The sequence below is a fragment of the Schistocerca gregaria genome, chromosome 3 (assembly GCF_023897955.1).
Source record: "Schistocerca gregaria isolate iqSchGreg1 chromosome 3, iqSchGreg1.2, whole genome shotgun sequence".
In the NCBI taxonomy this organism is placed as follows: Eukaryota; Metazoa; Arthropoda; class Insecta; order Orthoptera; family Acrididae; genus Schistocerca; species Schistocerca gregaria.
In genome coordinates, this window is record NC_064922.1 from 18,356,082 (window position 1) to 18,428,170 (window position 72,089).

The 72,089-nt window shown below is 48.6% G+C and overlaps 3 non-coding genes across 3 annotated transcripts; all 3 read left to right on the forward strand.

Moving 5' to 3' along the window:
* The first annotated feature begins 7,451 nt into the window (after positions 1 to 7,451).
* Positions 7,452 to 7,524, forward strand: Trnaa-cgc (transfer RNA alanine (anticodon CGC)). The gene has a single exon. It is a non-coding gene; the product is annotated as a tRNA-Ala (tRNA).
* A 17,857-nt stretch (positions 7,525 to 25,381) lies between these two features.
* On the forward strand, positions 25,382 to 25,455 carry Trnat-agu (transfer RNA threonine (anticodon AGU)). The gene has a single exon. It is a non-coding gene; the product is annotated as a tRNA-Thr (tRNA).
* An 18,895-nt stretch (positions 25,456 to 44,350) lies between these two features.
* Positions 44,351 to 44,427, forward strand: Trnas-aga (transfer RNA serine (anticodon AGA)). Its single transcript has one exon. It is a non-coding gene; the product is annotated as a tRNA-Ser (tRNA).
* The last annotated feature ends 27,662 nt before the right edge of the window (positions 44,428 to 72,089 follow it).

Below are 72,089 nucleotides of genomic sequence, written 5' to 3' on the forward strand. Positions count from 1 at the left end.
TCGTCTATATGGCTGTATGTAGCACCATTGTTCTTCGGGCGGGCGGGCGTAGCTCAGATGGTAGAGCACTCGCTTTGTATGCGTGAGGTACTGGGATCAATACCCAGTGCCTCCAGAATTTTTAACACACCTACATGCGCACCTTGCCATGCAAGTGGAATAATTCACAGCCAGCAGATGTGTCTAGGAAGAAACAAGCGAATGGTTAGCATCCACAATTGGCAAGCGTGCTGTTATTAGTGCGCGGGAAGCACCCTCCTCCCACGCCTACACTTTATTTAGAAACAGTACAAGTGTTCCCGTAAGATTCTCAAGCCTATGTCGGAAAGATCTGCCTTGCGCCGAGTTCATGTAAGTCCCACAGCACATTCCTATTCTTTGCGTGCAGTCGGCTGCTACTGGTGTTGCTAGTTGTGACTGCTGATAACAGATGCCGTAGCAATCAATTCATGGAGTGAGTTGTATGTTTTGCGATAGTCTGTCTCTGACAAGCAAGCACAGGTGACATAGGTGCGAACACAGGAAGCTAGCAGACCCTCGCTGCCTGCAGACACCGAGCAGCCACACTAGGAGGGCGGCCTAAGCCGTAGGCTAAATGTGCTCATTCGCTTTGGCGCGACGTCGAACTATAAATAATGCTGTCTCTAGCGTGAGCGTCGTGGAAAGTCGGAAAAGTCGGCTGCGTGGGTGAGTGCCAAGTTTGGGGAGCGTTTTGTAGTATGCGCAGTGCAATGGAGACGCGGAAACTTGTTGTGGCCCACTGTTTTGCAGTTGGACGACAAGATTGGTACACAGTAGTAAAGAGCGAGGCACTGAGTTGGCATGAATAATGGAGTGCACAATGGAGCTCGAGATGTGTTTGTTACCTCAGGTGCTGTATGATTGTCGACAAGGAGTGAAAACGGAGCAATTTGTGACGGCTCTTTCAATTTAAGACGTTAAAAACAGACGGAATTAGCATTTGTAATACCAGAGCATCGAAACTACTTGGAACTTTTGTGTATATGAACGTGTCCGCGCCTTTGTACTCTGCTGCCTTCACCGCTACAAACCAACCAACCATTGTGTCCGTGCACATCAGAGTCGCAAAGAATGGAGAATAGCCGGGCTTGGTCGTGTGTGTAGCTGTAGCTCAGTTGGCAGATCGTTCGCTTAGCGTGTGAACGGTCTCGGGTTCAAGCCCCGGCTCCTCCATGTTTTGTGATCAGTGCATGGTAAGTGTTGGTCGCGGCGAACATAAACGCACGCAAGAAGTTGCAAAACCAGCGTCACAGACTGATATGATGTATACTGTCATAAGGAGAGCAAGATGTAAGTGTGGGGACCGGCTGTTATCGAGGTGTCATCGAGTGCAGATCTGTCTTAGGTACCACGGCTTAACCTCATTGAAGTCTAGAGGGTGGACAACACGTTCGTCTTACTCAGAGCGGTGTCCGAACTCTATTTTCAACGTTATACGTGCCACTTTCATTGTGGCCAACTACGAATCGATACATAATGCACGAAACCTGAAAGACACCCTAACGGATACATAGAGAGTAGAGTTTGTCTGCTGAATAATGGGAGTGCAAGGGTCTGTGTCGTCTATATGGCTGTATGTAGCACCAGTAGTGTTCGTGGGGGGCAGGCGTAGCTCAGATGGTAGAGCGCTCACTTGGTATGCGAGAGGTACTGGGATCAATACCCAGTGCCCCCAGAATTTTTAACACACCTACATGCGCACCTTGCCATGCAAGTGGAATAATTCACAGCCAGCAGATGTGTCTAGGAAGATACAAGCGAATGGTTAGCATCCACAATTGGCAAGCGTGCAGTTATTAGTGCGCGGGAAGCACCCTCCTCCCACGCCTACACTTTATTTAGAAACAGTACAAGTGTTCCCGTAAGATTCTCAAGCCTATGTCGGAAAGATCTGCCTTGCGCCGAGTTCATGTAAGTCCCACTGCACATTCCTATTCTTTGCGTGCAGTCGGCTGCTACTGGTGTTGCTAGTTGTGACTGCTGATAACAGATGCCGTAGCAATCAATTCATGGAGTGAGTTGTATGTTTTGCGATAGTCTGTCTCTGACAAGCAAGCACAGGTGACATAGGTGCGAACACAGGAAGCTAGCAGACCCTCGCTGCCTGCAGACACCGAGCAGCCACACTAGGAGGGCGGCCTAAGCCGTAGGCTAAATGTGCTCATTCGCTTTGGCGCGACGTCGAACTATAAATAATGCTGTCTCTAGCGTGAGCGTCGTGGAAAGTCGGAAAAGTCGGCTGCGTGGGTGAGTGCCAAGTTTGGGGAGCGTTTTGTAGTATGCGCAGTGCAATGGAGACGCGGAAACTTGTTGTGGCCCACTGTTTTGCAGTTGGACGACAAGATTGGTACACAGTAGTAAAGAGCGAGGCACTGAGTTGGCATGAATAATGGAGTGCACAATGGAGCTCGAGATGTGTTTGTTACCTCAGGTGCTGTATGATTGTCGACAAGGAGTGAAAACGGAGCAATTTGTGACGGCTCTTTCAATTTAAGACGTTAAAAACAGACGGAATTAGCATTTGTAATACCAGAGCATCGAAACTACTTGGAACTTTTGTGTATATGAACGTGTCCGCGCCTTTGTACTCTGCTGCCTTCACCGCTACAAACCAACCAACCATTGTGTCCGTGCACATCAGAGTCGCAAAGAATGGAGAATAGCCGGGCTTGGTCGTGTGTGTAGCTGTAGCTCAGTTGGCAGATCGTTCGCTTAGCGTGTGAACGGTCTCGGGTTCAAGCCCCGGCTCCTCCATGTTTTGTGATCAGTGCATGGTAAGTGTTGGTCGCGGCGAACATAAACGCACGCAAGAAGTTGCAAAACCAGCGTCACAGACTGATATGATGTATACTGTCATAAGGAGAGCAAGATGTAAGTGTGGGGACCGGCTGTTATCGAGGTGTCATCGAGTGCAGATCTGTCTTAGGTACCACGGCTTAACCTCATTGAAGTCTAGAGGGTGGACAACACGTTCGTCTTACTCAGAGCGGTGTCCGAACTCTATTTTCAACGTTATACGTGCCACTTTCATTGTGGCCAACTACGAATCGATACATAATGCACGAAACCTGAAAGACACCCTAACGGATACATAGAGAGTAGAGTTTGTCTGCTGAATAATGGGAGTGCAAGGGTCTGTGTCGTCTATATGGCTGTATGTAGCACCAGTAGTGTTCGTGGGGGGCAGGCGTAGCTCAGATGGTAGAGCGCTCACTTGGTATGCGAGAGGTACTGGGATCAATACCCAGTGCCCCCAGAATTTTTAACACACCTACATGCGCACCTTGCCATGCAAGTGGAATAATTCACAGCCAGCAGATGTGTCTAGGAAGATACAAGCGAATGGTTAGCATCCACAATTGGCAAGCGTGCAGTTATTAGTGCGCGGGAAGCACCCTCCTCCCACGCCTACACTTTATTTAGAAACAGTACAAGTGTTCCCGTAAGATTCTCAAGCCTATGTCGGAAAGATCTGCCTTGCGCCGAGTTCATGTAAGTCCCACTGCACATTCCTATTCTTTGCGTGCAGTCGGCTGCTACTGGTGTTGCTAGTTGTGACTGCTGATAACAGATGCCGTAGCAATCAATTCATGGAGTGAGTTGTATGTTTTGCGATAGTCTGTCTCTGACAAGCAAGGACAGGTGACATAGGTGCGAACACAGGAAGCTAGCAGACCCTCGCTGCCTGCAGACACCGAGCAGCCACACTATGAGGGCGGCCTAAGCCGTAGGCGAAATGTGCTCATTCGCTTTGGCGCGACGTCGAACTATAAATAATGCTGTCACTAGCGTGAGCGTTGCGTGAGCGTCGTGGAAAGTCGGAAAAGTCGGCTGCGTGGGTGAGTGCCAAGTTTGGGTTGAGTTTTGTAGTATGCGCAGTGCAATGGAGACGCGGAAACTTGTTGTGGCCCAGTGTTTTGCAGTTGGACGACAAGATTGGTACACAGTAGTAAAGAGCGAGGCACTAAGTTGGCATGAATAATGGAGTGCACAATGGGGCTCGAGATGTGTTTGTTACCTCAGGTGCTGTATGATTGTCGACAAGGAGTGAAAACGGAGCAATTTGTGACGGCTCTTTCAATTTAAGACGTTAAAAACAGACGGAATTAGCATTTGTAATACCAGAGCATCGAAACTACTTGGAACTTTTGTGTATATGAACGTGTCCGCGCCTTTGTACTCTGCTCCCTTCACCGCTACAAACCAACCAACCATCGTGTCCGTGCGCATCAGAGTCACAAAGAATGGGGAATAGCGCAGTTTGGTCGTGCCTGGGGCGTAGCTCAGTTGGTAGAGCGTTCGCTTCGCATGTGAAAGGTGCAGGGTTCAAGCCGCGGCGCCTCCATTTTTTGTGGTCAGTGCATTGTAAGTGTTGGTCGCGGCCAACCTAAAGGCTCGCAAGATGTTGCAAAGCCAGCGTCACAGACTGATATGATGTATACTGACGTAAGGAGAGCAAGATGTAAGTGTGGGGACCGGCTGTTATCGAGGTGTCATCGAGTGCAGATCTGTCTTAGGTATCACGGCTTAACCTCATTGAAGTCTGTAGGGTGGACAACACGTTCGACGTACTCAGAGCGGTGTCCGAACTCTATTTTCAACGTTATACGTGCCACTTTCATTGTGGCCAACTACGATTCGATACAGAATGCACGAAACCTGAAAGACACCCTAACGGATACATAGAGAGTAGAGTTTGTCTGCTGAATAATGGGAGTGCAAGGGTCTGTGTCGTCTATATGGCTGTATGTAGCACCATTTGTCTTCGGGGGGGCGGTCGTAGCTCAGATGGTAGAGCGCTCGCTTAGTATGCGAGAGGTACTGGGATCAATACCCAGTGCCTCCAGAATTTTTTACACACTTACATGCGCATCTTGCCATGCAAGTTGAATAATTCACAGCCAGCAGATGTGTCTAGGAAGATACAAGCGAATGATTAGCATCCACAATTGGCAAGCGTGCTGTTATTAGTGCGCGGGAAGCACCCTCCTCCCACGCCTACACTTAATTTAGAAACAGTACAAGTGTTCCCGTAAGATTCTCAAGCCCATGTCGGAAAGATCTGCCTTGCGCCGAGTTCACGTAAATCCCACTGCACATTCCTATTCTTTGCGTGCAGTCGGCTGCTACTGGTGTTGCTAGTTGTGACTGCTGATAACAGATGCCGTAGAAATCAATTCATGGAGTGAGTTGTATGTTTTGCGATAGTCTGTCTGTGACAAGCAAGCACAGGTGACATTGGTGCGAACACAGGAAGCTTGCAGACCCTCGCTGCCTGCAGACACCGAGCAGCCACACTAGGAGGGCGGCCTAAGCCGTAGGCGAAATGTGCTCATTCGCTTTGGCGCGACGTCGAACTATAAATAATGCTGTCACAAGCGTGAGCGTCGTGGAAAGTCGGAAAAGTCGGCTGCGTGGGTGAGTGCCAAGTTTGGGGAGCGTTTTGTAGTATGCGCAGTGCAATGGAGACGCGGAAACTTGTTGTGGCCCAGTGTTTTGCAGTTGGACGACAAGATTGGTACACAGTAGTAAAGAGCGAGGCACTGAGTTGGCATGAATAATGGAGTGCACAATGGGGCTCGAGATGTGTTTGTTACCTCAGGTGCTGTATGATTGTCGACAAGGAGTGAAAACGGAGCAATTTGTGACGGCTCTTTCAATTTAAGACGTTAAAAACAGACGGAATTAGCATTTGTAATACCAGAGCATCGAAACTACTTGGAACTTTTGTGTATATGAACGTGTCCGCGCCTTTGTACTCTGCTCCCTTCACCGCTACAAACCAACCAACCATCGTGTCCGTGCGCATCAGAGTCACAAAGAATGGGGAATAGCGCAGTTTGGTCGTGCCTGGGGCGTAGCTCAGTTGGTAGAGCGTTCGCTTCGCATGTGAAAGGTGCAGGGTTCAAGCCGCGGCGCCTCCATTTTTTGTGGTCAGTGCATTGTAAGTGTTGGTCGCGGCGAACCTAAAGGCACGCAAGATGTTGTAAAGGCAGCGTCACAGACTGATATGATGTATACTGACGTAAGGAGAGCAAGATGTAAGTGTGGGGACCGGTTGTTATCGAGGTGTCATCGAGTGCAGATCTGTCTTAGGTATCACGGCTTAACCTCATTGAAGTCTAGAGGGTGGACAACACGTTCGTCTTACTCAGAGCGGTGTCCGAACTCTATTTTCGACGATATACGTGCCACTTTCATTGTGGCCAACTACGATTCGATACAGAATGCACGAAACCTGAAAGACACCCTAACGGATACATAGAGAGTAGAGTTTGTCTGCTGAATAATGGGAGTGCAAGGGTCTGTGTCGTCTATATGGCTGTATGTAGCACCAGTAGTCTTCGTGGGGGGCGGGCGTAGCTCAGATGGTAGATCGCTCACTTAGTATGCGAGAGGTACTGGGATCAATACCCAGTGCCTCCAGAGTTTTTAACACACCTACATGCGCACCTTGCCATGCAAGTGGAATAATTCTCAGCCTGCAGATGTGTCTAGGAAGATACAAGCGAATGATTAGCATCCACAATTGGCAAGCGTGCTGTTATTAGTGCGCGGGAAGCACCCTCCTCCCACGCCTACACTTTATTTAGAAACAGTACAAGTGTTCCCGTAAGATTCTCAAGCCTATGTCGGAAAGATCTGCCTTGCGCCGAGTTCATGTAAATCCCACTGCACATTCCTATTCTTTGCGTGCAGTCGGCTGCTACTGGTGTTGCTAGTTGTGACTGCTGATAACAGATGCCGTAGAAATCAATTCATGGAGTGAGTTGTATGTTTTGCGATAGTCTGTCTCTGAAAAGCAAGCACAGGTGACATAGGTGCGAACACAGGAAGCTAGCAGACCCTCGCTGCCTGCAGACACAGAGCAGCCACACTAGGAGGGCGGCCTAAGCCGTAGGCGAAATGTGCTCATTCGCTTTGGCGCGACGTCGAACTATAAATAATGCTGTCACTAGCGTGAGCGTCGTGGAAAGTCGGAAAGTCGGCTGCGTGGGTGAGTGCCAAGTTTGAGTTGCGTTTTGTATTATGCGCAGTGCAATGGAGACGCGGAAACTTGTTGTGGCCCAGTGTTTTGCAGTTGGACGACAAGATTGGTACACAGTAGTAAAGAGCGAGGCACTGAGTTGGCATGAATAATGGAGTGCACAATGGGGCTCGAGATGTGTTTGTTACCTCAGGTGCTGTATTTTTGTCGACAAGGAGTGAAAACGGAGCAATTTGTGACGGCTCTTTCAATTTAAGACGTTAAAAACAGACGGAATTTGCATTTGTAATACCAGAGCATCGAAACTACTTGGAACTTTTGTGTATATGAACGTGTCCGCGCCTTTGTACTCTGCTCCCTTCACCGCTACAAACCAACCAACCATCGTGTCCGTGAGCATCAGAGTCGCAAAGAATGGGGAATAGCGCAGTTTGGTCGTGCCTGGGGCGTAGCTCAGTTGGTAGAGCGTTCGCTTCGCATGTGAAAGGTGCAGGGTTCAAGCCGCGGCGCCTCAATTTTTTGTGGTCAGTGCATTGTACGTGTTGGTCGCGACGAACCTAAAGGCACGCAAGATGTTGCAAAGCCAGCGTCACAGACTGATATGATGTATACTGACGTAAGGAGAGCAAGATGTAAGTGTGGGGACCGGCTGTTATCGAGGTGTCATCGAGTGCAGATCTGTCTTAGGTACCACGGCTTAACCCCATTGAAGTCTAGAGGGTGGACAACACGTTCGTCTTACTCAGAGCGGTGTCCGAACTCTATTTGCAACGTTATACGCGCCACTTTCATTGTGGCCAACTACGATTCGATACAGAATGCACGAAACCTGAAAGACACCCTAACGGATACATAGAGAGTAGAGTTTGTCTGCTGAATAATGGGAGTGCAAGGGTCTGTGTCGTCTATATGGCTGTATGTAGCACCATTAGTCTTCGGGGGGCGGGCGTAGCTCAGATGGTAGAGCGCTCGCTTAGTATGCGAGAGGTACTGGGATCAATACCCAGTGCCTCCAGAATTTTTAACACACCTACATGCGCACCTTGCCATGCAAGTGGAATAATTCACAGCCAGCAGATGTGTCTAGAAAGACACAAGCGAATGATTAGCATCCACAATTGGCAAGCGTGCTGTTATTAGTGCGCGGGAAGCACCCTCCTCCCACGCCTACACTTTATTTAGAAACAGTACAAGTGTTCCCGTAAGATTCTCAAGCCTATGTCGGAAAGATCTGCCTTGCGCCGAGTTCACGTAAATCCCACTGCACATTCCTATTCTTTGCGTGCAGTCGGCTGCTACTGGTGTTGCTAGTTGTGACTGCTGATAACAGATGCCGTAGCAATCAATTCATGGAGTCAGTTGTATGTTTTGCGATAGTCTGTCTCTGACAAGCAAGCACAGGTGACATTGGTGCGAACACAGGAAGCTTGCAGACCCTCGCTGCCTGCAGACACCGAGCAGCCACACTAGGAGGGCGGCCTAAGCCGTAGGCGAAATGTGGTCATTCGCTTTGGCGCGACGTCGAACTATAAATAATGCTGTCACTAGCGCGAGCGTTGCGTGAGCGTCGTGGAAGGTCGGAAAAGTCGGCTGCGTGGGTGAGTGCCAAGTTTGGGGAGCGATTTGTAGTATGCGCAGTGCAATGGAAACGCGGAAACTTATTGTGGCCCAGTGTTTTGCAGTTGGACGACAAGATTGGTACACAGTAGTAAAGAGCGAGGCACTGAGTTGGCATGAATAATGGAGTGCACAATGGGGCTCGAGATGTGTTTGTTACCTCAGGTGCTGTATGATTGTCGACAAGGAGTGAAAACGGAGCAATTTGTGACGGCTCTTTCAATTTAAGACGTTAAAAACAGACGGAATTTGCATTTGTAATACCAGAGCATCGAAACTACTTGGAACTTTTGTGTATATGAACGTGTCCGCGCCTTTGTACTCTGCTCCCTTCACCGCTACAAACCAACCAACCATCGTGTCCGTGCGCATCAGAGTCGCAAAGAATGGGGAATAGCGCAGTTTGGTCGTGCATGTAACGTAGCTCAGTTGGTAAGGCGTTCCCTTCGCATGTGAAAGGTGCAGGGTTGAAGCCGCGGCGCCTCCATTTTTTGTGGTCAGTGCTTGGTAAGTGTTGGTCGCGGCGAACCTAAAGGCACGCAAGATGTTGCAAAGCCAGCGTCACAGACTGATATGATGTATACTGACGTAAGGAGAGCAAGATGTAAGTGTGGGTACCGGCTGTTATCGAGGTGTCATCGAGTGCAGATCTGTTTTAGGTATCACGGCTTAACTTCATTGAAGTCTATAGGGTGGACAACACGTTCATCTTACTCAGAGCGGTGTCCGAACTCTATTTTCAACGTTATACGTGCCACTTTCATTGTGGCCAACTACGATTCGATACAGAATGCACGAAACCTGAAAGACACCCTAACGGATACATAGAGAGTAGTGTTTGTCTGCTGAATAATGGGATTGCAAGGGTCTATGTCGTCTATATGGCTATATGTAGCACCATTAGTCTTCGGGGGGGCGGGCGTAGCTCAGATGGTAGAGCGCTCGCTTAGTATGCGACAGGTACTGGGATCAATACCCAGTGCCTCCAGAATTTTTAACACACCTACATGCTCACCTTGCCATGCAAGTGGAATAATTCACAGCCAGCAGATGTGTCTAGGAAGATACAAGCGAATGATTAGCATTCACAATTGGCAAGCGTGCTGTTATTAGTGCGCGGGAAGCACCCTCCTCCCACGCCTACACTTTATTTAGAAACAGTACAAGTGTTCCCGTAAGATTCTCAAGCCTATGTCGGAAAGATCTGCCTTGCGCCGAGTTCACGTAAATCCCACTGCACATTCCTATTCTTTGCGTGCAGTCGGCTGCTACTGGTGTTGCTAGTTGTGACTGCTGATAACAGATGCCGTAGCAATCAATTCATGGAGTGAGTTGTATGTTTTGCGATAGTCTGTCTGTGACAAGCAAGCACAGGTGACATAGGTGCGAACACAGGAAGCTTGCAGACTCTCGCTGCCTGCAGACACCGAGCAGCCACACTAGGAGGGCGGCCTAAGCCGTAGGCGAAATGTGCTCATTCGCTTTGGCGCGACGTCGAACTATAAATAATGCTGTCACTAGCGTGAGGGTTGCGTGAGCGTCGTGGAAAGTCGGAAAAGTCTTCTGCGTGAGTGAGTGCCAAGTTTGGGGAGCGTTTTGTAGTATGCGCAGTGCAATGGAGACGCGGAAACTTGTTGTGGCCCAGTGTTTTGCAGTTGGACGACAAGATTGGTACATAGTAGTAAAGAGCGAGGCACTGAGTTGGCATGAATAATGGAGTGCACAATGGGGCTCGAGATTTGTTTGTTACCTCAGGTGCTGTATGATTGTCGACAAGGAGTGAAAACTGAGCAATTTGTGACGGCTCTTTCAGTTTAAGACGTTAAAAACAGACGGAATTTGCATTTGTAATACCAGAACATCGAAACTACTTGGAACTTTTGTGTATATGAACGTGTCCGCGCCTTTGTACTCTGCTCCCTTCACCGCTACAAACCAACCAACCATCGTGTCCGTGCGCATCAGAGTAGCAAAGAATGGGGAATAGCGCAGTTTGGTCGTGCATGTGGCGTAGCTCAGTTGGTAGAGCGTTTGCTTTACATGTGAAAGGTGCAGGGTTCAAGCCGCGGCGCCTTTTTTTTTTTGTGGTCAGTGCATGGTAAGTGTTGGTCGCGGCGAACCTAAAGGCACGCAAGATGTTGCAAAGCCAGCGTCACAGACTGATATGATGTATACTGACGTAAGGAGAGCAAGATGTAAGTGTGGGGACCGGCTGTTATCGAGGTGTCATCGAGTGCAGATCTGTCTTAGGTATCACGGCTTAAACTCATTGAAGTCTAGAGGGTGGACAACACGTTCGTCTTACTCAGAGCGGTGTCCGAACTCTATTTTCAAAATTATACGTGCCACTTTCATTGTGGCCAACTACGATTCGATACAGAATGCACGAAACCTGAAAGACACCCTAACGGATACATAGAGAGTAGTGTTTGTCTGCTGAATAATGGAAGTGCAAGGGTCTGCGTCGTCTATATGGCTGTATGTAGCACCATTAGTCTTTCGGTTGGGGGGGGGGGGGGGGCGGGCGTAGCTCAGATGGTAGAGCGCTCGCTTAGTATGCGAGAGGTACTGGCATCAATACCCAGTGCCTCCAGAATTATTAACACACCTACATGCGCACCTTGCCATGCAAGTGGAATAATTCACAGCCAGCAGATGTGTCTAGGAAGATACAGGCGAATGATTAGCATCCACAATTGGCAAGCGTGCTGTTATTTGTGCGCGGGAAGCACACTCCTCCCACGCCTACACTTAATTTAGAAACTGTACAAGTGTTCCCGTAAGATTCTCAAGCCTATGTCGGAAAGATCTGCCTTGCGCCGAGTTCACGTAAATCCCACTGCACATTCCTATTCTTTGCGTGCAGTCGGCTGCTACTGGTGTTGCTAGTTGTGACTGCTGATAACAGATGCCGTAGCAATCAATTCATGGAGTCAGTTGTATGTTTTGCGATAGTCTGTCTCTGACAAGCAAGCACAGGTGACATAGGTGCGAACACAGGAAGCTTGCAGACCCTCGCTGCCTGCAGACACCGAGCAGCCACACTAGGAGGGCGGCCTAAGCCGTAGGCGAAATGTGCTCATTCGCTTTGGCGCGACGTCGAACTATAAATAATGCTGTCACTAGCGTGAGCGTCGTGGAAAGTCTGAAAAGACGGCTGCGTGGGTGAGTGCCAAGTTTGGGGAGCGTTTTATAGTATGCGCAGTGCAATGGAAACGCGGAAACTTGTTGTGGCCCAGTGTTTTGCAGCTGGACGACAAGATTGGTACACAGTAGTAAAGAGCGAGGCACTGAGTTGGCATGAATAATGGAGTGCACAATGGGGCTCGAGATGTGTTTGTTACCTCAGGTGCTGTATGATTGTCGACAAGCAGTGAAAACGGAGCAATTTGTGACGGCTCTTTCAATTTAAGACGTTAAAAACAGACGGAATTTGCATTTGTAATACCAGAGCATCGAATCTACTTGGAACTTTTGTGTATATGAACGTGTCCGCGCCTTTGTACTCTGCTCCCTTCACCGCTACAAACCAACCAACCATCGTGTCCGTGCGCATCAGAGTCGCAAAGAATGGGGAATAGCGCAGTTTGGTCGTGCATGTGGCGTAACTCAGTTGGTAAGGCGTTCCCTTCGCATGTGAAAGGTGCAGGGTTCAAGCCGCGGCACCTCCATTTTTTGTGGTCAGTGCTTGGTAAGTGTTGGTCGCGGCGAACCTAAAGGCACGCAAGATGTTGCAAAGCCAGCGTCACAGACTGATATGATGTATACTGACGTAAGGAGAGCAAGATGTAAGTGTGGGTACCGGCTGTTATCGAGGTGTCATCGAGTGCAGATCTGTTTTAGGTATCACGGCTTAACTTCATTGAAGTCTAGAGGGTGGACAACACGTTCATCTTACTCAGAGCGGTGTCCGAACTCTATTTTCAACGTTATACGTGCCACTTTCATTGTGGCCAACTACGATTCGATACAGAATGCACGAAACCTGAAAGACACCCTAACGGATACATAGAGAGTAGTGTTTGTCTGCTGAATAATGGGAGTGCAAGGGTCTATGTCGTCTATATGGCTATATGTAGCACCATTAGTCTTCGGGGGGGCGGGCGTAGCTCAGATGGTAGAGCGCTCGCTTAGTATGCGACAGGTACTGGGATCAATACCCAGTGCCTCCAGATTTTTTAACACACCTACATGCGCACCTTGCCATGCAAGTGGAATAATTCTCAGCCTGCAGATGTCTCTAGGAACATACAAGCGAATGATTAGCATCCACAATTAGCAGGCGTGCTGTTATTAGTGCGCGGCAAGCACCCTCCTCCCACGCCTACACTCAATTTAGAAACAGTACAAGTGTTCCCGTAAGATTCTCAAGCCTATGTCGGAAAGATCTGCCTTGCGCCGAGTTCACGTAAATCCCACTGCACATTCCTATTCTTTGCGTGCAGTCGGCTGCTACTGGTGTTGCTAGTTGTGACTGCTGATAACAGATGCCGTAGCAATCAATTCATGGAGTGAGTTGTATGTTTTGCGATAGTCTGTCTCTGACAAGCAAGCACAGGTGACATAGGTGCGAACACAGGAAGCTAGCAGACCGTCGCTGCCTGCAGACACCGAGCAGCCACACTAGGAGGGCGGCCTAAGCCGTAGGCGAAATGTGCTCATTCGCTTTGGCGCGACGTCGAACTATAAATAATGTTGTCACTAGCGTGAGCGTCGTGGAAAGTCGGAAAAGTCGGCTGCGTGGGTGAGTGGCAAGTTTGGGGAGCGTTTTGTAGTATGCGCAGTGCAATGGAGACGCGGAAACTTGTTGTGGCCCAGTGTTTTGCAGTTGAACGACAAGATTGGTACACAGTAGTAAAGAGCGAGGCACTGAGTTGGCATGAATAATGGAGTGCACATTGGGGCTCGAGATGTGTTTGTTACCTCAGGTGCTGTATGATTGTCGACAAGGAGTGAAAACGGAGCAATTTGTGACGGCTCTTTCAATTTAAGACGTTAAAAACAGACGGAATTTGCATTTGTAATACCAGAGCATCGAAACTACTTGGAACTTTTGTGTATATGAACGTGTCCGCGCCTTTGTACTCTGCTCCCTTCACCGCTACAAACCAACCAACCATCGTGTCCGTGCGCATCAGAGTCGCAAAGAATGGGGATTAGCGCAGTTTGGTCGTCCATGGGGCGTAGCTCAGTTTGTAGAGCGTTCGCTTCGCATGTGAAAGGTGCAGGGTTGAAGCCGCGGCGCCTCCATTTTTTGTGGTCAGTGCATGGTAAGTGTTGGTCGCGGCGAACCTAAAGGCACGCAAGATGTTGCAAAGCCAGCGTCACAGACTGATATGATGTATACTGACGTAAGGAGAGCAAGATGTAAGTGTGGGGACCGGCTGTTATCGAGGTGTCATCGAGTGCAGATCTGTCTTAGGTATCACGGCTTAACCTCATTGAAGTCTAGAGGGTGGACAACACGTTCGTCTTACTCAGAGCGGTGTCCGAACTCTATTTTCAACGTTATACGTGCCACTTTCATTGTGGCCAACTACGATTCGATACAGAATGCACGAAACCTGAAAGACACCCTAACGGATACATAGAGAGTAGTGTTTGTCTGCTGAATAATGGGAGTGCAAGGGTCTATGTCGTCTATATGGCTATATGTAGCACCGTTAGTCTTCCGGGGGGCGGGCGTAGCTCAGATGGTAGAGCGCTCGCTTAGTATGCGACAGGTACTGGGATCAATACCCAGTGCCTCCAGATTTTTTAACACACCTACATGCGCACCTTGCCATGCAAGTGGAATAATTCTCAGCCTGCAGATGTGTCTAGGAACATACAAGCGAATGATTAGCATCCACAATTGGCAGGCGTGCTGTTATTAGTGCGCCGCAAGCACCGTCCTCCCACGCCTACACTCAATTTAGAAACAGTACAAGTGTTCCCGTAAGATTCTCAAGCCTATGTCGGAAAGATCTGCCTTGCGCCGAGTTCACGTAAATCCCACTGCACATTCCTATTCTTTGCGTGCAGTCGGCTGCTACTGGTGTTGCTAGTTGTGACTGCTGATAACAGATGCCGTAGCAATCAATTCATGGAGTGAGTTGTATGTTTTGCGATAGTCTGTCTGTGACAAGCAAGCACAGGTGACATAGGTGCGAACACAGGAAGCTAGCAGACCCTCGCTGCCTGCAGACACCGAGCAGCCACACTAGGAGGGCGGCCTAAGCCGTAGGCGAAATGTGCTCATTCGCTTTGGAGCGACGTCGAACTATAAAAAATGCTGTCACTAGCGTGAGCGTTGCGTGAGCGTCGTGGAAAGTCGGAAAAGTCGGCTGCGTGGGTGAGTGCCAAGTCTGGGGAGCGTTTTGTAGTATGCGCAGTGCAATGGAAACGCGGAAACTTATTGTGGCCCAGTGTTTTGCAGTTGGACGACAAGATTGGTACACAGCAGTAAAGAGCGAGGCACTGAGTTGGCATGAATAATGGAGTGCACAATGGGGCTCGAGATGTGTTTGTTACCTCAGGTGCTGTATGATTGTCGACAAGGAGTGAAAACGGAGCAATTTGTGACAGCTCTTTCAATTTAAGACGTTAAAAACAGACGGAATTTGCATTTGTAATACCAGAGCATCGAAACTACTTGGAACTTTTGTGTATATGAACGTGTCCGCGCCTTTGTAGTCTGCTCCCTTCACCGCTACAAACCAACCAACCATCGTGTCCGTGCGCATCAGAGTCGCAAAGAATGGGGAATAGCGCAGTTTGGTCGTGCATGTGGCGTAGCTCAGTTGGTAGAGCTTTCGCTTCGCATGTGAAAGGTGCAGGGTTCAAGCCGCGGCGCCTCCATTTTTTGTGGTCAGTGCATGGTAAGTGGTGGTAGCGACGAACCTAAAGGCACGCAAGATGTTGCAAAGCCAGCGTCACAGACTGATATGATGTATACTGACGTAAGGAGAGCAAGATGTAAGTGTGGGGACCGGCTGTTATCGAGGTGTCATCGAGTGCAGATCTGTTTTAGGTATCACGGCTTAACCTCATTGAAGTCTAGAGGGTGGACAACACGTTCGTCTTACTCAGAGCGGTGTCCGAACTCTATTTTCAACGTTATACGTGCCACTTTCATTGTGGCCAACTACGATTCGATACAGAATGCACGAAACCTGAAAGACACCCTAACGGATACGTAGAGAGTAGTGTTTGTATGCTGAATAATGGGAGTGCAAGGGTCCGTGTCGTCTATATGGCTGTATGTAGCACCATTAGTCTTCGCGCTGGGCGGGCGTAGCTCAGATGGTAGAGCGCTCGCTTAGTATGCGAGAGGTACTGGGATCAATACCCAGTCCCTCCAGAATTTTTAACACACCTACATGCGCACCTTGCCATGCAAGTGGAATAATTCACAGCCAGCAGATGTGTCTAGGAAGATACAAGCGAATGATTAGCATCCACAATTGGCAAGCATGCTGTTATTAGTGCGCGGGAAGCACCCTCCTCCCACGCCTACACTCAATTTAGAAACAGTACAAGTGTTCCCGTAAGATTCTCAAGCCTATGTCGGAAAGATCTGCCTTGCGCCGAGTTCACATAAATCCCACTGCACATTCCTATTCTTTGCGTGCAGTCGGCTGCTACTGGTGTTGCTAGTTGTGACTGCTGATAACAGATGCCGTAGCAATCAATTCATGGAGTGAGTTGTATGTTTTGCGATAGTCTGTCTCTGACACGCAAGCACAGGTGACATAGGTGCGAACACAGGAAGCTAGCAGACCCTCGCTGCCTGCAGACACCGAGCAGCCACACTAGGAGGGCGGCCTAAGCCGTAGGCGAAATGTGCTCATTCGCTTTGGCGCGACGTCGAACTATAAATATTGCTGTCACTAGCGTGAGCGTCGTGGAAAGTCGGAAAAGTCGGCTGCGTGGGTGAGTGCCAAGTTTGGGGAGCGGTTTGTAGTATGCGCAGTGCAATGGAGACGCGGAAACTTGTTGTGGCCCAGTGTTTTGCAGTTGGACGACAAGATTGGTACACAGTATTAAAGAGCGAGGCACTGAGTTGGCATGAATAATGGAGTGCACAATGGGGCTCGAGATGTGTTTGTTACCTCAGGTGCTGTATGATTGTGGACAAGGAGTGAAAACGGAGCAATTTGTGACGGCTCTTTCAATTTAAGACGTTAAAAAAAGACGGAATTTGCATTTGTAATACCAGAGCATCGAAACTACTTTGAACTTTTGTGTATATGAACGTGTCCGCGCCTTTGTACTCTGCTCCCTTCACCGCTACAAACCAACCAACCATCGTGTCCGTGCGCATCAGAGTCGCAAAGAATGGGGAATAGCGCAGTTTGGTCGTGCATGTGGCGTAGCTCAGTTGGTAAAGCGTTCGCTTCGCATGTGAAAGGTGCAGGGTTCAAGCCGCTGCGCCTCCATTTTTTGTGGTGAGTGCTTGGTAAGTGTTGGTCGCGGCGAACCTAAAGGCACGCAAGATGTTGCAAAGTCAGCGTCACAGACTGATGTGATGTATACTGACGTAAGGAGAGCAAGATGTAAGTGTGGGGACCGGCTGTTATCGAGGTGTCATCGAGTGCAGATCTGTCTTAGGTACCACGGCTTAACCTCATTGAAGTCTAGAGGGTGGGCAACACGTTCATCTTACTCAGAGCGGTGTCCGAACTCTATTTTCAACGTTATACGTGCCACTTTCATTGTGGCCAACTACGATTCGATACAGAATGCACGAAACCTGAAAGACACCCTAACGGATACATAGAGAGTAGTGTTTGTCTGCTGAATAATGGGAGTGCAAGAATCTGTGTCGTCAATATGGCTGTATGTAGCACCATTAGTCTTCGGAGGGGGGGGGGGGGGGGGCGGACGTAGATCAGATGGTAGAGCGCTCGCTTAGTATGCGAGAGGTACTGGGATCAATACCCAGTGCCTCCAGAATTTTTAACACACCTACATGCGCACCTTGCCATGCAAGTGGAATAATTCTCAGTCTCCAGATGTGTCTAGGAAGATACAAGCGAATGATTAGCATCCACAATTGGCAAGCGTGCTGTTATTAGTGCGCGGGAAGCACCCTCCTCCCACGCCTACACTTAATTTAGAAACAGTACAAGTATTCCCGTAAGATTCTCAAGCCTATGTCGGAAAGATCTGCCTTGCGCCGAGTTCACGTAAATCCCACTGCACATTCCTATTCTTTGCGTGCAGTCGGCTGCTACTGGTGTTGCTAGTTGTGACTGCTGATAACAGATGCCGTAGCAATCAATTCATGGAGTGAGTTGTATGTTTTGCGATAGTCTGTCTCTGACAAGCAAGCACAGGTGACATAGGTGCGAACACAGGAAGCTTGCAGACCCTCGCTGCCTGCAGACACCGAGCAGCCACACTAGGAGGGCGGCCTAAGCCGTAGGCGAAATGTGCTCATTCGCTTTGGCGCGACGTCGAACTATAAATAATGCTGTCACTAGCGTGAGCGACGTGGAATGTCGGAAAAGTCAGCTGCGTGGGTGAGTGCCAAGTTTGGGGAGCGTTTCGTAGTATGCGCAGTGCAATGGAGACACGGAAACTTGTTGTGGCCCAGTGTTTTGCAGTTGGACGACAAGATTGGTACACAGTAGTAAAGTGCGAGGCACTGAGTTGGCATGAATAATGGAGTTCACAAGGGGGCTCGAGATGTGTTTGTTACCTCAGGTGCTGTATGATTGTCGACAAGGAGTGAAAACGGAGCAATTTGTGACGCCTCTTTCAATTTAAGACGTTAAAAACAGACGGAATTTTCATTAGTAATACCTGAGCATCGAAACTACTTGGAACTTTTGTGTATATGAACGTGTCCGCGCCTTTGTACTCTGCTCCCTTCACCTCTACAAACCAACCAACCATCGTGTCCGTGCGCATCAGAGTCGCAAAGAATGGGGAATAGCGCAGTTTGGTCGTGCATGTGGCGTAGCCCAGTTAGTAGAGCGTTCGCTTCGCATGTGAAAGGTGCAGGGTTCAAGCCGCGGCGCCTCCATTTTTTGTGGTCAGTACATGGTAAGTGTTGGTCGCGGCGAACCTAAAGGCACGCAAGATGTTGCAAAGCCAGCGTCACAGACTGATATGATGTATACTGACGTAAGGAGAGCAAGATGTAAGTGTGGAGACCGGGTGTCATCGAGTGCAGATCTGTCTTAGGTATCACGGCTTAACCTCATTGAAGTCTAGAGGGTGGACAACACTTTCGTCTTACTCAGAGCGGTGTCCGAACTCTATTTTCAACGTTATACGTGCCACTTTCATTGTGGCCAACTACGATTCGATACAGAATGCACGAAACCTGAAAGACACCCTAACGGATACATAGAGAGTAGTGTTTGTCTGCTGAATAATGGGAATGCCAGGGTCTGTGTCGTCTATATGTCTGTATGTAGCACCATTAGTCTTCGGGGGGGCGGGCGTAGCTCAGATGGTAGAGTGCTCGCTTAGAATGCGAGAGGTACTGGGATCAATACCCAGTGCCTCCAGAATTTTTAACACACCTACATGCGCACCTTGCCATGCAAGTGGAATAATTCACAGCCTGCAGACGTGTCTACGAAGATACAAGCGAATGATTAGCATCCACAACTGGCAAGCGTGCTGTTATTAGTGCGCGGGAAGCACCCTCCTCCCACGCCTACACTTTATTTAGAAACAGTACAAGTGTTCCCGTAAGATTCTCAAGCCTATGTCGGAAAGATCTGCCTTGCGCCGAGTTCACGTAAATCCCACTGCACATTCTTATTCTTTGCGTGCAGCCGGCTGCTACTGGTGTTGCTAGTTATGACTGCTGATAACAGATGCCGTAGCAATCAATTCATGGAGTGAGTTGTATGTTTTGCGATAGTCTGTCTCTGACAAGCAAGCACAGGTGACATAGGTGCGAACACAGGAAGCTAGCAGACCCTCACTGCCTGCAGACACCGAGCAGCCACACTAGGAGGGCGGCCTAAGCCGTAGGCGAAATGTGCTCATTCGCTTTGGTGCGACGTCGAAATATAAATAATGCTGTCACTAGCGTGAGCGTTGCGTGAGCGTCGTAGAAAGTCGGAAAAGTCGGCTACGTGGGTGAGTGCCAAGTTTGGGGAGCGTTTTGTAGTATGCGCAGTGCAATGGAGACGCGGAAACTTGTTGTGGCCCAGTGTTTTGCAGTTGGACGACAAGATTGGTACACAGTAGTAAAGAGCGAGGCACTGAGTTGGCATGAATAATGGATTGCACAATGGGGCTCGAGATGTGTTTGTTACCTCAGGTGCTGTATGATTGTCGACAAGGAGTGAAAACGGAGCAATTTGTGACGGCTCTTTCAATTTAAGACGTTAAAAACAGACGGAATTTGCATTTGTAATACCAGAGCATCGAAACTACTTGGAACTTTTGTGTATATGAACGTGTCCGCGCCTTTGTACTCTGCTCCCTTCACTGCTACAAACCAACCAACCATCGTGTCCGTGCGCATCAGAGTCGCAAAGAATGGGGAATAGCGCAGTTTGGTCGTGAATGTGGCGTAGCTCAGTTGTTAGAGCGGTCGCTTCTCATGTGAAAGGTGCAGGGTTCAAGCCGCGGCGCCTCCATTTTTTGTGGTCAGTGCATGGTAAGTGTTGGTCGCGGCGAACATAAAGGCACGCAAGATGTTGCAAAGCCAGCGTCACAGACTGATATGATGTATACTGACGTAAGGAGAGCAAGATAGAAGTGTGGGGACCGGCTGTTATCGAGGTGTCATCGAGTGCAGATCTGTCTTAGGTATCACGGCTTAACCTCATTGAAGTCTAGAGGGTGGACAACACGTTCGTCTTACTCAGAGCGGTGTCCGAACTCTATTTTCAACGTTATACGTGCCACTTTCATAGTGGCCAACTACGATTCGATACAGAATGCACGAAACCTGAAAGACACCCTAACGGATACATAGAGAGTAGTGTTTGTCTGCTGAATAATGGGAGTGCAAGGGTCTGTGTCGTCTATATGGCTGTATGTAGCACCATTAGTCTTCGGGGGGGCGGGCGTAGCTCAGATGGTACAGCGCTCGCTTAGTATGCGACAGGTACTGGGATCAATACCCAGTGCCTCCAGAATTTTTAACACACCTACATGCGCACCTTGCCATGCAAGTGGAATAATTCACAGCCAGCAGATGTGTCTAGGAAGATACAAGCGAATGATTAGCATCCACAATTGGCAAGCGTGCTGTTATTAGTGCGCGGGAAGCACCCTCCTCCCACGCCTACACTTAATTTAGAAACAGTACAAGTGTTCCCGTAAGATTCTCAAGCCTATGTCGGAAAGATCTGCCTTGCGCCGAGTTCACGTAAATCCCACTGCACATTCCTATTCTTTGCGTGCAGTCGGCTGCTACTGGTGTTGCTAGTTGTGACTGCTGATAACAGATGCCGTAGCAATCAATTCATGGAGTGAGTTGTATGTTTTGCGATAGTCTGTCTCTGACAAGCAAGCACAGGTGACATAGGTGCGAACACAGGAAGCTTGCAGACCCTCGCTGCCTGCAGACACCGAGCAGCCACACTAGGAGGGCGGCCTAAGCCGTAGGCGAAATGTGCTCATACGCTTTGGCGCGACGTCGAACTATAAATAATGCTGTCACTAGCGTGAGCGTCGTGGAAAGTCGGAAAAGTCGGCTGCGTGGATGAGTGCCAAGTTTGGGGAGCGTTTTGTAGTATGCGCAGTGCAATGGAGACGCGGAAACTTGTTGTGGCCCAGTGTTTTGCAGTTGGACGACAAGATTGGTACACAGTATTAAAGAGCGAGGCACTGAGTTGGCATGAATAATGGAGTGCACAATGGGGCTCGAGATGTGTTTGTTACCTCAGGTGCTGTATGATTGTCGACAAGGAGTGAAAACGGAGCAATTTGTGACGGCTCTTTCAATTTAAGACGTTAAAAACAGTCGGAATTTGCATTTGTAATACCAGAGCTTCGAATCTACTTGGAACTTTTGTGTATATGAACGTGTCCGCGCCTTTGTACTCTGCTCCCTTCACCGCTACAAACCAACCAACCATCGTGTCCGTGCGCATCAGAGTCGCAAAGAATGGAGAATAGCGCAGTTTGGTCGTGCATGTGGCGTAGCTCAGTTGGTAGAGCGTTCGCTTCTCATGTGAAAGGTGCAGGGTTCAAGCTGCGGCGCCTCCATTTTTTGAGGTCAGTGCATGGTAAGTGTTGGTCGCAGCGAACCTAAAGGCACGCAAGATGTTGCAAAGCCAGCGTCACAGACTGATATGATGTATACTGACGAAAGGAGAGCAAGATGTAAGTGTGGGGACCGGCTGTTATCGAGGTGTCATCGAGTGCAGATCTGTCTTAGGTATCACGGCTTAAACTCATTGAAGTCTAGAGGGTGGACAACACGTTCGTCTTACTCAGAGCGGTGTCCGAACTCTATTTTCAACGTTATACGTGCCACTTTCATTGTGGCCAACTACGATTCGATACAGAATGCACGAAACCTGAATGACACCCTAACGGATACATAGAGAGTAGTGTTTGTCTGCTGAATAATGGGAGTGCAAGGGTCTGTGTCGTCTATATGGCTGTATGTAGCACCATTAGTCTTCGGGGGGGCGGGCGTAGCTCAGATGGTAGAGCGCTCGCTTAGTAAGCGAGAGGTACTGGGATCAATACCCAGTGCCTAAAGAATTTTTAACACACCTACATGCGCACCTTGCCATGCAAGTGGAATAATTCTCAGCCTGCAGATGTGTCTAGGAAGATACAAGCGAATGATTAGCATCCACAATTGGCAAGCGTGCTGTTATTAGTGCGCGGGAAGCACCCTCCTCCCACGCCTACACTTTATTTAGAAACAGTACAAGTGTTCCCGTAAGATTCTCAAGCCTATGTCGGAAAGATCTGCCTTGCGCCGAGTTCACGTAAATCCCACTGCACATTCCTATTCTTTGCGTGCAGTCGGCTGCTACTGGTGTTGCTAGTTGTGACTGCTGATAACAGATGCCGTAGCAATCAATTCATGGAGTGAGTTGTATGTTTTGCGATAGTCTGTCTCTGACAAGCAAGCACAGGTGACATAGGTGCGAACACAGGAAGCTAGCAGACCCTCGCTGCCTGCAGACACCGAGCAGCCACACTAGGAGGGCGGCCTAAGCCGTAGGCGAAATGTGCTCATTCGCTATGGCGCGACCTCGAACTATAAATAATGCTGTCACTAGCGTGAGCGTCGTGGAAAGTCGGAAAAGTCGGCTGCGTGGGTGAGTGCCAAGTTTGGGGAGCGTTTTGTAGTATGCCCAGTGCAATGGAGACGCGGAAAATTGTTGTGGCCCAGTGTTTTGCAGTTGGACGACAAGATTAGTACACAGTAGTAAAGAGCGAGGCACTGAGTTGGCATGAATAATGGAGTGCACAATGGGGCTCGATGTGTTTGTTACCTCAGGTGCTGTATGATTGTGGACAAGGAGTGAAAACGGAGCAATTTGTGACGGCTCTTTCAATTTAAGACGTTAAAAACAGACGGAATTTGCATTTGTAATACCAGAGCATCGTAATTACTTGGAACTTTTGTGTATATGAACGTGTCCGCGCCTTTGTACTCTGCTCCCTTCACCGCTACAAACCAACCAACCATCGTGTCCGTGCGCATCAGAGTCGCAAAGAATGGGGAATAGCGCAGTTTGGTCGTGCATGTGGCGTAGCTCAGTTGGTAGAGCGTTCGCTTCGCATGTGAAAGGTGCAGGGTTCAAACCGCGGCGCTTCCATGTTTTGTGGTCAGTGCATGGTAAGTGTTGGTCGCGGCGAACCTAAAGGCACGCAAGATGTTGCAAAGCCAGCGTCACAGACTGATATGATGTATACTGACGTAAGGAGAGGAAGATGTAAGTGTGGGGACCGGCTGTTATCGAGGTGTCATCGAGTGCAGATCTGTCTTAGGTATCACGGCTTAACCTCATTGAAGTCTAGAGGGTGGACAACACGTTCGTCTTACTCAGAGCGGTGTCCGAACTCTATTTTCAACGTTATACGTGCCACTTTCATTGTGGCCAACTACGATTCGATACAGAATGCACGAAACCTGAAAGACACCCTAACGGATACATAGAGAGTAGTGTTTGTCTGCTGAATAATGGGAGTGCAAGGGTCTGTGTCGTCTCTATGGCTGTATGTAGCACCATTTGTCTTCGTGGGGGGCGGGCGTAGCTCAGATGCTAGAGCGCTCGCTTCGCAAGCGAGAGGTACTGGGATCAATACCCAGTGCCTCCAGAATTTTTAACACTACTACATGCGCACCTTGCCATGTAAGTGGAATAATTCTCAGCCTGAAGATGTGTCTAGGAAGAAGCAAGCGAATGATTAGCATCCACCATTGGCAAGCGTGCTGTTATTAGTGCGCGGGAAGCACCCTCCTCCCACGCCTACACTTTATTTAGAAACAGTACAAGTGTTCCCGTAAGATTCTCAAGCCTATGTCGGAAAGATCTGCCTTGCGCCGAGTTCACGTAAATCCCACTACACATTCCTATTCTTTGCGTGCAGTCGGCTGCTACTGGTGTTGCTAGTTGTGACTGCCGATAACAGATGCCGTAGCAATCAATTCATGGAGTGAGTTGTATGTTTTGCGATAGTCTGTCTCTGACAAGCAAGCACAGGTGACATAGGTGCGAACACAGGAAGCTAGCAGACCCTCGCTGCCTGCAGACACCGAGCAGCCACACTAGGAGGGCGGCCTAAGCCTTAGGCGAAATGTGCTCATTCGCTATGGCGCGACGTCGAACTATAAATAATGCTGTCACTAGCGTGAGCGTCGTGGAAAGTCGGAAAAGTCGGCTGCGTGGGTGAGTGCCAAGTTTGGGGAGCGTTTTGTAGTATGCACAGTGCAATGGAGACGCGGAACATTGTTGTGGCCCAGTGTTTTGCAGTTGGACGACAAGATTAGTACACAGTAGTAAAGAGCGAGGCACGGAGTTGGCATGAATAATGGGGTGCACAATGGGGCTCAAGATGTGTTTGTTACCTCAGGTGCTGTATGATTGTGGACAAGGAGTGAAAACGGAGCAATTTGTGACGGCTCTTTCAATTTAAGACGTTAAAAACAGACGGAATTTGCATTTGTAATACCAGAGCATCGTAACTACTTGGAACTTTTGTGTATATGAACGTGTCCGCGCCTTTGTACTCTGCTCCCTTCACCGCTACAAACCAACCAACCATCGTGTCCGTGCGCATCAGACTCGCAAAGAATGGGGAATAGCGCAGTTTGGTCGTGCATGTGGCGTAGCTCAGTTGGTAGAGCGTTCGCTTGGCATGTGAAAGGTGCAGGGTTCAAACCGCGGCGCCTCAATTTTTTGTGGTCAGTGCATGGTAAGTGTTGGTCGCGGCGAACCTAAAGGCACGCAAGATGTTGCAAAGCCAGCGTCACAGACTGATATGATGTATACTGACGTAAGGAGAGCAAGATGTAAGTGTGGGGACCGGCTGTTATCGAGGTGTCATCGAGTGCAGATCTGTCTTAGGTATCACGGCTTAACCTCATTGAAGTCTAGAGGGTGGACAACACGTCCGTCTTACCCAGAGCTGTGTCCGAACTCTATTTTCAACGTTATACGTGCCACTTTCATTGTGGCCAACTACGATTCGATACAGAATGCACGAAACCTGAAAGACACCCTAACAGATACATAGAGAGTAGTGTTTGTCTGCTGAATAATGGGAGTGCAAGGGTCTGTGTCGTCTATATGGCTGTAAGTAGCACCATTAGTCTTCGGCGGGGGCGGGCGTAGCTCAGATGGTAGAGCGCTCGCTTAGTATGCGAGAGGTACTGGGATCAATACCCAGTGCCGCCAGAATTTTTAACACTCCTACATGCGCACCTTGCCATGTAAGTGGAATAATTCTCAGCCTGCAGATGTGTCTAGGAAGATACAAGCGAAGGATTAGCATCCACCATTGGCAAGCGTGCTGTTATTAGTGGGCGGGAAGCACCCTCCTCCCACACCTACACTTAATTTAGAAACAGTACAAGTGTTCCCGTAAGATTCTCAAGCCTATGTCGGAAAGATCTGTCTTGCGCCGAGTTCACGTAAATCCCACTGCACATTCCTATTCTTTGCGTGCAGTCGGCTGCTACTAGTGTTGCTAGTTGTGACTGCTGATAACAGATGCCGTAGCAATCAATTCATGGAGTGAGTTGTATGTTTTGCGATAGTCTGTCTCTGACAAGCAAGCACAGGTGACATAGGTGCGAACACAGGAAGCTAGCAGACCCTCGCTGCCTGCAGACACCGAGCAGCCACACTAGGAGGGCGGCCTAAGCCGTAGGCGAAATGTGCTCATTCGCTATGGCGCGACGTCGAACTATAAATAATGCTGTCACTAGCGTGAGCGTCGTGGAAAGTCGGAAAAGTCAGCTGCGTGGGTGAGTGCCAAGTTTGGGGAGCGTTTTGTAGTATGCACAGTGCAATGGAGACGCGGAACATTGTTGTGGCCCATTGTTTTGCAATTGGACGACAAGATTAGTACACAGTAGTAAAGAGCGAGGCACTGAGTTGGCATGAATAATGGAGTGCACAATGGGGCTTGAGATGTGTTTGTTACCTCAGGTGCTGTATGATTGTGGACAAGGAGTGAAAACGGAGCAATTTGTGACTGCTCTTTCAATTTAAGACGTTAAAAACAGACGGAATTTGCATTTGTAATACCAGAGCATCGTAACTACTTGGAACTTTTGTGTATATGAACGTGTCCGCGCCTTTGTACTCTGCTCCCTTCACCGCTACAAACCAACCAACCATCGTGTCCGTGCGCATCAGAGTCGCAAAGAATGGGGAATAGCGCAGTTTGGTCGTGCATGTGGCGTAGCTCAGTTGGTAGAGCGTTCGCTTCGCATGTGAAAGGTGCAGGGTTCAAACCGCGGCGCTTCCATTTTTTGTGGTCAGTGCATGGTAAGTGTCGGTCGCGGCGAACCTAAAGGCACGCAAGATGTTGCAAAGCCAGCGTCACAGACTGATATGATGTATACTGACGTAAGGAGAGCAAGATGTAAGTGTGGGGACCGGCTGTTATCGAGGTGTCATCGAGTGCAGATCTGTCTTAGGTATCACGGCTTAACCTCATTGAAGTCTAGAGGGTGGACAACACGTTCGTCATACCCAGAGCGGTGTCCGAACCCTATTTTCAACGTTATACGTGCCACTTTCATTGTGGCCAACTACGATTCGATACAGAATGCACGAAACCTGAAAGACACCCTAACGGATACATAGAGAGTAGTGTTTGTCTGCTGAATAATGGGAGTGCAAGGGTCTGTGTCGTCTATATGGCTGTATGTAGCACCATAAGTCTTCCTGGGGGGCGGGCGTAGCTCAGATGGTAGATCGCTCGCTTAGTATGCGAGAGGTACTGGGATCAATACCCAGTGCCTCCAGAATTTTTAACACTCCTACATGCGCACCTTGCCATGTAAGTGGAATAATTCTCAGCCTGCAGATGTGTCTAGGAAGAAACAAGCGAATGATTAGCATCCACCATTGGCAAGCGTGCTGTTATTAGTGCGCGGGAAGCACCCTCCTCCCACGCCTACACTTTATTTAGAAACAGTACAAGTGTTCCCGTAAGATTCTCAAGCCTATGTCGGAAAGATCTGCCTTGCGCCGAGTTCACGTAAATCCCACTGCACATTCCTATTCTTTGCGTGCAGTTGGCTGCTACTGGTGTTGCTAGTTGTGACTGCTGATAACAGATGCCGTAGCAATCAATTCATGGAGTGAGTTGTATGTTTTGCGATAGTCTGTCTCTGACAAGCAAGCACAGGTGACATAGGTGCGAACACAGGAAGCTAGCAGACCCTCGCTGCCTGCAGACACCTAGCAGCCACACTAGGAGGGCGGCCTAAGCCGTAGGCGAAATGTGCTCATTCGCTTTGGCGCGACGTCGAACTATAAATAATGCTGTCACTAGCGTGAGCGTCGTGGAAAGTCGGAAAAGTCGGCTGCGTGGGTGAGTGCGAAGTTTGGGGAGCGTTTTGTAGTATGCGCAGTGCAATGGAGACGCGGAAACTTGTTGTGGCCTAGTGTTTTGCAGTTGGACGACAAGATTGGTACACAGTAGTAAAGAGCGAGGCACTGAGTTGGCATGAATAATGGAGTGCACAATGGGGCTCGAGATGTGTTTGTTACCTCAGGTGCTGTATGATTGTCGACAAGGAGTGAAAACGGAGCAATTTGTGACTGCTCTTTCAATTTAAGACGTTAAAAACAGACGGAATTTGCATTTGTAATACCAGAGCATCGAAACTACTTGGAACTTTTGTGTATATGAACGTGTCCGCGCCTTTGTACTCTGCTCCCTTCACCGCTACAAACCAACCAACCATCGTGTCCGTGCGCATCAGAGTCGCAAAGAATGGGGAATAGCGCAGTTTGGTCGTGCCTGTGGCGTAGCTCAGTTGGTAGTGCGTTCGCTTCGCATGAGAAAGGTGCAGGGTTCAAGCCGCAGCGCCTCCATTTTTTGTGGTCAGTGCATTGTAAGTGTTGGTCGCGGCGAACCTAAAGGCACGCAAGATGTTGCAATGCCAGCGTCACAGACTGATATGATGTATACTGACGTAAGGAGAGCAAGACGTAAGTGTGGGGACCGGCTGTTATCGAGGTGTCATCGAGTGCAGATCTGTCTTAGGTATCACGGCTTAACCTCATTGAAGTCTAGAGGGTGGACAACACGTTCGTCTTACTCAGAGCGGTGTCCGAACTCTATTTTCGACGTTATACGTGCCACTTTCATTGTGGCCAACTACGATTCGATACAGAATGCACGAAACCTGAAAGACACACTAACGGATACATAGAGAGTAGTGTTTGTCTGCTGAATAATGGGAGTGCAAGGGTCTGTGTCGTCTATATGGATGTATGTAGCACCATTAGTCTTCGAGGGGGCGGGCGTAGCTCAGATGGTAGAGCGCTCTCTTAGTATGCGAGAGGTACTGGGATCAATACCCAGTGCCTCCAGAATTTTTAACACACCTACATGCGCACCTTGCCATGCAAGTGGAATAATTCTCAGCCTGCAGATGTGTCTAGGAAGATACAAGCGAATGATTAGCATCCACAATTGGCAAGCGTGCTGTTATTAGTGCGCGGGAAGCATCCTCCTCCCACGCCTACACTTAATTTAGAAACAGTACAAGTGTTCCCGTAAGATTCTCAAGCCTATGTCGGAAAGATCTGCCTTGCGCCGAGTTCACGTAAATCCCACTGCACATTCCTATTCTTTGCGTGCAGTCGGCTGCTACTGGTGTTGCTAGTTGTGACTGCTGATAACAGATGCCGTAGCAATCAATTCATGGAGTGAGTTGTATGTTTTGCGATAGTCTGTCTCTGACAAGCAAGCACAGGTGACATAGGTGCGAACACAGGAAGCTAGCAGACCCTCGCTCCCTGCAGACACCGAGCAGCCACACTAGGAGGGCGGCGTAAGCCGTAGGCGAAATGTGCTCATTCGCTTTGGCGCGACGTCGAACTATAAATAAGGCTGTCACTAGCGTGAGCGTTGCGTGAGCGTGGTGTAAAGTCGGAAAAGTCATCTGCATGGGTGATTGCCAAGTTTGGGGAGCGTTTCGTAGTACGATCAGTGCAAAGGGGAAGCGGAAACTTGTTGTGTCCCAGTGTTTTGCAGTTGGACGACAAGAGTTTGACACAGTAGCAAAGAGCGTGGCACTGTGTTGGCATGAATAATGGAGTGCACAATGGGGCTCGAGATGTGTTTGTTACCTCAGGTGCTGTATGATTGTCGACAAGGAGTGAAAACGGAGAAATTTGTGACGGCTCTTTCAATTTAAGACGTTAAAAACAGACGGAATTTGCATTTGTAATACCAGAGCATCGAAACTACTTGGAACTTTTGTGTATATGAACGTGTCCACGCCTTTGTACTCTGCTCCCTTCACCGCTACAAACCAACCAACCATCGTGTCCGTGCGCATCAGAGTCGCAAAGAATGGGGATTCTCGCAGTTTGGTCGTGCATGTGGCGTAGCTCAGTTGGTAGAGCGTTCGCTTCGCATGTGAATGGTGCAGGGTTCAAGCCGCGGCGCCTCCATTTTTTGTGGTCAGTGCATTGTAAGTGTTGGTCGCGGCGAACCTAAAGGCACGCAAGATGTTGCAAAGCCAGCGTCACAGACTGATATGATGTATACTGACGTAAGGAGAGCAAGATGTAAGTGTGGGGACCGGCTGTTATCGAGGTGTCATCGAGTGCAGATCTGTCTTAGGTATCACGGCTTAACCTCATTGAAGTCTAGAGGGTGGACAACACGTTCGTCTTACTCAGAGCGGTGTCCGAACTCTATTTTCAACGTTATACGTGCCACATTCATTGTTGCCAACTACGATTCGATACAGAATGCACGAAACCTGAAAGACACCCTAACGGATACATAGAGAGTAGTGTTTGTCTGCTGAATAATGGGAGTGCAAGGGTCTGTGTCGTCTATATTGCTGTATGTAGCACCATTAGTCTTCGGGGGGGGCGGGCGTAGCTCAGATGGTAGAGCGCTCGCTTATAATGCGAGAGGTACTGGGATCAATACCCAGTGCCTCCAGAATTTTTAACACACCTACATGCGCACCTTGCCATGCAAGTGGAATAATTCTCAGCCTGCAGATGTGTCTAGGAAGATACAAGCGAATGATTAGCATCTACAATTGGCAAGCGTGCTGTTATTAGTGCGCGGGAAGCACCCTCCTCCCACGCCTACTCTTTATTTAGAAACAATACAAGTGTTCCCGTAAGATTCTCAAGCCTATGTCGGAAAGATCTGCCTTACGCCGAGTTCACGTAAATCCCACTGCACATTAGTATTCTTTGCGTGCAGTCGGCTGCTACTGGTGTTGCTAGTTGTGACTGTTGATAACAGATGCCGTAGCAAACAATTCTTGGAGTGATTTGTATGTTTTGCGATAGTCTGTCTCTGACAAGCAAGCACAGGTGACATAGGTGCGAACACAGGAAGCTAGCAGACCGTCGCTGCCTGCAGACACCGAGCAGCCACACTAGGAGGGCGGCGTAAGCCGTAGGCGAAATGTGCTCATTCGCTTTAGCGCGACGTCGAACTATAAATAATGCTGTCACTAGCGTGAGCGTTGCGTGAGCGTCGTGGAAAGCCGGCTGCGTGGGTGAGTGCCAAGTTTGGGGAGCGTTTTGTAGTATGCGCAGTGCAATGGAGACGCGGAAACTTGTTGTGGCCTAGTGTTTTGCAGTTGGGCGACAAGATTGGTACACAGTGGTAAAGAGCGAGGCACTGAGTTGGCATGAATAATGGAGTGCACAATGGGGTTCGAGATGTGTTTGTTACCTCAGGTGCTGTATGATTGTCGACAAGGAGTGAAAACGGAGCAATTTGTGACGGCTCTTTCAATTTAAGACGTTAAAAACAGACGGAATTTGCATTTGTAACACCAGAGCATCGAAACTACTTGGAACTTTTGTGTATATGAACGTGTCCGCGCATTTGTACTCTGCTCCCTTCACCGCTACAAACCAACCAACCATCGTGTCCGTGCGCATCAGAGTCGCAAAGAATGGGGACTCTCGCAGTTTGCTCGTGCATGTGGCGTAGCTCAGTTGGTAGAGCGTTCGCTTCGCATGTGAAAGGTGCAGGGTTCAAGCCGCGGCGCCTCAATTTTTTGTGGTCAGTACATTGTAAGTGTTGGTCGCGGCGAACCTAAAGGCACGCAAGATGTTGCAAAGCCAGCGTCACAGACTGATATGATGTATACTGACGTAAGGAGAGCAAGATGTAAGTGTGGGGACCGGCTGTTATCGAGGTGTCATCGAGTGCAGATCTGTCTTAGGTATCACGGCTTAACCTCATTGAAGTCTAGAGGGTGGACAACACGTTCGTCTTACTCAGAGCGGTGTCCGAACTCTATTTTCAACGTTATACGTGCCACTTTCATTGTGGCCCACTACGATTCGATACAGAATGCACGAAACCTGAAAGACACCCTAACGGATACATAGAGAGTAGTGTTTGTCTGCTGAATAATGGAAGTGCAAGGGTCTGTGTCGTCTATATGGCTGTATGTTGCACCATTAGTCTTTGGGGGAGGCGGGCGTAGCTCAGATGCTAGAGCGCTCGCTTAGTATGCGAGAGGTACTGGGATCAATACCCAGTGCCTCCAGAATTTTTAACACACCTACATGCGCACCTTGCCATGCAAGTGGAATAATTCTCAGCCTGCAGATGTGTCTAGGAAGATACAAGCGAATGATTAGCATCCACAATTGGCAAGCGTGCTGTTATTAGTGCGCGGGAAGCACCCTCCTCCCACGCCTACACTTTATTTAGAAACAGTACAAGTGTTCCCGTAAGATTCTCAAGCCAATGTCGGAAAGATCTGCCTTGCGCCGAGTTCACGTAAATCCCACTGCACATTCCTATTCTTTGCGTGCAGTCGGCTGCTACTGGTGTTGCTAGTTGTGACTGTTGATAACAGATGCCGTAGCAATCAATTCATGGAGTGAGTTGTATGTTTTGCAATAGTCTGTCTCTGACAAGCAAGCACAGGTGACATAGGTGCGAACACAGGAAGCTAGCAGACCGTCGCTGCCTGCAGACACCGAGCAGCCACACTAGGAGGGCGGCCTAAGCCGTAGGCGAAATGTGCTCATTCGCTTTGGCGCGACGTCGAACTATAAATAATGCTGTCACTAGCGTGAGCGTCGTGGAAAGTCGGAAAAGTCGGCTGCGTGGGTGAGTGCCTAGTTTGGGGAGTGTTTTGTAGTATGCGCAGTGCAATGGAGACGCGGAAACTTGTTGTGGCCTAGTGTTTTGCAGTTGGACGACAAGATTGGTACACAGTGGTAAAGAGCGAGGCACTGAGTTGGCATGAATAATGGAGTGCACAATGGGGCTCGAGATGTGTTTGTTACCTCTGGTGCTGTATGATTGTCGACAAGGAGTGAAAACGGAGCAATTTGTGACGGCTCTTTCAATTTAAGACGTTAAAAACAGACGGAATTTGCATTTGTAACACCAGAGCATCGAAACTACTTGGGACTTTTGTGTATATGAACGTGTCCGCGCATTTGTACTCTGCTCCCTTCACCGCTACAAACCAACCAACCATCGTGTCCGTGCGCTTCAGAGTCGCAAAGAATGGGGATTCTCGCAGTTTGCTCGTGCATGTGGCGTAGCTCAGTTGGTAGAGCGTTCGCTTCGCATGTGAAAGGTGCAGGGTTTAAGCCGCGGCGGCTCCATTTTTTGTGGTCAGTGCATTGTAAGTGTTGGTCGCGGCGAACCTAAAGGCACGCAAGATGTTGCAAAGCCAGCGTCACAGACTGATATGATGTATACTGACGTAAGGAGAGCAAGATGTAAGTGTGGGGACCGGCTGTTATCGAGGTGTCATCGAGTGCAGATCTGTCTTAGGTATCACGGCTTAACCTCATTGAAGTCTAGAGGGTGGACAACACGTTCGTCTTACTCAGAGCGGTGTCCGAACTCTATTTTCAACGTTATACGTGCCACTTTCATTGTGGCCAACTACGATTCGATACAGAATGCACGAAACCTGAAAGACACCCTAACGGATGCATAGAGAGTAGTGTTTGTCTGCTGAATAATGGGAGTGCAAGGGTCTGTGTCGTCTATTATGCTGTATGTAGCACCATTAGTCTCTTGGGGGGGGGCGGGCGTAGCTCAGATGGTAGAGCGCTCGCTTAGAATGCGAGAGGTACTGGGATCAATACCCAGTGCCTCCAGAATTTTTAACACACCTACATGCGCACCTTGCCATGCAAGTGGAATAATTCTCAGCCTGCAGATGTGTCTAGGAAGATACAAGCGAATGATTAGCATCCACAATTGGCAAGCGTGCTGTTATTAGTGCGCGGGATGCACCCTCCTCCCACGCCTACACTTTATTTAGAAACAGTACAAGTGTTCCCGTAAGATTCTCAAGCCTATGTCGGAAAGATCTGCCTTGCGCCGAGTTCACGTAAATCCCACTGCACATTCCTATTCTTTGCGTGCAGTCGGCTGCTACTGGTGTTGCTAGTTGTGACTGCTGATAACAGATGCCGTAGCAATCAATTCATGGAGTGAGTTGTATGTTTTGCGATAGTCTGTCTCTGACAAGCAAGCACAGGTGACATAGGTGCGAACACAGGAAGCTAGCAGACCGTCGCTGCCTGCAGACACCGAGCAGCCACAGTAGGAGGGCGGCGTAAGCCGTAGGCGAAATGTGCTCATTCGCTTTGGCGCGACGTCGAACTATAAATAATGCTGTCACTAGCGTGAGCGTCGTGGAAAGTCGGAAAAGTCGGCTGCGTGGGTGAGTGCCTAGTTTGGGGAGCGTTTTGTAGTATGCGCAGTGCAATGGAGACGCGGAAACTTGTTGTGGCCTAGTGTTTTGCAGTTGGACGACAAGATTGGTACACAGTGGTAAAGAGCGAGGCACTGAGTTGGCATGAATAATGGAGTGCACAATGGGGCTCGAGATGTGTTTGTTACCTCAGGTGCTGTATGATTGTCGACAAGGAGTGAAAACGGAGCAATTTGTGACGGCTCTTTCAATTTAAGACGTTAAAAACAGACGGAATTTGCATTTGTAACACCAGAGCATCGAAAGTACTTGGAACTTTTGTGTATATGAACGTGTCCGCGCATTTGTACTATGCTCCCTTCACCGCTACAAAGCAACCAACCATCGTGTCCGTGCGCATCAGACTCGCAAAGAATGGGGATTCTCGCAGTTTGCTCGTGCATGTGGCGTAGCTCAGTTGGTAGAGCGTTCGCTTCGCATGTGAAAGGTGCAGGGTTCAAGCCGCGGCGCCTCCATTTTTTGTGGTCAGTGCATTGTAAGTGTTTGTCGCGGCGAACCTAAAGGCACGCAAGATGTTGCAAAGCCAGCGTCACAGACTGATATGATGTATACTGACGTAAGGAGAGCAAGATGTAAGTGTGGGGACCGGCTGTTATCGAGGTGTCGTCGAGTGCAGATCTGTCTTAGGTATCACGGCTTAACCTCATTGAAGTATAGAGGGTGGACAACACGTTCGTCTTACTCAGAGCGGTGTCCGAACTCTATTTTCAACGTTATACGTGCCAATTTCATTGTGGCCAACTACGATTCGATACAGAATGCACGAAACCTGAAAGACACCCTAACGGATACATAGAGAGTAGTGTTTGTCTGCTGAATAATGGAAGTGCAAGGGTCTGTGTCGTCTATATTGCTGTATGTAGCACCATTAGTCTCCGGGGAGGGCGGGCGTAGCTCAGATGGTAGAGCGCTCGCTTAGAATGCGAGAGGTACTGGGATCAATACCCAGTGCCTCCAGAATTATTAACACACCTACATGCGCACCTTGCCATGCAAGTGGAATAATTCTCAGCCTGCAGATGTGTCTAGGAAGATACAAGCGAATGATTAGCATCCACAATTGGCAAGCGTGCTGTTATTAGTGCGCGGGAAGCACCCTCCTCCCACGCCTACACTTTATTTAGAAACAGTACAAGTGTTCCCGTAAGATTCTCAAGCCTATGTCGGAAAGATCTGCCTTGCGCCGAGTTCACGTAAATCCCACTGCACATTCCTATTCTTTGCGTGCAGTCGGCTGCTACTGGTGTTGCTAGTTGTGACTGTTGATAACAGATGCCGTAGCAATCAATTCATGGAGTGAGTTGTATGTTTTGCGATAGTCTGTCTCTGACAAGCAAGCACAGGTGACATAGGTGCGAACACAGGAAGCTAGCAGACCGTCGCTGCCTGCAGACACCGAGCAGCCACACTAGGAGGGCGGCCTAAGCCGTAGCCGAAATGTGCTCATTCGCTTTCGCGCGACGTCGAACTATAAATAATGCTGTCACTAGCGTGAGCGTCGTGGAAAGTCGGAAAAGTCGGCTGCGTGGGTGAGTGCGAAGTTTGGGGAGCGTTTTGTAGTATGCGCAGTGCAATGGAGACGCGGAAACTTGTTGTGGCCTAGTGTTTTGCAGTTGGACGACAAGATTGGTACACAGTGGTAAAGAGCGAGGCACTGAGTTGGCATGAATAATGGAGTGCACAATGGGGCTCGAGATGTGTTTGTTACCTCAGGTGCTGTATGATTGTCGACAAGGAGTGAAAACGGAGCAATTTGTGACGGCTCTTTCAATTTAAGACGTTAAAAACAGACGGAATTTGCATTTGTAACACCAGAGCATCGAAACTACTTGGAACTTTTGTGTATATGAACGTGTCCGCGCATTTGTACTCTGCTCCCTTTTTCGCTACAAACCAACCAACCATCGTGTCCGTGCGCATCAGAGTCACGAAGAATGGGGAACCTCGCACTTTGCTCGTGCATGTGGCGTAGCTCAGTTCATAGAGCGTTCGCTTCGCATGTGAAAGGTGCAGGGTTCAAGCCGCGGCGCCTCCATTTTTTGTGGTCAGTGCATTGTAAGTGTTGGTCGCGGCGAACCTAAAGGCACGCAAGATGTTGCAAAGCCAGCGTCACAGACTGATATGATGTATACTGACGTAAGGAGAGCAAGATGTAAGTGTGGGGACCGGCTGTTATCGAGGTGTCATCGAGTGCAGATCTGTCTTAGGTATCACGGCTTAACCTCATTGAAGTCTAGAGGGTGGACAACACGTTCGTCTTACTCAGAGCGGTGTCCGAACTCTATTTTCAACGTTATACGTGCCACTTTCATTGTGGCCCACTACGATTCGATACAGAATGCACGAAACCTGAAAGACACCCTAACGGATACATAGAGAGTAGTGTTTGTCTGCTGAATAATGGAAGTGCAAGGGTCTGTGTCGTCTATATGGCTGTATGTAGCACCATTAGTCTTTGGGGGAGGCGGGCGTAGCTCAGATGGTAGAGCGCTCGCTTAGTATGCGAAAGGTACTGGGATCAATACCCAGTGCCTCCATAATTTTCAACACACCTACATGCGCACCTTGCCATGCAAGTGGAATAATTCTCAGCCTGCAGATGTGTCTAGGAAGATACAAGCGAATGATTAGCATCCACAATTGGCAAGCGTGCTGTTATTAGTGCGCGGGAAGCACCCTCCTCCCACGCCTACTCTTTATTTAGAAACAGTACAAGTGTTCCCGTAAGATTCTCAAGCCTATGTCGGAAAGATCTGCCTTGCGCCGAGTTCACGTAAATCCCACTGCACATTCCTATTCTTTGCGTGCAGTCGGCTGCTACTGGTGTTGCTAGTTGTGACTGTTGATAACAGATGCCGTAGCAATCAATTCATGGAGTGAGTTGTATGTTTTGCAATAGTCTGTCTCTGACAAGCAAGCACAGGTGACATAGGTGCGAACACAGGAAGCTAGCAGACCGTCGCTGCCTGCAGACACCGAGCAGCCACACTAGGAGGGCGGCGTAAGCCGTAGGCGAAATGTGCTCATTCGCTTTGGCGCGACGTCGAACTATAAATAATGCTGTCACTAGCGTGAGCGTCGTGGAAAGTCGGAAAAGTCGGCTGCGTGGGTGAGTGCCTAGTTTGGGGAGCGTTTTGTAGTATGCGCAGTGCAATGGAGACGCGGAAACTTGTTGTGGCCTAGTGTTTTGCAGTTGGACGACAAGATTGGTACACAGTGGTAAAGAGCGAGGCACTGAGTTGGCATGAATAATGGAGTGCACAATGGGGCTCGAGATGTGTTTGTTACCTCAGGTGCTGTATGATTGTCGACAAGGAGTGAAAACGGAGCAATTTGTGACGGCTCTTTCAATTTAAGACGTTAAAAACAGACGGAATTTGCATTTGTAACACCAGAGCATCGAAAGTACTTGGAACTTTTGTGTATATGAACGTGTCCGCGCATTTGTACTATGCTCCCTTCACCGCTACAAACCAACCAACCATCGTGTCCGTGCGCATCAGACTCGCAAAGAATGGGGATTCTCGCAGTTTGCTCGTGCATGTGGCGTAGCTCAGTTGGTAGAGCGTTCGCTTCGCATGTGAAAGGTGCAGGGTTCAAGCCGCGGCGCCTCCATTTTTTGTGGTCAGTGCATTGTAAGTGTTGGTCGCGGCGAACCTAAAGGCACGCAAGATGTTGCAAAGCCAGCGTCACAGACTGATATGATGTATACTGACGTAAGGAGAGCAAGATGTAAGTGTGGGGACCGGCTGTTATCGAGGTGTCATCGAGTGCAGATCTGTCTTAGGTATCACGGCTTAACCTCATTGAAGTCTAGAGGGTGGACAACACGTTCGTCTTACTCAGAGCGGTGTCCGAACTCTATTTTCAACGTTATACGTGCCACTTTCATTGTGGCCAACTACGATTCGATACAGAATGCACGAAACCTGAAAGAATACCCTAACGGATGCATAGAGAGTAGTGTTTGTCTGCTGAATAATGGGAGTGCAAGGGTCTGTGTCGTCTATATGGCTGTATGTAGCACCATTAGTCTTAGGGGGAGGCGGGCGAAGCTCAGATGCTAGAGCGCTCGCTTAGAATGCGAGAGGTACTGGGATCAATACCCAGTGCCTCCAGAATTTTTAACACACCTACATGCGCACCTTGCCATGCAAGTGGAATAATTCTCAGCCTGCAGATGTGTCTAGGAAGATACAAGCGAATGATTAGCATCCACAATTGGCAAGCGTGCTGTTATTAGTGCGCGGGAAGCACCCTCCTCCCACGCCTACACTTTATTTAGAAACAGTACAAGTGTTCCCGTAAGATTCTCAAGCCTATGTCGGAAAGATCTGCGTTGCGCCGAGTTCACGTAAATCCCACTGCACATTCCTATTCTTTGCGTGCAGTCGGCTGCTACTGGTGTTGCTAGTTGTGACTGCTGATAACAGATGCCGTAGCAATCATTCATGGAGTGAGTTGTATGTTTTGCGATAGTCTGTCTCTGACATGCAAGCACAGGTGACATAGGTGCGAACACAGGAAGCTAGCAGACCGTCGCTGCCTGCAGACACCGAGCAGCCACACTAGGAGGGCGGCGTAAGCCGTAGGCGAAAAGTGCTCATTCGCTTTGGCGCGACGTCGAACTATAAATAATGCTGTCACTAGCGTGAGCGTCGTGGTAAGTCGGAAAAGTCGGCTGCGTGGGTGAGTGCCAAGTTTGGGGAGCGTTTTGTAGTATGCGCAGTGCAATGGAGACGCGGAAACTTGTTGTGGCCCAGTGTTTTGCAGTTGGACGACAAGATTGGTACACAGTGGTAAAGAGCGAGGCACTGAGTTGGCATGAATAATGGAGCGCACAATGGGGCTCGAGATGTGCTTGTTACCTCAGGTGCTGTATGATTGTCGACAAGGAGTGAAAACGGAGCAATTGGTGACGGCTCTTTCAATTTAAGACGTTAAAAACAGACGGAATTTGCATTTGTAACACCAGAGCATCGAAACTACTTGGAACTTTTGTGTATATGAACGTGTCCGCGCATTTGTACTCTGCTCCCTTCACCGCTACAAACCAACCAACCATCGTGTCCGTGCGCATCAGAGTCGCAAAGAATGGGGATTCTCGCAGTTTGCTCGTGCATGTGGCGTAGCTCAGTTGGTAGAGCGTTCGCTTCGCATGTGAAAGGTGCAGGGTTCAAGCCGCGGCGGCTCCATTTTTTGTGGTCAGTGCATTGTAAGTGTTGGTCGCGACGAACCTAAAGGCACGCAAGATGTTGCAAAGCCAGCGTCACAGACTGATATGATGTATACTGACGTAAGGAGAGCAAGATGTAAGTGTGGGGACCGGCTGTTATCGAGGTGTCATCGAGTGCAGATCTGTCTTAGGTATCACGGCTTAACCTCATTGAAGTCTAGAGGGTGGACAACACGTTCGTCTTACTCAGAGCGGTGTCCGAACTCTATTTTCAACGTTATACGTGCCAATTTCATTGTGGCCAACTACGATTCGATACAGAATGCACGAAACCTGAAAGACACCCTAACGGATACATAGAGAGTAGTGTTTGTCTGCTGAATAATGGAAGTGCAAGGGTCTGTGTCGTCTATATGGCTGTATGTAGCACCATTAGTCTTTGGGGGAGCCGGGCGTAGCTGAGATGCTAGAGCGCTCGCTTAGTATGCGAGAGGTACTGGGATCAATACCCAGTGCCTCCAGAATTATTAACACACCTACATGCGCACCTTGCCATGCAAGTGGAATAATTCTCAGCCTGCAGATGTGTCTAGGAAGATACAAGCGAATGATTAGCATCCACAATTGGCAAGCGTGCTGTTATTAGTGCGCGGGAAGCACCCTCCTCCCACGCCTACACTTTATTTAGAAACAGTACAAGTGTTCCCGTAAGATTCTCAAGCCTATGTCGGAAAGATCTGCCTTGCGCCGAGTTCACGTAAATCCCACTGCACATTCCTATTCTTTGCGTGCAGTCGGCTGCTACTGGTGTTGCTAGTTGTGACTGTTGATAACAGATGCCGTAGCAATCAATTCATGGAGTGAGTTGTATGTTTTGCGATAGTCTGTCTCTGACAAGCAAGCACAGGTGACATAGGTGCGAACACAGGAAGCTAGCAGACCGTCGCTGCCTGCAGACACCGAGCAGCCACACTAGGAGGGCGGCCTAAGCCGTAGCCGAAATGTGCTCATTCGCTTTCGCGAGACGTCGAACTATAAATAATGCTGTCACTAGCGTGAGCGTCGTGGAAAGTCGGAAAAGTCCGCTGCGTGGGTGAGTGCCAAGTTTGGGGAGCGTTTTGTAGTATGCGCAGTGCAATGGAGACGCGGAAACTTGTTGTGGCCTAGTGTTTTGCAGTTGGACGACAAGATTGGTACACAGTGGTAAAGAGCGAGGCACTGAGTTGGCATGAATAATGGAGTGCACAATGGGGCTCGAGATGTGTTTGTTACCTCAGGTGCTGTATGATTGTCGACAAGGAGTGAAAACGGAGCAATTTGTGACGGCTCTTTCAATTTAAGACGTTAAAAACAGACGGAATTTGCATTTGTAACACCAGAGCATCGAAAGTACTTGGAACTTTTGTGTATATGAACGTGTCCGCGCATTTGTACTCTGCTCCCTTCATCGCAAAAACCAACCAACCATCGTGTCCGTGCGCATCAGAGTCACGAAGAATGGGGATTCTCGCAGTTTGCTCGTGCATGTGGCGTAGCTCAGTTGGTAGAGCGTTCGCTTCGCATGTGAAAGGTGCAGGGTTCAAGCCGCGGCGCCTCCATTTTTTGTGGTCAGTGCATTGTAAGTGTTGGTCGCGGCGAACCTAAAGGCACGCAAGATGTTGCAAAGCCAGCGTCACAGACTGATATGATGTATACTGACGTAAGGAGAGCAAGATGTAAGTGTGGGGACCGGCTGTTATCGAGGTGTCATCGAGTGCAGATCTGTCTTAGGTATCACGGCTTAACCTCATTGAAGTCTAGAGGGTGGACAACACGTTCGTCTTACTCAGAGCGGTGTCCGAACTCTATTTTCAACGTTATACGTGCCACTTTCATTGTGGCCCACTACGATTCGATACAGAATGCACGAAACCTGAAAGACACCCTAACGGATACATAGAGAGTAGTGTTTGTCTGCTGAATAATGGAAGTGCAAGGGTCTGTGTCGTCTATATGGCTGTATGTAGCACCATTAGTCTTAGGGGGAGGCGGGCGTAGCTCAGATGCTAGAGCGCTCGCTTAGTATGCGAGAGGTACTGGGATCAATACCCAGTGCCTCCAGAATTTTTAACACACCAACATGCGCACCTTGCCATGCAAGTGGAATAATTCTCAGCCTGCAGATGTGTCTAGGAAGATACAAGCGAATGATTAGCATCCACCATTGGCAAGCGTGCTGTTATTAGTGCGCGGGAAGCACCCTCCTCCCACGCCTACTCTTTATTTAGAAACAGTACAAGTGTTCCCGTAAGATTCTCAAGCCTATGTCGGAAAGATCTGCCTTGCGCCGAGTTCACGTAAATCCCACTGCACATTCCTATTCTTTGCGTGCAGTCGGCTGCTACTGGTGTTGCTAGTTGTGACTGTTGATAACAGATGCCGTAGCAATCAATTCATGGAGTGAGTTGTATGTTTTGCAATAGTCTGTCTCTGACAAGCAAGCACAGGTGACATAGGTGCGAACACAGGAAGCTAGCAGACCGTCGCTGCCTGCAGACACCGAGCAGCCACACTAGGAGGGCGGCGTAAGCCGTAGGCGAAATGTGCTCATTCGCTTTGGCGCGACGTCGAACTATAAATAATGCTGTCACTAGCGTGAGCGTCGTGGAAAGTCGGAAAAGTCGGCTGCGTGGGTGAGTGCCTAGTTTGGGGAGCGTTTTGTAGTATGCGCAGTGCAATGGAGACGCGGAAACTTGTTGTGGCCTAGTGTTTTGCCGTTGGACGACAAGATTGGTACACAGTGGTAAAGAGCGAGGCACTGAGTTGGCATGAATAATGGAGTGCACAATGGGGCTCGAGATGTGTTTGTTACCTCAGGTGCCGTATGATTGTCGACAAGGAGTGAAAACGGAGCAATTTGTGACGGCTCTTTCAATTTAAGACGTTAAAAACAGACGGAATTTGCATTTGTAACATCAGAGCATCGAAAGTACTTGGAACTTTTGTGTATATGAACGTGTCCGCGCATTTGTACTATGCTCCCTTCACCGCTACAAACCAACCAACCATCGTGTCCGTGCGCATCAGACTCGCAAAGAATGGGGATTCTCGCAATTTGCTCGTGCATGTGGCGTAGCTCAGTTGGTAGAGCGTTCGCTTCGCATGTGAGAGGTGCAGGGTTCAAGCTGCGGCGCCTCCATTTTTTGTGGTCAGTGCATTGTAAGTGTTGGTCGCGGCGAACCTAAAGGCACGCAAGATGTTGCAAAGCCAGCGTCACAGACTGATATGATGTATACTGACGTAAGGAGAGCAAGATGTAAGTGTGGGGACCGGCTGTTATCGAGGTGTCATCGAGTGCAGATCTGTCTTAGGTATCACGGCTTAACCTCATTGAAGTCTAGAGGGTGGACAACACGTTCGTCTTACTCAGAGCGGTGTCCGAACTCTATTTTCAACGTTATACGTGCCACTTTCATTGTGGCCAACTACGATTCGATACAGAATGCACGAAACCTGAAAGACACCCTAACGGATACATAGAGAGTAGTGTTTGTCTGCTGAATAATGGAAGTGCAAGGGTCTGTGTCGTCTATATTGCTGTATGTAGCACCATTAGTCTCCGGGGAGGGCGGGCGTAGCTCAGATGGTAGAGCGCTCGCTTAGAATGTGAGAGGTACTGGGATCAATACCCAGTGCCTCCAGAATTATTAACACACCTACATGCGCACCTTGCCATGCAAGTGGAATAATTCTCAGCCTGCAGATGTGTCTAGGAAGATACAAGCGAATGATTAGCATCCACAATTGGCAAGCGTGCTGTTATTAGTGCGCGGGAAGCACCCTCCTCCCACGCCTACACTTTATTTAGAAACAGTACAAGTGTTCCCGTAAGATTCTCAAGCCTATGTCGGAAAGATCTGCCTTGCGCCGAGTTCACGTAAATCCCACTGCACATTCCTATTCTTTGCGTGCAGTCGGCTGCTACTGGTGTTGCTAGTTGTGACTGTTGATAACAGATGCCGTAGCAATCAATTCATGGAGTGAGTTGTATGTTTTGCGATAGTCTGTCTCTGACAAGCAAGCACAGGTGACATAGTTGCGAACACAGGAAGCTAGCAGACCGTCGCTGCCTGCAGACACCGAGCAGCCACACTAGGAGGGCGGCCTAAGCCGTAGGCGAAATGTGCTCATTCGCTTTGGCGCGACGTCGAACTATAAATAATGCTGTCACTAGCGTGAGCGTCGTGGAAAGTCGGAAAAGTCGGCTGCGTGGGTGAGTGCCAAGTTTGGGGAGCGTTTTGTAGTATGCGCAGTGCAATGGAGACGCGGAAACTTGTTGTGGCCCAGTGTTTTGCAGTTGGACGACAAGATTAGTACACAGTGGTAAAGAGCGAGGCACTGAGTTGGCATGAATAATGGAGTGCACAATGGGGCTCGAGATGTGTTTGTTACCTCAGGTGCTGTATGATTGTCGACAAGGAGTGAAAACGGAGCAATTTGTGACGGCTCTTTCAATTTAAGACGTTAAAAACAAACGGAATTTGCATTTGTAATACCAGAGCATCGAAACTACTTGGAACTTTTGTGTATATGAACGTGTCCGCGCCTTTGTACTCTGCTCCCTTCACCGCTACAAACCAACCAACCATCGTGTCCGTGCGCATCAGAGTCGCAAAGAATGGGGAATAGAGCAGTTTGGTCGTTCATGTGGCGTAACTCAGTTGGTAGAGCGTTCGCTTCGCATGTGAAAGGTGCAGGGTTCAAGCCGCGGCGCCTCCATTTTTTGTGGTCAGTGCATTGTAAGTGTTGGTCGCGGCGAACCTAAAGGCACGCAAGATGTTGCAAAGCCAGCGTCACAGACTGATATGATGTATACTGACGTAAGGAGAGCAAGATGTAAGTGTGGGGACCGGCTGTTATCGAGGTGTCATCGAGTGCAGATCTGTCTTAGGTATCACGGCTTAACCTCATTGAAGTCTAGAGGGTGGACAACACGTTCGTCTTACTCAGAGCGGTGTCCGAACTCTATTTTCAACGTTATACGTGCCACTTTCATTGTGGCCAACTACGATTCGATACAGAATGCACGAAACCTGAAAGACACCCTAACGGATACATAGAGAGTAGTGTTTGTCTGCTGAATAATGGGAGTGCAAGGGTCTGTGTCGTCTATATTGCTGTATGTAGCACCATTAGTCTTCGAGGGGGCAGGCGTAGCTCAGATGGTAGAGCGCTCGCTTAGAATGCGAGAGGTACTGGGATCAATACCCAGTGCCTCCAGAATTTTTAACACACCTACATGCGCACCTTGCCATGCAAGTGGAATAATTCTCAGCCTGCAGATGTGTCTAGGAAGATACAAGCGAATGATTAGCATCCACAATTGGCAAGCGTGCTGTTAATAGTGCGCGGGAAGCACCCTCCTCCCACGCCTACACTTTATTTAGAAACAGTACAAGTGTTCCCGTAAGATTCTCAAGCCTATGTCGGAAAGATCTGCATTGCGCCGAGTTCACGTAAATCCCACTGCACATTCCTATTCTTTGCGTGCAGTCGGCTGCTACTGGTGTTGCTAGTTGTGACTGCTGATAACTGATGCCGTAGCAATCAATTCATGGAGTGAGTTGTATGTTTTGCGATAGTCTGTCTCTGACAAGCAAGCACAGGTGACATAGGTGCGAACACAGGAAGCTAGCAGAGCGTCGCTGCCTGCAGACACCGAGCAGCCACACTAGGAGGGCGGCCTAAGCCGTAGCGAAATGTGCTCATTCGCTTTGGCGCGACGTCGAACTATAAATAATGCTGTCACTAGCGTGAGCGTCGTGGAAAGTCGGAAAAGTCGGCTGCGTGGGTGAGTGCCAAGTTTGGGGAGCGTTTTGTAGTATGCGCAGTGCAATGGAGACGCGGAAACTTGTTGTGGCCCAGTGTTTTGCAGTTGGACGACAAGATTAGTACACAGTGGTAAAGAGCGAGGCACTGAGTTGGCATGAATAATGGAGTGCACAATGGGGCTCAAGATGTGTTTGTTACCTCAGGTGCTGTATGATTGTCGACAAGGAGTGAAAACGGAGCAATTTGTGACGGCTCTTTCAATTTAAGACGTTAAAAACTGACGGAATTTGCATTTGTAATACCAGAGCATCGAAACTACTTGGAACTTTTGTGTATATGAACGTGTCCGCGCCTTTGTACTCTGCTCCCTTCACCGCTACAAACCAACCAACCATCGTGTCCGTGCGCATCAGAGTCGCAAAGAATGGGGAATCTCGCACTTTGGTCGTGCATGTGGCGTAGTTCAGTTGGTAGAGCGTTCGCTTCGCATGTGAAAGGTGCAGGGTTCAAGCCGTGGCGCCTCCATTTTTTGTGGTCAGTGCATTGTAAGTGTTGGTCGCGGCGAACCTAAAGGCACGCAAGATGTTGCAAAGCCAGCGTCACAGACTGATATGATGTATACTGACGTAAGGAGAGCAAGATGTAAGTGTGGGGACCGGCTGTTATCGAGGTGTCATCGAGTGCAGATCTGTCTTAGGTATCACGGCTTAACCTCATTGAAGTCTAGAGGGTGGACAACACGTTCGTCTTACTCAGAGCGGTGTCCAAACTCTATTTTCAACGTTCTACGTGCCACTTTCATTGTGGCCAACTACGATTCGATACAGAATGCACGAAACCTGAAAGACACCCTAACGGATACATAGAGAGTAGTGTTTGTCTGCTGAATAATGGGAGTGCAAGGGTCTGTGTCGTCTATATTGCTGTATGTAGCACCATTAGTCTTCGGGGAGGGCGGGCGTAGCTCAGATGGTGTGTCTAGGAAGATACAAGCGAATGATTAGCATCCAAAATTAAGTCAGCCAGCGGCTGCGCTGGAGGTCGGACGTGCCGTGCTGTGTGCTGTGCTGCGTTAGCTCCGCGTGGTAAGTCTCTGCTCTTGCTGCAACGCGTCGCTGTCTATAGTATTTGTGTAGACATGAAAAAGAATTAAGAGATGTCGCAACCGCAGCGAAAAGATACTTTGAAATTCACGTTTGATCGCAACTTTGTCCGACCGAGGTCATTTGATGTTGAACAGTGGTTAGAGGATGATGTTAAAATAGGACTTGATGATATTATCGGCATACATTTCTCGATTATGAACAGTGTGGTTTTCGTGAAACTTGCCAGTCCAGAATTGTGTGAAAGGATAGTTCGATCTTGTGGTGGCATTCTGAAATTTAAACATGCTGACGGAAATGTTGGGGAGGTTACCGTTGCCCATGCTGGTCTAGGTATTCGGACCGTGCGAGTCTTTGAACTTCCCTTTGAAATTACAAGTGACCAGATAAATGCTGTTATTGCTCCATACGGGAAAGTTTTGAGTAATATTGCGGAACGGTGGTCTGCTGCACACAAATTCCCTGTTTTGAATGGTGTGCGCCAATTAAGAGTCGAATTGCAGAAGCACATTCCGTCGTTTATAAACGTCTGCGGATATAGAGCTGTTGTGATGTACGATGACCAACCGAAAACGTGTGCTGTCTGCAATTTACCAGGCCACGTTCGTGCAGACTGTGTTCAAAGGCGAGTGGCGCAACTGCCTGCCGGCGATGCCGTCAGGCCCCCTGCTATGTCAACGCTGCCCGTGACGTATGTCGCCGTAGCGCGCGGTTTTGCAAGTGCCACTGCGCCCCCCGAAGTTACTACGAATACCGACCCACAAGCGACCGACCAACCGACCGACTCAGGTGTAGCATCTGTAGACACTCAACCCTCCTTCGAAGACATATCTGCTCCTGCCCTTGTCGCCGTGGAATCGCCCAATGAGGCAATGGATACGGACGCGACCTCAGTCGCTTCGGGTAGTGCTCCTCTGCATCCTGGAGCTTCTTTAGGAGGTATCAAAAGCGTATCAGGTGCACAGAAAACGGACTCGCAACCAGCCGTTTCTAGTGGTGCTCTTCCGAATCCTGCAGCTGCCTTAGGCACTGACCACAGCCCGTCAAGTGCAATGAAATCTGACCTGGCGTCAGTCACTTCGAGTAGTGCTACTTTGCAACCTGAGGCTTCTTCAGGTACCGTCCAAAGTCCACCACGAGACGCATCTCCCAAGAAATCTAAAAAACGGAGGATCGCTCGTCAAGGTGCAGAGCAGACTGCACCACAACTGCGTGAACAGGCGAAGCAAATAGGGGGCAAAATACGTCAATCTGCATCTGAGAACTTGCAGTGCAATCAGCAGTCATCTAACGAAGACCCTGTGTCCTTGGATAGTACCTCAGGTTCTGCCAGTTTGCCCTCCGATGACGTAGCAATTACCCGAACCGAAGATAAAAATCACCAGCAAACACCTGAATATAGTGCACCACTTAATGACGAACCGATGACAGGGCTGTCGAATCCGTGGGCAGACGATGTCGACGACACTACAAAGGAGGACGAAATTATGGACACCACAGGAACCGTTACAGTCACCACGATGGCCACACCACGCGATGACGTCGTCTTGAATGTCATCGCCGCGGCGGATACTGTCCCAGACACGGAGAAGCCGACTGATCCCTTCCCAAGTCATGAATATTTCTAGTCTGAACGGTTTTACTGACTTGTGTCCACATGTCTCTCGGGTCAGATTTCTTAATGTTTTTTCGAAATGATATGTTGCCAGAGTTTTTCCTAATTACACTCCCGTCTTGGCTAACGTAGTTCCGTTGCAGGCCTATAAGATCGCTACGCTGAACATCAATAAAATTTGTAGCCCATTTAATTTACAAAATTTAAAAGATTTCCTGTATGCAGCTGATGTGGACATTTTGTTTTTACAAGAAGTAACAAACATCGAACTTGACTTCATACAGGGGTATAATGCTATAGTCAATCCTGGAATTGGATGTGATTTGGGTACCGCATTTCTTTTCAAAGAGGGCGTCGTCATTACAGACGTAACAAAACTGCCTAACGGCAGAGGCATTGCCGGCACGCTTTATAACACCAGGATTATTAATGTCTATGCCCCATCTGGTTCTACCAATCGGTGCCAACGAGCACAGTTTTTTAAGGAGGGAATTGTTCCTTTGTTTGGTGTACACTGCACCCATACCATCCTTGGAGGCGACTTTAACAGTGTCATACATGCCAAAGACCAAACTCCGAACTACAACAAATCGCCGGACCTGGAACGTATCGTCACCGAGCTCCGTTTAACTGATTCGTGGGAGCAAAAGCACGGCGCGGCACCCGGCTTTACCCACCTCACTAATCATTCAGCGAGCCGGTTGGATCGAATATATGTCTCGCCCAATCTGAAACAGCGCATCCTGCAGTCTGAAGTTTGGCCAACCGTTTTTTCGGACCACGCTGCATATATATGCACATTAAATTTGGAACGACAAGGAACCTGTCGATATAAAGGGCCATGGAAACTTAATGTTTCACACTTAAAAGATCCTGCCTGTCGAGAAGCCTTTCTCACCACTTGGAGAGCCTGCGAGACCAAACTCATCTGTTACCACTCGACTTTGGAATGGTGGCTCAAATGCGCCAAACCTCAGATCCGGAGATGTTTCATCAACTACTCCCGGGAGAAGAGCTTTTGGCGGAAAAGAACGATAGAATTTTACTTTCATTGTCTCCGAGAACACTACCTGCAAGGTGCTACAGCTATTGGGAACCATGGGAGAATTAAAAAAATCCAGGCAAAAATACTGACATTAAGGCGACAACAGCTTGAAGGATACCAAATAAGATCAAGAGCAGAGACTGTGGCGCAAAAAGAAGCCACTTCGATATATTATGTGATTCGTGAAACTAAACGAGGATGCCGCAAAATACTGACGGAGCTTAAAACTGATAATGGAACCACCTTGACAATGCACAACGACATAAAAGCAGAAATACTAACCCATTTCGACAACTTGTTTTCACATAAAGAGGTAGATGAAAAAGCACAGGACGATTTACTGACCCACCTGCAAGGACGCGTTGGTAACGCGTACGCGGAAGCTCTAATAGCGGAGGCGACCGAAGACGATGTACACTATGCTGTCTATCAAAGTGCAAAAAAATAAATCCCCTGGAGCTGACGGCATACCAGCAGAATTTTATCAAGTCTTCTGGGAACATATAAAACATAGAATTACATGCATCTGTAATGAACTTCTGAACCTCAATAAGGAGATACCGAAAGATTTTCGTGAAGGTATGATAGTGTTAATCGCAAAAAAATCGGCTGGCAAGAAAATTGGAAATTTGAGACCAATCACTCTGCTGAACAGTGACTATAAAATTTTTTCGCGGCTCTTAGCCCACAGACTTAAAAATGTAATGGCCAGCGTCACCGGCCCATATCAGTCTAGCGTGGGCAAAGATAGGAAAATTCAGCAGACGCTGTCCGACTACCGCGACATAATTTCAATAGCAGAAGTATGTCGACTAAAATGTGCCATCGTGTCGTTAGATTTCGATAAAGCCTTCGACAGGATCAGCCAGTCCTACCTCCTGAAAACGATGGGCGCAATGGGTTTTCCGCCGAGATTCATCGACCTCATACGACGTTTGGTAACGAATAACTCCTCCAGAATCATCATAAATGGACAGCCTAGCCGGCCAGTCGAGATCGCATGTTCCGTCAGGCAAGGTTGTCCGTTGTCCATGGCACTTTTTGCCATGGCCATCGAACCTTTGCTCGCTACCTTGACTCAGCGGTTACAAGGATTGCAAATACGAGGAAACAAAATAATATGTAAAGCTTATGCGGACGATGTTGGGTTTCTCGTTATGAATGTAGCGGAAGTCGAGACGGCAATGCACATGATAGAAAAATACGAACGAGCGTCAGCCGCGAGGTTAAACAAAACCAAGTCCGGCATATTCAATATCGGATGTGGCATTGGCATGCGCACACACGGTCACTTACGTGAGTTAACAGCCTTGAAGTGTCTCGGCATTGATTTCCGAAAAAATATACGTCAAACTATTGCGGCCAACTATAGACAAGTACTAACTACCATACGAGCTAGTGTACGGACACATAGTATTCGACAATTAAATGAAATTCAGAGAGTGTCTTTAGCGAACGTCTCTATTACTTCCAAAGTCAATTATGTCGCCCAGATACTGCCAATTCCCGCCGGCAACGCCAAACAAATTATGTCAGCAATAGGCTATTTTGTGAGCCGTGGCCACATATTTAAAATCCAGTATGACACTCTGACGCTCGCCACTAATAATGGCGGCTTAAACTTAACGAATGTTACTAAAAAGTCGCAGGCTCTGTACATCTCCAATACATTTCAACAATGGAGACAATCCGGCAGCTGTATCGCCGCGCACTTGCTATCTGAAATAGCTCCAGATGACCTCTCTCCACCCATTAATGTGCAGCACATACCGAGCGGACTTTACCATTTACGATGGTTTTTAATAGAATATAGCTACCTACGTTCAAGAATTCCGGAAAAAGACATGACAAACGTAAAAGAAATATATGGCAAATTGATGGGAGAAAAGAAGAACAACAAAATAGAACAAAACTATCCATGTTCTAACTGGAAAGTGATATGGGCAAATATTCATAACCGTAACTTAGCTACTCATCTGAAAGCAACATGGTACTTTGTTGTAAATAGGAAAGTTGCAACAAACTCGAAACTTCATTCGATCCACTTAGCGGATTCGCCTTTGTGTGCAACGTGTAGTTTAATTGATAACGAAGAACATCGTTTCGTGTGCGACAAAGTTAAAGATATCTGGCTGAATGTCCGACGAAAGCTGGCACTCATCCTTCGAACGTCACCTAACACTATAACGCCTGCGGACTTTTTGACACCGGATGATGTACCCTTTCCTAACACGAAACGCAACGCAGTCAATTGGCTGAAAGCGGCAACGGTCCATTACCTCTTCACGAAGGAAGAGAAAAGCCAAGAGGATTTTTGGATCTCTCTGCTAACTGAGCATCACATGTTACTGAAGACTAGTAAATATAAAAAAACATACGCAAATTTTTTAATCAAGACCTTGATGTAAAAGAATTAACAAGAAATATCTGCGGACACAGAAGACAAACGTAAGAGAGTGTTCACCACTACTAACTTACTTAACAATCGTGAAAAAAAGAAATTATTTTAATTTTTACCGGAATTGCCGTTCTTTGAGTTCAACGTTTATTAATTTATTTTTCAAGAAGCCATTATAAATAGTTGCTTCTCACCGAATATGGTTTGTTTTTTAAGCATTTTCAGAGAGAAGAGGCAGTTTCGAAATGCCCTCTGACGTTTCTTTGTCAAGGAAGACTATTTGCTTTAAGTGTGACAACAAAAAACAGCGATGAAGAAGGAAACAAACTGAACATAACTTCTGTTTCTACCTACTGAAGACTTCATTCTTTTTTCACATTATCAATAAGCCCAAAGAAGGGGTACATTAGTTTCTCCACGATAAAGGGATTAACTTCGTCTCATCAGTTTATGGTAATGTACATGGCGTGAGCAGCCGACGCCGATGAAGGCGAATTATGGAGAGCGCAAGGATGGGCTAAAAGGGGTGATGCGAGGCCCAAAAAAAAAAAAGAAAATAAAAAAGGAAAAAAAATAAAAAAAACAAATAAAACACCAAAAAAAGAGAAAAAAAAGATGGTAGAGCGCTCGCTTAGAATGCGAGAGGTACTGGGATCAATACCCAGTGCCTCCAGAATTTTTAACACACCTACATGCGCACCTTGCCATGCAAGTGGAATAATTCTCAGCCTGCAGATCTGTCTAGGAAGATACAAGCGAATGATTAGCATCCACAATTGGCAAGCGTGCTGTTATTAGTGCGCGGGAAGCACCCTCCTCCCACGCCTACACTTAATTTAGAAACAGTACAAGTGTTCCCGTAAGATTCTCAAGCCTATGTCGGAAAGATCTGCCTTGCGCCGAGTTCACGTAAATCCCACTGCACATTCCTATTCTTTGCGTGCAGTCGGCTGCTACTGGTGTTGCTAGTTGTGACTGTTGATAACAGATGCCGTAGCAATCAATTAATGGAGTGAGTTGTATGTTTTGCGATAGTCTGTCTCTGACAAACAAGCACACGTGACATAGGTGAGAACACAGGAAGCTAGCAGACCGTCGCTGCCTGCAGACACCGAGCAGCCACACTAGGAGGGCGGCCTAAGCCGTAGGCGAAATGTGCTCATTCGCTTTGGCGCGACGTCGAACTATAAATAATGCTGTCACTAGCGTGAGCGTTGCGTGAGCGTCGTGGAAAGTCGGAAAAGTCGGCTGCGTGGGTAAGTGCCAAGTTTGGGGAGCGTTTTGCAGTATGCGCAGTGCAATGGAGACGCGAAACTTGTTGTGGCCTAGTGTTTTGCAGTTGGACGACAAGATTGGTACACAGTGGTAAAGAGCGAGGCACTGAGTTGGCGTGAATAATGGAGTGCACAATGGCGCTCGAGATGTGTTTGTTACCTCAGGTGCTGTATGATTGTCGACAAGGAGTGAAAACGAAGCAATTTGTGACGGCTCTTTCAATTTAAGACGTTAAAAACAGACGGAATTTGCATTTGTAATACCAGAGCATCGAAACTACTTGGAACTTTTGTGTATATGAACGTGTCCGCGCCTTTGTACTCTGCTCCCTTCACCGCTACAAACCAACCAACCATCGTGTCCGTGAGCTTCAGAGTCGCAAAGAATGGGGAATCTCGCAGTTTGGTCGTGCATGTGGCGTAGCTCAGTTGGTAGAGCGTTCGCTTCGCATGTGAAAGGTGCAGGGTTCAAGCCGCGGCGCCTCCATTTTTTGTGGTCAGTGCATTGTAAGTGTTGGTCGCGGCGAACCTAAAGGCACGCAAGATGTTGCAAAGCCAGCGTCACAGACTGATATGATGTATACTGACGTAAGGAGAGCAAGATGTAAGTGTGGGGACCGGCTGTTATTGAGGTGTCATCGAGTGCAGATCTGTCTTAGGTATCACGGCTTAACCTCATTGAAGTCTAGAGGGTGGACAACACGTTCGTCTTACTCAGAGCGGTGTCCGAACTCTATTTTCAACGTTATACGTGCCACTTTCATTGTGGCCAACTACGATTCGATACAGAATGCACGAAACCTGAAAGACACCCTAACGGATACATAGAGAGTAGTGTTTGTCTGCTGAATAATGGGAGTGCAAGGGTCTGTATCGTCTATATTGCTGTATGTAGCACCATTAGTCTTCGGGGGGGGCGGGCGTAGCTCAGATGGTAGAGCGCTCGCTTAGAATGCGAGAGGTACTGGGATCAATACCCAGTGCCTCCAGAATTTTTAACACACCTACATGCGCACCTTGCCATGCAAGTGGAATAATTCTCAGCCTGCAGATGTGTCTAGGAAGATACAAGCGAATGATTAGCATCCACAATTGGCAAGCGTGCTGTTATTAGTGCGCGGGAAGCACCCTCCTCCCACGCCTACACTTTATTTAGAAACAGTACAAGTGTTCCCGTAAGATTCTCAAGCCTATGTCGGAAAGATCTGCGTTGCGCCGAGTTCACGTAAATCCCACTGCACATTCCTATTCTTTGCGTGCAGTCGGCTGCTACTGGTGTTGCTAGTTGTGACTGCTGATAACAGATGCCGTAGCAATCAATTCATGGAGTGAGTTGTATGTTTTGCGATAGTCTGTCTCTGACAAGCAAGCACAGGTGACATAGGTGCGAACACAGGAAGCTGGCAGACCGTCGCTGCCTGCAGACACCGAGCAGCCACACTAGGAGGGCGGCCTAAGCCGTAGGCGAAATGTGCTCATTCGCTATGGCGCGACGTCGAACTATAAATAATGCTGTCACTAGCGTGAGCGTTGCGTGAGCGTCGTGGAAAGTTGGAAAAGTCGGCTGCGTGGGTGAGTGCCAAGTTTGGGGAGCGTTTTGTAGTATGCGCGGTGCAATGGAGACGCGAAACTTGTTGTGGCCTAGTGTTTTGCAGTTGGACGACAAGATTGGTACACAGTGGTAAAGAGCGAGGCACTGAGTTGGCATGAATAATGGAGTGCACAATGGCGCTCGAGATGTGTTTGTTACCTCAGGTGCTGTATGATTGTCGACAAGGAGTGAAAACGGAGCAATTTGTGACGGCTCTTTCAATTTAAGACGTTAAAAACAGACGGAATTTGCATTTGTAATACCAGAGCATCGAAACTACTTGGAACTTTTGTGTATATGAACGTGTCCGCGCCTTTGTACTCTGCTCCCTTCACCGCTACAAACCAACCAACCATCGTGTCCGTGAGCATCAGAGTCGCAAAGAATGGGGAATCTCGCAGTTTGGTCGTGCATGTGGCGTAGCTCAGTTGGTAGAGCGTTCGCTACGCATGTGAAAGGTGCAGGGTTCAAGCCGCGGCGCCTCCATTTTTTGTGGTCAGTGCATTGTAAGTGTTGGTCGCGGCGAACCTAAAGGCACGCAAGATGTTGCAAAGCCAGCGTCACAGACTGATATGATGTATACTGACGTAAGGAGAGCAAGATGTAAGTGTGGGGACCGGCTGTTATCGAGGTGTCATCGAGTGCAGATCTGTCTTAGGTATCACGGCTTAACCTCATTGAAGTCTAGAGGGTGGACAACACGTTCGTCTTACTCAGAGCGGTGTCCGAACTCTATTTTCAACGTTATACGTGCCACTTTCATTGTGGCCAACTACGATTCGATACAGAATGCACGAAACCTGAAAGACACCCTAACGGATACATAGAGAGTAGTGTTTGTCTGCTGAATAATGGGAGTGCAAGGGTCTGTATCGTCTATATTGCTGTATGTAGCACCATTAGTCTTCGGGGGGGCGGGCGTAGCTCAGATGGTAGAGCGCTCGCTTAGAATGCGAGAGGTACTGGGATCAATACCCAGTGCCTCCAGAATTTTTAACATACCTTCATGCGCACCTTGCCATGCAAGTGGAATAATTCTCAGCCTGCAGATGTGTCTAGGAAGATACAAGCGAATGATTAGCATCCACAATTGGCAAACGTGCTGTTATTAGTGCGCGGGAAGCACCCTCCTCCCACGCCTACACTTTATTTAGAAACAGTACAAGTGTTCCCGTAAGATTCTCAAGCCTATGTCGGAAAGATCTGCCTTGCGCCGAGTTCACGTAAATCCCACTGCACATTCCTATTCTTTGCGTGCAGTCGGCTGCTACTGGTGTTGCTAGTTGTGACTGCTGATAACAGATGCCGTAGCAATCAATTCATGGAGTGAGTTGTATGTTTTGCGATAGTCTGTCTCTGACAAGCAAGCACAGGTGACATAGGTGCGAACACAGGAAGCTGGCAGACCGTCGCTGCGTGCAGACACCGAGCAGCCACACTAGGAGGGCGGCCTAAGCCGTAGGCGAAATGTGCTCATTCGCTATGGCGCGACGTCGAACTATAAATAATGCTGTCACTAGCGTGAGCGTCGTGGAAAGTTGGAAAAGTCGGCTGCGTGGGTGAGTGCCAAGTTTGGGGAGCGTTTTGTAGTATGCGCGGTGCAATGGAGACGCGAAACTTGTTGTGGCCTAGTGTTTTGCAGTTGGACGACAAGATTGGTACACAGTGGTAAAGAGCGAGGCACTGAGTTGGCATGAATAATGGAGTGCACAATGGCGCTCGAGATGTGTTTGTTACCTCAGGTGCTGTATGATTGTCGACAAGGAGTGAAAACGGAGCAATTTGTGACGGCTCTTTCAATTTAAGACGTTAAAAACAGACGGAATTTGCATTTGTAATACCAGAGCATCGAAACTACTTGGAACTTTTGTGTATATGAACGTGTCCGCGCCTTTGTACTCTGCTCCCTTCACCGCTACAAACCAACCAACCATCGTGTCCGTGAGCATCAGAGTCGCAAAGAATGGGGAATCTCGCAGTTTGGTCGTGCATGTGGCGTAGCTCAGTTGGTAGAGCGTTCGCTACGCATGTGAAAGGTGCAGGGTTCAAGCCGCGGCGCCTCCATTTTTTGTGGTCAGTGCATTGTAAGTGTTGGTCGCGGCGACCCTAAAGGCACGCAAGATGTTGCAAAGCCAGCGTCACAGACTGATATGATGTATACTGACGTTAGGAGAGCAAGATGTAAGTGTGGGGACCGGCTGTTATCGAGGTGTCATCGAGTGCAGATCTGTCTTAGGTATCACGGCTTAACCTCATTGAAGTCTAGAGGGTGGACAACACGTTCGTCTTACTCAGAGCGGTGTCCGAACTCTATTTTCAACGTTATACGTGCCACTTTCATTGTGGCCAACTACGATTCGATACAAAATGCACGAAACCTGAAAGACACCCTAACGGATACATAGAGAGTAGTGTTTGTCTGCTGAATAATGGGAGTGCAAGGGTCTGTGTCTTCTATATTGCTGTATGTAGCACCATTAGTCTTCGGGGAGCGGGCGTAGCTCAGATGGTAGAGTGCTCGCTTAGAATGCGAGAGGTACTGGGATCAATACCCAGTGCCTCCAGAATTTTTAACACACCTACATGCGCACCTTGCCATGCAAGTGGAATAATTCTCAGCCTGCAGATGTGTCTAGGAAGATACAAGCGAATGATTAGCATCCAAAATTGGCAAACGTGCTGTTATTAGTGCGCGGGAAGCACCCTCCTCCCACGCCTACACTTTATTTAGAAACAGTACAAGTGTTCCCGTAAGATTCTCAAGCCTATGTCGGAAAGATCTGCCTTGCGCCGAGTTCACGTAAATCCCACTGCACATTCCTATTCTTTGCGTGCAGTCGGCTGCTACTGGTGTTGCTAGTTGTGACTGCTGATAACAGATGCCGTAGCAATCAATTCATGGAGTGAGTTGTATGTTTTGCGATAGTCTGTCTCTGACAAGCAAGCACAGGTGACATAGGTGCGAACACAGGAAGCTAGCAGACCGTCGCTGCCTGCAGACACCGAGCAGCCACACTAGGAGGGCGGCCTAAGCCGTAGGCGAAATGTGCTCATTCGCTTTGGCGCGACGTCGAACTATAAATAATGCTGTCACTAGCGTGAGCGTTGCGTGAGCGTCGTGGAAAGTTGGAAAAGTCGGCTGCGTGGGTGAGTGCCAAGTTTGGGGAGCGTTTTGTAGTATGCGCAGTGCAATGGAGACGCGAAACTTGTTGTGGCCTAGTGTTTTGCAGTTGGACGACAAGATTGGTACACAGTGGTAAAGAGCGAGGCACTGAGTTGGCATGAATAATGGAGTGCACAATGGCGCTCGAGATGTGTTTGTTACCTCAGGTGCTGTATGACTGTCGACAAGGAGTGAAAACGGAGCAATTTGTGACGGCTCTTTCAATTTAAGACGTTAAAAACAGACGGAATTTGCATTTGTAATACCAGAGCATCGAAACTACTTGGAACTTTTGTGTATATGAACGGGTCCGCGCCTTTGTACTCTGCTCCCTTCAGCGCTACAAACCAACCAACCGTCGTGTCCGTGAGCATCAGAGTCGCAAAGAATGGGGAATATCGCAGTTTGGTCGTGCATGTGGCGTAGCTCAGTTGGTAGAGCGTTCGCTTTGCATGTGAAAGGTGCAGGGTTCAAGCCGCGGCGCCTCCATTTTTTGTGGTCAGTGCATTGTAAGTGTTTGTCGCGGCGAACCTAAAGGCACGCAAGATGTTGCAAAGCCAGCGTCACAGACTGATATGATGTATACTGACGTAAGGAGAGCAAGATTTAAGTGTGGGGACCGGCTGTTATCGAGGTGTCATCGAGTGCAGATCTGTCTTAGGTATCACGGCTTAACCTCATTGAAGTCTAGAGGGTGGACAACACGTTCGTCTTACTCAGAGCGGTGTCCGAACTCTATTTTCAACGTTATACGTGCCACTTTCATTGTGGCCAACTACGTTTCGATACAGAATGCACGAAACCTGAAAGACACCCTAACGGATACATAGAGAGTAGTGTTTGTCTGCTGAATAATGGGAGTGCAAGGGTCTGTGTCGTCTATATTGCTGTATGTAGCACCATTAGTCTTCGGGGAGCGGGCGTAGCTCAGATGGTAGAGTGCTCGCTTAGAATGCGAGAGGTACTGGGATCAATACCCAGTGCCTCCAGAATTTTTTACACACCTACATGCGCACCTTGCCATGCAAGTGGAATAATTCTCAGCCTGCAGATGTGTCTAGGAAGATACAAGCGAATGATTAGCATCCAAAATTGGCAAACGTGCTGTTATTAGTGCGCGGGAAGCACCCTCCTCCCACGCCTACACTTTATTTAGAAACAGTACAAGTGTTCCCGTAAGATTCTCAAGCCTATGTCGGAAAGATCTGCCTTGCGCCGAGTTCACGTAAATCCCACTGCACATTCCTATTCTTTGCGTGCAGTCGGCTGCTACTGGTGTTGCTAGTTGTGACTGCTGATAACAGATGCCGTAGCAATCAATTCATGGAGTGAGTTGTATGTTTTGCGATAGTCTGTCTCTGACAAGCAAGCACAGGTGACATAGGTGCGAACACAGGAAGCTAGCAGACCCTCGCTGCCTGCAGACACCGAGCAGCCACACTAGGAGGGCGGCCTAAGCCGTAGGCGAAATGTGCTCATTCGCTTTGGCGCGACGTCGAACTATAAATAATGCTGTCACTAGCGTGAGCGTCGTGGAAAGTCGGAAAAGTCGGCTGCGTGGGTGAGTGCCAAGTTTGGGGAGCGTTTTGTAGTATGCGCAGTGCAATGGAGACGCGAAACTTGTTGTGGCCTAGTGTTTTGCAGTTGGACGACAAGATTGGTACACAGTGGTAAAGAGCGAGGCACTGAGTTGGCATGAATAATGGAGTGCACAATGGCGCTCGAGATGTGTTTGTTACCTCAGGTGCTGTATGATTGTCGACAAGGAGTGAAAACGGAGCAATTTGTGACGGCTCTTTCAATTTAAGACGTTAAAAACAGACGGAATTTGCATTTGTAATACCAGAGCATCGAAACTACTTGGAACTTTTGTGTATATGACCGGGTCCGCGCCTTTGTACTCTGCTCCCTTCACCGCTACGAACCAACCAACCATCGTGTCCGTGAGCATCAGAGTCGCAAAGAATGGGGAATATCGCAGTTTGGTCGTGCCTGTGGCGTAGCTCAGTTGGTAGAGCGTTCGCTTTGCATTTGAAAGGTGCAGGGTTCAAGCCGCGGCGCCTCCATTTTTTGTGGTCAGTGCATTGTAAGTGTTTGTCGCGGCGAACCTAAAGGCACGCAAGATGTTGCAAAGCCAGCGTCACAGACTGATATGATGTATACTGACGTAAGGAGAGCAAGATGTAAGTGTGGGGACCGGCTGTTATCGAGGTGTCATCGAGTGCAGATCTGTCTTAGGTATCACGGCTTAACCTCATTGAAGTCTAGAGGGTGGACAACACGTTCGTCTTACTCAGAGCGGTGTCCGAACTCTATTTTCAACGTTATACGTGCCACTTTCATTGTGGCCAACTACGATTCGATACAGAATGCACGAAACCTGAAAGACACCCTAACGGATACATAGAGAGTAGTGTTTGTCTGCTGAATAATGGGAGTGCAAGGGTCTGTGTCGTCTATATTGCTGTATGTAGCACCATTAGTCTTCGGGGAGCGGGCGTAGCTCAGATGGTAGAGTGCTTGCTTAGAATGCGAGAGGTACTGGGATCAATACCCAGTGCCTCCAGAATTTTTAACACACCTACATGCGCACCTTACCATGCAAGTGGAATAATTCTCAGCCTGCAGATGTGTCTAGGAAGATACAAGCGAATGATTAGCATCCAAAATTGGCAAACGTGCTGTTATTAGTGCGCGGGAAGCACCCTCCTCCCACGCCTACACTTTATTTAGAAACAGTACAAGTGTTCCCGTAAGATTCTCAAGCCTATGTCGGAAAGATCTGCCTTGCGCCGAGTTCACGTAAATCCCACTGCACATTCCTATTCTTTGCGTGCAGTCGGCTGCTACTGGTGTTGCTAGTTGTGACTGCTGATAACAGATGCCGTAGCAATCAATTCATGGAGTGAGTTGTATGCTTTGCGATAGTCTGTCTCTGACAAGCAAGCACAGGTGACATAGGTGCGAACACAGGAAGCTAGCAGACCCTCGCTGCCTGCAGACACCGAGCAGCCACACTAGGAGGGCGGCCTAAGCCGTAGGCGAAATGTGCTCATTCGCTTTGGCGCGACGTCGAACTATAAATAATGTTGTCACTAGCGTGAGCGTTGCGTGAGCGTCGTGGAAAGTCGGAAAAGTCGGCTGCGTGGGTGAGTGCCCAGTTTGGGGAGCGTTTTGTAGTATGCGCAGTGCAATGGAGACGCGAAACTTGTTGTGGCCTAGTGTTTTGCAGTTGGACGACAAGATTGGTACACAGTGGTAAAGAGCGAGGCACTGAGTTGGCATGAATAATGGAGTGCACAATGGGGCTCGAGATGTGTTTGTTACCTCAGGTGCTGTATGATTGTCGACAAGGAGTGAAAACGGAGCAATTTGTGACGGCTCTTTCAATTTAAGACGTTAAAAACAGACGGAATTTGCATTTGTAATACCAGAGCATCGAAACTACTTGGAACTTTTGTGTATATGACCGGGTCCGCGCCTTTGTACTCTGCTCCCTTCACCGCTACAAACCAACCAACCATCGTGTCCGTGAGCATCAGAGTCGCAAAGAATAGGGAATATCGCAGTTTGGTCATGCATGTGGCGTAGCTCACTTGGTAGAGCGTTCGCTTCGCATGTGAAAGGTGCAGGGTTCAAGCCGCGGCGCCTCCATTTTTTGTGGTCAGTGCATTGTAAGTGTTGGTCGCGGCGAACCTAAAGGCACGCAAGATGTTGCAAAGCCAGCGTCACAGACTGATATGATGTATACTGACGTAAGCAGAGCAAGATGTAAGTGTGGGGACCGGCTGTTATCGAGGTGTCATCGAGTGCAGATCTGTCTTAGGTATCACGGCTTAACCTCATTGAAGTCTAGAGGGTGGACAACACGTTCGTCTTACTCAGAGCGGTGTCCGAACTCTATTTTCAACGTTATACGTGCCACTTTCATTGTGGCCAACTACGATTCTATAGAGAATGCACGAAACCTGAAAGACACCCTAACGGATACATAGAGAGTAGTGTTTGTCTGCTGAATAATGGGAGTGCAAGGGTCTGTGTCGTCTATATTGCTGTATGTAGCACCATTAGTCTTCGGGCAGCGGGCGTAGCTCAGATGGTAGAGTGCTCGCTTAGAATGCGAGAGGTACTGGGATCAATACCCAGTGCCTCCAGGATTTTTTACACACCTACATGCGCACCTTGCCATGCAAGTGGAATAATTCTCAGCCTGCAGATGTGTCTAGGAAGATACAAGCGAATGATTAGCATCCAAAATTGGCAAACGTGCTGTTATTAGTGCGCGGGAAGCACCCTCCTCCCACGCCTACACTTTATTTAGAAACAGTACAAGTGTTCCCGTAAGATTCTCAAGCCTATGTCGGAAAGATCTGCCTTGCGCCGAGTTCACGTAAATCCCACTGCACATTCCTATTCTTTGCGTGCAGTCGGCTGCTACTGGTGTTGCTAGTTGTGACTGCTGATAACAGATGCCGTAGCAATCAATTCATGGAGTGAGTTGTATGTTTTGCGATAGTCTGTCTCTGACAAGCAAGCACAGGTGACATAGGTGCGAACACAGGAAGCTAGCAGACCCTCGCTGCCTGCAGACACGAAGCAGCCACACTAGGAGGGCGGCCTAAGCCGTAGGCGAAATGTGCTCATTCGCTTTGGCGCGACGTCGAACTATAAATAATGCTGTCACTAGCGTGAGCGTCGTGGAAAGTCGGAAAAGTCGGCTGCGTGGGTGAGTGCCAAGTTTGGGGAGCGTTTTGTAGTATGCGCAGTGCAATGGAGACGCGAAACTTGTTGTGGCCTAGTGTTTTGCAGTTGGACGACAAGATTGGTACACAGTGGTAAAGAGCGAGGCACTGAGTTGGCATGAATAATGGAGTGCACAATGGCGCTCGAGATGTGTTTGTTACCTCAGGTGCTGTATGATTGTCGACAAGGAGTGAAAACGGAGCAATTTGTGACGGCTCTTTCAATTTAAGACGTTAAAAACAGACGGAATTTGCATTTGTAATACCAGAGCATCGAAACCACTTGGAACTTTTGTGTATATGACCGGGTCCGCGCCTTTGTACTCTGCTCCCTTCACCGCTACGAACCAACCAACCATCGTGTCCGTGAGCATCAGAGTCGCAAAGAATGGGGAATATCGCAGTTTGGTCGTGCCTGTGGCGTAGCTCAGTTGGTAGAGCGTTCGCTTTGCATTTGAAAGGTGCAGGGTTCAAGCCGCGGCGCCTCCATTTTTTGTGGTCAGTGCATTGTAAGTGTTTGTCGCGGCGAACCTAAAGGCACGCAAGATGTTGCAAAGCCAGCGTCACAGACTGATATGATGTATACTGACGTAAGGAGAGCAAGATGTAAGTGTGGGGACCGGCTGTTATCGAGGTGTCATCGAGTGCAGATCTGTCTTAGGTATCACGGCTTAACCTCATTGAAGTCTAGAGGGTGGACAACACGTTCGTCTTACTCAGAGCGGTGTCCGAACTCTATTTTCAACGTTATACGTGCCACTTTCATTGTGGCCAACTACGATTCGATACAGAATGCACGAAACCTGAAAGACACCCTAACGGATACATAGAGAGTAGTGTTTGTCTGCTGAATAATGGGAGTGCAAGGGTCTGTGTCGTCTATATTGCTGTATGTAGCACCATTAGTCTTCGGGGAGCGGGCGTAGCTCAGATGGTAGAGTGCTTGCTTAGAATGCGAGAGGTACTGGGATCAATACCCAGTGCCTCCAGAATTTTTAACACACCTACATGCGCACCTTACCATGCAAGTGGAATAATTCTCAGCCTGCAGATGTGTCTAGGAAGATACAAGCGAATGATTAGCATCCAAAATTGGCAAACGTGCTGTTATTAGTGCGCGGGAAGCACCCTCCTCCCACGCCTACACTTTATTTAGAAACAGTACAAGTGTTCCCGTAAGATTCTCAAGCCTATGTCGGAAAGATCTGCCTTGCGCCGAGTTCACGTAAATCCCACTGCACATTCCTATTCTTTGCGTGCAGTCGGCTGCTACTGGTGTTGCTAGTTGTGACTGCTGATAACAGATGCCGTAGCAATCAATTCATGGAGTGAGTTGTATGCTTTGCGATAGTCTGTCTCTGACAAGCAAGCACAGGTGACATAGGTGCGAACACAGGAAGCTAGCAGACCCTCGCTGCCTGCAGACACCGAGCAGCCACACTAGGAGGGCGGCCTAAGCCGTAGGCGAAATGTGCTCATTCGCTTTGGCGCGACGTCGAACTATAAATAATGTTGTCACTAGCGTGAGCGTTGCGTGAGCGTCGTGGAAAGTCGGAAAAGTCGGCTGCGTGGGTGAGTGCCCAGTTTGGGGAGCGTTTTGTAGTATGCGCAGTGCAATGGAGACGCGAAACTTGTTGTGGCCTAGTGTTTTGCAGTTGGACGACAAGATTGGTACACAGTGGTAAAGAGCGAGGCACTGAGTTGGCATGAATAATGGAGTGCACAATGGCGCTCGAGATGTGTTTGTTACCTCAGGTGCTGTATGATTGTCGACAAGGAGTGAAAACGGAGCAATTTGTGACGGCTCTTTCAATTTAAGACGTTAAAAACAGACGGAATTTGCATTTGTAATACCAGAGCATCGAAACTACTTGGAACTTTTGTGTATATGACCGGGTCCGCGCCTTTGTACTCTGCTCCCTTCACCGCTACAAACCAACCAACCATCGTGTCCGTGAGCATCAGAGTCGCAAAGAATAGGGAATATCGCAGTTTGGTCATGCATGTGGCGTAGCTCACTTGGTAGAGCGTTCGCTTCGCATGTGAAAGGTGCAGGGTTCAAGCCGCGGCGCCTCCATTTTTTGTGGTCAGTGCATTGTAAGTGTTGGTCGCGGCGAACCTAAAGGCACGCAAGATGTTGCAAAGCCAGCGTCACAGACTGATATGATGTATACTGACGTAAGGAGAGCAAGATGTAAGTGTGGGGACCGGCTGTTATCGAGGTGTCATCGAGTGCAGATCTGTCTTAGGTATCACGGCTTAACCTCATTGAAGTCTAGAGGGTGGACAACACGTTCGTCTTACTCAGAGCGGTGTCCGAACTCTATTTTCAACGTTATACGTGCCACTTTCATTGTGGCCAACTACGATTCTATAGAGAATGCACGAAACCTGAAAGACACCCTAACGGATACATAGAGAGTAGTGTTTGTCTGCTGAATAATGGGAGTGCAAGGGTCTGTGTCGTCTATATTGCTGTATGTAGCACCATTAGTCTTCGGGGAGCGGGCGTAGCTCAGATGGTAGAGTGCTTGCTTAGAATGCGAGAGGTACTGGGATCAATACCCAGTGCCTCCAGAATTTTTAACACACCTACATGCGCACCTTACCATGCAAGTGGAATAATTCTCAGCCTGCAGATGTGTCTAGGAAGATACAAGCGAATGATTAGCATCCAAAATTGGCAAACGTGCTGTTATTAGTGCGCGGGAAGCACCCTCCTCCCACGCCTACACTTTATTTAGAAACAGTACAAGTGTTCCCGTAAGATTCTCAAGCCTATGTCGGAAAGATCTGCCTTGCGCCGAGTTCACGTAAATCCCACTGCACATTCCTATTCTTTGCGTGCAGTCGGCTGCTACTGGTGTTGCTAGTTGTGACTGCTGATAACAGATGCCGTAGCAATCAATTCATGGAGTGAGTTGTATGTTTTGCGATAGTCTGTCTCTGACAAGCAAGCACAGGTGACATAGGTGCGAACACAGGAAGCTAGCAGACCCTCGCTGCCTGCAGACACCGAGCAGCCACACTAGGAGGGCGGCCTAAGCCGTAGGCGAAATGTGCTCATTCGCTTTAGCGCGACGTCGAACTATAAATAATGCTGTCACTAGCGTGAGCGTCGTGGAAAGTCGGAAAAGTCCGGTGCGTGGGTGAGTGCCCAGTTTGGGGAGCGTTTTGTAGTATGCGCAGTGCAATGGAGACGCGAAACTTGTTGTGGCCTAGTGTTTTGCAGTTGGACGACAAGATTGGTACACAGTGGTAAAGAGCGAGGCACTGAGTTGGCATGAATAATGGAGTGCACAATGGGGCTCGAGATGTGTTTGTTACCTCAGGTGCTGTATGATTGTCGACAAGGAGTGAAAACGGAGCAATTTGTGACGGCTCTTTCAATTTAAGACGTTAAAAACAGACGGAATTTGCATTTGTAATACCAGAGCATCGAAACTACTTGGAACTTTTGTGTATATGACCGGGTCCGCGCCTTTGTACTCTGCTCCCTTCACCGCTACAAACCAACCAACCATCGTGTCCGTGAGCATCAGAGTCCCAAAGAATAGGGAATATCGCAGTTTGGTCATGCATGTGGCGTAGCTCACTTGGTAGAGCGTTCGCTTCGCATGTGAAAGGTGCAGGGTTCAAGCCGCGGCGCCTCCATTTTTTGTGGTCAGTGCATTGTAAGTGTTGGTCGCGGCGAACCTAAAGGCACGCAAGATGTTGCAAAGCCAGCGTCACAGACTGATATGATGTATACTGACGTAAGGAGAGCAAGATGTAAGTGTGGGGACCGGCTGTTATCGAGGTGTCATCGAGTGCAGATCTGTCTTAGGTATCACGGCTTAACCTCATTGAAGTCTAGAGGGTGGACAACACGTTCGTCTTACTCAGACCGGTGTCCGAACTCTATTTTCAACGTTATACGTGCCACTTTCATTGTGGCCAACTACGATTCGATACAGAATGCACGAAACCTGAAAGACACCCTAACGGATACATAGAGAGTAGTGTTTGTCTGCTGAATAATGGGAGTGCAAGGGTGTGTGTCGTCTATATTGCTGTATGTAGCACCATTAGTCTTCGGGGAGCGGGCGTAGCTCAGATGGTAGAGTGCTCGCTTAGAATGCGAGAGGTGCTGGGATCAGTGCCTCCAGAATTTTTTACACACCTACATGCGAACCTTGCCATGCAAGTGGAATAATTCTCAGCCTGCAGATGTGTCTAGGAGGATACAAGCGAATGATTAGCATCCAAAATTGGCAAGCGTGCTGTTATTAGTGCGCGGGAAGCACCCTCCTCCCACGCCTACACTTTATTTAGAAACAGTACAAGTGTTCCCGTAAGATTCTCAAGCCTATGTCGGAAAGATCTGCCTTGCGCCGAGTTCACGTAAATCCCACTGCACATTCCTATTCTTTGCGTGCAGTCGGCTGCTACTGGTGTTGCTAGTTGTGACTGCTGATAACAGATGCCGTAGCAATCAATTCATGGAGTGAGTTGTATGTTTTGCGATAGTCTGTCTCTGACAAGCAAGCACAGGTGACATAGGTGCGAACACAGGAAGCTAGCAGACCCTCGCTGCCTGCAGACACCGAGCAGCCACACTAGGAGGGCGGCCTAAGCCGTAGGCGAAATGTGCTCATTCGCTTTAGCGCGACGTCGAACTATAAATAATGCTGTCACTAGCGTGAGCGTCGTGGAAAGTCGGAAAAGTCCGGTGCGTGGGTGAGTGCCAAGTTTGGGGAGCGTTTTGTAGTATGCGCAGTGCAATGGAGACGCGAAACTTGTTGTGGCCTAGTGTTTTGCAGTTGGACGACAAGATTGGTACACAGTGGTAAAGAGCGAGGCACTGAGTTGGCATGAATAATGGAGTGCACAATGGCGCTCGAGATGTGTTTGTTACCTCAGGTGCTGTATGATTGTCGACAAGGAGTGAAAACGGAGCAATTTGTGACGGCTCTTTCAATTTAAGACGTTAAAAACAGACGGAATTTGCATTTGTAATACCAGAGCATCGAAACTACTTGGAACTTTTGTGTATATGAACGTGTCCGCGCCTTTGTTCTCTGCTCCCTTCACCGCTACAAACCAACCAACCATCGTGTCCGTGAGCATCAGAGTCGCAAAGAATGGGGAAACTCGCAGTTTGGTCGTGCATGTGGCGTAGCTCAGTTGGTAGAGCGTTCGCTTCGCATGTGAAAGGTGCAGGGTTCAAGCCGCGGCGCCTCCATTTTTTGTGGTCAGTGCATTGTAAGTGTTGGTTGCGGCGAACCTAAAGGCACGCAAGATGTTGCAAAGCCAGCGTCACAGACTGATATGATGTATACTGACGTAAGGAGAGCAAGATGTAAGTGTGGGGACCGGCTGTTATCGAGGTGTCATCGAGTGCAGATCTGTCTTAGGTATCACGGCTTAACCTCATTGAAGTCTAGAGGGTGGACAACACGTTCGTCTTACTCAGAGCGGTGTCCGAACTCTATTTTCAACGTTATACGTGCCACTTTCATTGTGGCCAACTACGATTCGATACAGAATGCACGAAACCTGAAAGACACCCTAACGGATACATAGAGAGTAGTGTTTGTCTGCTGAATAATGGGAGTGCAAGGGTCTGTGTCGTCTATATTGCTGTATGTAGCACCATTAGTCTTCGGGGAGCGGGCGTAGCTCAGATGGTAGAGTGCTTGCTTAGAATGCGAGAGGTACTGGGATCAATACCCAGTGCCTCCAGAATTTTTAACACACCTACATGCGCACCTTACCATGCAAGTGGAATAATTCTCAGCCTGCAGATGTGTCTAGGAAGATACAAGCGAATGATTAGCATCCAAAATTGGCAAACGTGCTGTTATTAGTGCGCGGGAAGCACCCTCCTCCCACGCCTACACTTTATTTAGAAACAGTACAAGTGTTCCCGTAAGATTCTCAAGCCTATGTCGGAAAGATCTGCCTTGCGCCGAGTTCACGTAAATCCCACTGCACATTCCTATTCTTTGCGTGCAGTCGGCTGCTACTGGTGTTGCTAGTTGTGACTGCTGATAACAGATGCCGTAGCAATCAATTCATGGAGTGAGTTGTATGTTTTGCGATAGTCTGTCTCTGACAAGCAAGCACAGGTGACATAGGTGCGAACACAGGAAGCTAGCAGACCCTCGCTGCCTGCAGACACCGAGCAGCCACACTAGGAGGGCGGCCTAAGCCGTAGGCGAAATGTGCTCATTCGCTTTAGCGCGACGTCGAACTATAAATAATGCTGTCACTAGCGTGAGCGTCGTGGAAAGTCGGAAAAGTCCGGTGCGTGGGTGAGTGCCAAGTTTGGGGAGCGTTTTGTAGTATGCGCAGTGCAATGGAGACGCGAAACTTGTTGTGGCCTAGTGTTTTGCAGTTGGACGACAAGATTGGTACACAGTGGTAAAGAGCGAGGCACTGAGTTGGCATGAATAATGGAGTGCACAATGGCGCTCGAGATGTGTTTGTTACCTCAGGTGCTGTATGATTGTCGACAAGGAGTGAAAACGGAGCAATTTGTGACGGCTCTTTCAATTTAAGACGTTAAAAACAGACGGAATTTGCATTTGTAATACCAGAGCATCGAAACTACTTGGAACTTTTGTGTATATGAACGTGTCCGCGCCTTTGTTCTCTGCTCCCTTCACCGCTACAAACCAACCAACCATCGTGTCCGTGAGCATCAGAGTCGCAAAGAATGGGGAAACTCGCAGTTTGGTCGTACATGTGGCGTAGCTCAGTTGGTAGAGCGTTCGCTTCGCATGTGAAAGGTGCAGGGTTCAAGCCGCGGCGCCTCCATTTTTTGTGGTCAGTGCATTGTAAGTGTTGGTTGCGGCGAACCTAAAGGCACGCAAGATGTTGCAAAGCCAGCGTCACAGACTGATATGATGTATACTGACGTAAGGAGAGCAAGATGTAAGTGTGGGGACCGGCTGTTATCGAGGTGTCATCGAGTGCAGATCTGTCTTAGGTATCACGGCTTAACCTCATTGAAGTCTAGAGGGTGGACAACACGTTCGTCTTACTCAGAGCGGTGTCCGAACTCTATTTTCAACGTTATACGTGCCACTTTCATTGTGGCCAACTACGATTCGATACAGAATGCACGAAACCTGAAAGACACCCTAACGGATACATAGAGAGTAGTGTTTGTCTGCTGAATAATGGGAGTGCAAGGGTCTGTGTCGTCTATATTGCTGTATGTAGCACCATTAGTCTTCGGGGAGCGGGCGTAGCTCAGATGGTAGAGTGCTTGCTTAGAATGCGAGAGGTACTGGGATCAATACCCAGTGCCTCCAGAATTTTTAACACACCTACATGCGCACCTTACCATGCAAGTGGAATAATTCTCAGCCTGCAGATGTGTCTAGGAAGATACAAGCGAATGATTAGCATCCAAAATTGGCAAACGTGCTGTTATTAGTGCGCGGGAAGCACCCTCCTCCCACGCCTACACTTTATTTAGAAACAGTACAAGTGTTCCCGTAAGATTCTCAAGCCTATGTCGGAAAGATCTGCCTTGCGCCGAGTTCACGTAATTCCCACTGCACATTCCTATTCTTTGCGTGCAGTCGGCTGCTACTGGTGTTGCTAGTTGTGACTGCTGATAACAGATGCCGTAGCAATCAATTCATGGAGTGAGTTGTATGTTTTGCGATAGTCTGTCTCTGACAAGCAAGCACAGGTGACATAGGTGCGAACACAGGAAGCTAGCAGACCCTCGCTGCCTGCAGACACCGAGCAGCCACACTAGGAGGGCGGCCTAAGCCGTAGGCGAAATGTGCTCATTCGCTTTGGCGCGACGTCGAACTATAAATAATGTTGTCACTAGCGTGAGCGTTGCGTGAGCGTCGTGGAAAGTCGGAAAAGTCGGCTGCGTGGGTGAGTGCCCAGTTTGGGGAGCGTTTTGTAGTATGCGCAGTGCAATGGAGACGCGAAACTTGTTGTGGCCTAGTGTTTTACAGTTGGACGACAAGATTGGTACACAGTGGTAAAGAGCGAGGCACTGAGTTGGCATGAATAATGGAGTGCACATTGGGGCTCGAGATGTGTTTGTTACCTCAGGTGCTGTATGATTGTCGACAAGGAGTGAAAACGGAGCAATTTGTGACGGCTCAATTTAAGACGTTAAAAACAGACGGAATTTGCATTTGTAATACCAGAGCATCGAAACTACTTGGAACTTTTGTGTATATGACCGGGTCCGCGCCTTTGTACTCTGCTCCCTTCACCGCTACAAACCAACCAACCATCGTGTCCGTGAGCATCAGAGTCGCAAAGAATAGGGAATATCGCAGTTTGGTCATGCATGTGGCGTAGCTCAGTTGGTAGAGCGTTCGCTTCGCATGTGAAAGGTGCAGGGTTCAAGCCGCGGCGCCTCCATTTTTTGTGGTCAGTGCATTGTAAGTGTTGGTCGCGGCGAACCTAAAGGCACGCAAGATGTTGCAAAGCCAGCGTCACAGACTGATATGATGTATACTGACGTAAGGAGAGCAAGATGTAAGTGTGGGGACCGGCTGTTATCGAGGTGTCATCGAGTGCAGATCTGTCTTAGGTATCACGGCTTAACCTCATTGAAGTCTAGAGGGTGGACAACACGTTCGTCTTACTCAGAGCGGTGTCCGAACTCTATTTTCAACGTTATACGTGCCACTTTCATTGTGGCCAACTACGATTCGATAGAGAATGCACGAAACCTGAAAGACACCCTAACGGATACATAGAGAGTAGTGTTTGTCTGCTGAATAATGGGAGTGCAAGGGTCTGTGTCGTCTATATTGCTGTATGTAGCACCATTAGTCTTCGGGGAGCGGGCGTAGCTCAGATGGTAGAGTGCTCGCTTAGAATGCGAGAGGTGCTGGGATCAGTGCCTCCAGAATTTTTTACACACCTACATGCGAACCTTGCCATGCAAGTGGAATAATTCTCAGCCTGCAGATGTGTCTAGGAGGATACAAGCGAATGATTAGCATCCAAAATTGGCAAGCGTGCTGTTATTAGTGCGCGGGAAGCACCCTCCTCCCACGCCTACACTTTATTTAGAAACAGTACAAGTGTTCCCGTAAGATTCTCAAGCCTATGTCGGAAAGATCTGCCTTGCGCCGAGTTCACGTAAATCCCACTGCACATTCCTATTCTTTGCGTGCAGTCGGCTGCTACTGGTGTTGCTAGTTGTGACTGCTGATAACAGATGCCGTAGCAATCAATTCATGGAGTGAGTTGTATGTTTTGCGATAGTCTGTCTCTGACAAGCAAGCACAGGTGACATAGGTGCGAACACAGGAAGCTAGCAGACCCTCGCTGCCTGCAGACACCGAGCAGCCACACTAGGAGGGCGGCCTAAGCCGTAGGCGAAATGTGCTCATTCGCTTTGGCGCGACGTCGAACTATAAATAATGTTGTCACTAGCGTGAGCGTTGCGTGAGCGTCGTGGAAAGTCGGAAAAGTCGGCTGCGTGGGTGAGTGCCAAGTTTGGGGAGCGTTTTGTAGTATGCGCAGTGCAATGGAGACGCGAAACTTGTTGTGGCCTAGTGTTTTACAGTTGGACGACAAGATTGGTACACAGTGGTAAAGAGCGAGGCACTGAGTTGGCATGAATAATGGAGTGCACAATGGGGCTCGAGATGTGTTTGTTACCTCAGGTGCTGTATGATTGTCGACAAGGAGTGAAAACGGAGCAATTTGTGACGGCTCTTTCAATTTAAGACGTTAAAAACAGACGGAATTTGCATTTGTAATACCAGAGCATCGAAACTACTTGGAACTTTTGTGTATATGACCGGGTCCGCGCCTTTGTACTCTGCTCCCTTCACCGCTACAAACCAACCAACCATCGTGTCCGTGAGCATCAGAGTCGCAAAGAATAGGGAATATCGCAGTTTGGTCATGCATGTGGCGTAGCTCAGTTGGTAGAGCGTTCGCTTCGCATGTGAAAGGTGCAGGGTTCAAGCCGCGGCGCCTCCATTTTTTGTGGTCAGTGCATTGTAAGTGTTGGTCGCGGCGAACCGAAAGGCACGCAAGATGTTGCAAAGCCAGCGTCACAGACTGATATGATGTATACTGACGTAAGGAGAGCAAGATGTAAGTGTGGGGACCGGCTGTTATCGAGGTGTCATCGAGTGCAGATCTGTCTTAGGTATCACGGCTTAACCTCATTGAAGTCTAGAGGGTGGACAA